Source organism: Asterias rubens, unplaced genomic scaffold (genome assembly GCF_902459465.1).
Source record: "Asterias rubens unplaced genomic scaffold, eAstRub1.3, whole genome shotgun sequence".
Classification (NCBI taxonomy): Eukaryota; Metazoa; Echinodermata; class Asteroidea; order Forcipulatida; family Asteriidae; genus Asterias; species Asterias rubens.
In genome coordinates, this window is record NW_022985700.1 from 267307 (window position 1) to 339395 (window position 72089).

Sequence of the window (72089 nt, forward strand, 5' to 3'; positions counted from 1 at the left end):
CCATAGTTTTCGAGAAAGAAGTAATTTTCCACGAATTTGATTTCGAGACCTCAGATTTAGAACTTGAGGTCTCAAAATCAACCATCTAAACGCACACAAGTTCGATGACCGATTGAGCTCAAGTTTTCACAGGTTTGTTATTTTATGCATATTATGTGGAGATACACCAACTGTGAAGGCTACCAATAGTGTCCACTGCCTTTAAATGTAAAAATCTTACCATCTTACAACTTAATGAATAGTATGTTTGTGGCTGAAATCAACGGTGTGCATTTCCTTTAATCGAAGGCTAGCCGACATACATCCCGGTCCATATTGTCGTGATTACGGTACCATTTGGGGCGCGTCTTCCCTTCCCCCGCCTATCCTCCCGGTCGGGGACTAACTCGACCTGACATAACGAGCCGCCAGTAGCAGCAATTTCACCGTGGGGCGCTAACCATCATAGGCCCCGCCGGTCCAGCGGGATAGGCGCGGTGCGGAGCACCAGTCCGAACCAATCAGTCCAAAGTCCCGTATTCATTTTCTTGCAAACTCCGTAATAGGCAAGTTATACCGTCTTTTGCTTGTAATGGGGCTTAATTTAACTGGCGACAACAGTGAGACCAAAATTTGTTTTGAGTGATAGTTGCCCCCTGTGCAACATGTTTTTGGTAATTTTGAGAAGTTTTTTTTGGTTTTGTAGTTCACGAAATTGGATCAGATTTTACTGTACAAATACTGTTATTTTGTAATTTTAAAGAAGGATTTAAAGAGCTGACAGTCATTTCTTCGTATCCGGTCCATAAATTACCTCACAAATCCAAACAGAGTTGGTTAACCACTTTGAGGAAAGGAAGTGTTTCTGCTATTTAGACCTTTATGTGGTTTGGGTAAAAAAAACAAATATCATAAAATTTTCAATTGCTTTTTCGCTGAAATGTTGTTGGTATTAGATATAAATTGGATATTAATAGTATGTTATGGATTTGATGTTTAGGGGCCTAGTATCTTAAAAGCTTTTTTATTAATTTTTTCAATTGCGTCTTTATTGGCAGCCGATTTCACGAAATTCTAGGATTAATCCTAACTCGAGTTAGGACGAGTAACCCGTCCTAACTTAGGATGGGTTCAATGCTTCTATACGTATTTGGATGCGGGACTCAACTCGTCCTAAGTCCTAAGATTAATCCTAAGTTAGGAAGAGTTTGGTGAAATCGACGGCTGGAGTAAAGGAAATGTTTATCTAATTCTTCCAAATTCCTTTGAACTTTTAGAAGTGATTACGTATGTCGTAGGTTCAAAATAGAAACATAGATTATTTATCTCATAATTTGTATGACTGCTTTGCACTAATCGAGGTGAAAAGAAAAAATGCAAAACTTATTTTATAACTTTGGGGAAATAAAGTTGCTAAGTAGACTTGCCTCAAACATTCAATTGTATTTTCAGTGAACAAACACAAGGAAAGTGAAGGTAGCCTCAAATTGCAGTGTCAATCGGTGGCGTAAAAATTAGCTTGCGCGACAGGGGGCTAGTCTACTAAACAAACAAGACGTCAGTACCACTTACCGGGGCCTCTCAAAATATTTACGCCGTGCCCTCGACGCTTTGAGCGGGTCAAAATCTACTCCACTGCGCGGTGCTTTTGTAGAAAGTGTAATCGCTCGAAGACATTCCTCCTGAGGACGTCTTGTGACAATACAAAGATAGCTGAGGGAATTGGGCTAAAATATGGGCTTTTCAGTGGCAGGATTAAGTGGTGGAAAAGGCTTTTGAACTTAATTGCTGATCGTTTTTGGAGTTTGTTTACGTGTATTGTTTTATAAAGAGGTGGGGTTTAGAGATAAAGGTCAAAATGTAACAGAAATGGAAAGTGGCGTTTTAAAAAGTTGTCTCGGTGGGAAATTGTGAACAAAGGTTTATTTTCAGTCTCGAACGATTCTTGAAATGAGTTTATAAGTACGGTATCCAAGAAAGGTCATTGGTTACACCGGCAAACATCTCATGTGTTTTACGTATTACTGATGGGGCAGTATGCAGGTTATTTTAATAGGTGTTTTTTCATGATTTTGCTATAGTTCATGTTTAGGGGAAGTTGTGTTACATAGGCAACTGAGAAAAACATTTGTTCCACGCAATGTAGGGACTTGAAACACTCGGTGGCTTTACACACGTCCACACAGTGTTTTTTTGTTAAAGACACTGGATGGACACTATTGGTAATTGTCAAAGACTAGTCTTCACAGTTGGTGTATCTCAACATATGCATAAAATAACAAACCTGTGAAAATTTGAGCTCAATCGCGTGTCGAATTTGCGAGAACCATGAAAGAAGAAAAAACCTTGTCACACGGGGTTGTGTGCTTTCTGATGCTTGGTTTCGATACCTCAAATTCTAAACTTGAGGTCTCGAAATCAAATTCGTGGAAAGTTACTTCTTTCTCGAAAACTACGTCACTTCAGAGGGAGCCGTTTCTCACAATGTTTTATACCATCCATCTCTCGTAATCAAGAAAGGTGTTATGATGATAAATATTGAGTAATTACCAATAGTGTTCACTGCCTTTAATGTACAGTGTTGAAGACTGTGTTTCGTAAGTGCCAGAACCTGAGAAGCTGAACACAAAAGTAGTCAATGTAATGTACACGTATTGTAACTTAAAGGAACACGTTGCCTTGGATCGGTCGAGTTGGTCTTTGAAAAGCATCCTGTAACCGTTTGTTATAAAATCGATATGGTTAGAAAGATGTTGTAAATGTAGAATACAATGACCTACACAAAATATGCCTCGAAATTGCGTGGTTTTCGGTCTACCTCGTCGACAAATACAGTCGGCCATTTATGGGAGTCAAAACTTTGACTCCCATAAATGGCCGACTGTGTTAGTTCGCGACGTAAAATGAAAACCGTGCAATTTTGAGAGATACTTGTGTGGATCATTATATTCTACTTTTAAAACATCTTTCTACCCATATGCATCTCATAAAAAACGGTTTCAAACGCTTTTCATAGACCTACTCGTCCGATCCAAGGCAACGTGTTCCTTTAAAACACTTTGTGGACCTTCACACGTCCACACATTCTTTTGGTGTTTTGGTTTTTTTTTTTTTTTTTTTAAGAGTTGAGAACATGATTTTGCTATGAAGTGCATAGAATATTGGGATATCCACAGAGTTTATGCCCACACTGTTTCTTGTTAAATATATATTTTTCCCCCTGAGGTAGGGTAGGGGTTGTGATTCTTTTCGATTCTAAGTAAAGGATATTCTTTACTGCCACAGACAGAAAAAAAATGAAATGTGAGCTCTCTCTTGTTTACATGAGTTCCACATTACCAAGTCGTCATCAAATCCAGCCGCCTAAGTCCATGGCATACATCAAATTATATTACGTGCCATAAACCACATGTGCATTGTATAAAGGAGAATAATGCAATTTGCATTACAAGTCAATATTAAATAGAATATCGGTTATAGTATTATTGAAACTCGCCGCCAAAAAATAAAAAAGCCAGGATAATTTTCTTCTCATTTAGACCGCTCGAAAGTCGGTGCCATTTCAAAAAGACTTGCGCGGTATGAGCTCACGTGTACCGCTGCGCTTTTAATTACGTCCTTTTTCGGTGTACCGGTTAGTGAAGACCGGCGCCCGTGTAATTCCGGTGGAAGGGACCGTCAAATGAGGCGACCGGTCGGTAGGGGGGTGAGTGCCTCAGTGGCATAACCGAGGTTAAAGGCTACCCCATAACCAGGATCACACGGCACCGGGCTGGCTTTAAAGGAAGCTGTATTTGGTTAAATTCACATTTTGGATTATCCCTTGGACTTAATGAAATACTTGGAAAGTTGCGGAATTTCAAAATTTGCTCTCTCCTGGAGCGGCGTGTTTGATGTTTCTTTTTTTTTAATGATATCTCTACGGCATTGACAAATTAGTGTGTTGGAATTGTTTAGCGTTTTTCCTTTTGAAGTCAATCCGTGGGAGCAAGTTGTTCACTGTACGTTAGTCTTAGTTTTGGTTACGTTAACTTGGAGAAAGGTTCCCAGTCAGCCATGCACGATGCACACTTTGAATTGGACATGAATTAGTTTTCAATACTGATTCTAAGAGATGTTAAATTTGCATCGGGGATTGATGCTGATTCAAAACAAAATCACATTATCAGTTTAAGTGAAATTGCCAATGAATGTTACTTATTGTTAAAAGACAGTGGACACTATTGGTAATTGTCAAAGACTAGTCTTCACAGTTGGTGTATCTCAACATATGCATTAAATAATAAACCTGTGAAAATTTGAGCTCAATCGGTCATCGAACTTGCGAGATAATAATGAAAGAAAAAAACACCCTTGTCAAACGAAATTGTGTGCGTTCAGATGGTTGATTTCGAGACCTCAAGTTCTAAACCTGAGGTCTCGAAATCAAATTCGTGGAAAATTACTTCTTTCTCGAAAACTATGGCACTTCAGAGGGTGCCGTTTCTCACAATGTTTTATACCATCAACCTCTCCCCATTACTCGTCACCAAGAAAGGTTTTATGCTAATAAATATTTTGAGTAATTACCAATAGTGTCCACTGCCTTTAAGTGTGGTAGAACAATTTCGCTTTACACAAAATGAGATTAAAGCATTGGACGTTGTTCTTGATTTGAAGTTACATTCTTCATCTTTGAACACATTGCAAAACATGTTTTGAGGGTTTGAAGTTTTAATATAATTTGTGGTTTAACCGATTCAAATTACATTATTGCACTGCAAAAACCATGTGTGTTGTCACATGATAGAACCCAAGAGACAATCAAAATTCACATCATTATGCTAATGTTATGGTGTTTGATATGGTGTTTAAAATGGTCTATGTACCTTTTTGGGGGGACAAAAAAACACTATGTCTACAGATTTACATTAAAGTTACACAGTTTGAAGATAATGATAGCAGAAAGCTTCCCTGAAAATATTACTTGCTGAGGTGCTGTAGTTTTTGAAAAATTAGTAAAACAATGTCATGGAAATAATTTTCGTCTCAGTGATCATGAGACGAAAATGATTTTAGCACTTAAACAATAATTTTCATGACATTGTTTTACTCATTTCTCAGAAACAACAGCACCTCAGCGTCTAATATTTTCAGGGTAGCTTTCTACTATCATTATCTTCAAACGGTGTAAGTTTAATGTAAGTTGTGGACATTGTGTTTTGTGCTATAAAAAGTACCCAAACCATTTAGAGCCATTATATATACACTTTCGGTACAGAAACAAAAAGTTCACAGATTTACAAATAATTTACAGGGTTTACAGAAGGTAATGGTGAAAGACTTCTCCTTACGTATTAGTCCATGAAATGCTTTACTTTTTGAGAAGACATTAAAACAATATCAATTCTCGATAGCGAGAATTGCGGATTTATTTTAAACACATGTCATGACACGGCGAAACGTGCGGAACCAAGAGTGGGTTTTCCCGTTATTTTCTCCCGACTCCGATGACCGATTGAGCCTAAATTTTCCCAGGTTTATTATTTGATATATAAGTTGTGATACACGAAGTGTGGGACTTGGACAATACTGTTTACCGAAAGTGTATACTGGCTTTAATGTAACTCGGTGTATGCCTATGAAACGTTCCAGCCAGCTGGCGTTGCACACATATTCGTTCCTGCTTTTATGGTCGTACATTATTGGTATTAAGAGCAAGGTTCTAGGGCAGCTGGGCACCTCTGCTTTTCGTCTAGTGCCCAATTTTCTACCCGTGTTCTTTGAAAGTTATCATAAAGAACATTGCCCATGTGTGAATAGGATCAAAGGGCCATATTTGAACATTCTAGAAATTTGAAGAAAAAAACTCCCCGGATTGAAACGCTATAAGCCATTCTGCCTTTGACACTGTACGACAGGTCAGATTGCTTGGTAACGGCATGCAGTTTTGCAACAGCTTTTGTTGATGAAACTGAGATCCCACTTTTAGCTATCACAGTAGGGAGAGATTGAAATGGCTTAGGCGAAAATGTTCCTTATTCTTGGGCTATCCTTCTTATTGACATTACTCCCTTTATTGAGACTTCACTTCATCATGAACATCTCACATGTTGCCGTACAGCCCGATATGTCGAGAGTTATGCCCTCCGTCTTCGGAGTTGACCATAAAGAAGAGCCGAGTAAATATAAGATGTCCAAATAGCACGTCTGGGACCTGCCGTAAAATGTGCCGCAAGGACCCATCAATCAAGCAGCTCGTTAGGCCTGTCACAACACCTCATACGCCCACCATACTGCCACGGGCCACAACCACATCAAACCGTACCTTTTATCCCAACCTTCAGACCGGAAACTTGCTACCCCAACGTGTACCAAAAACCTTCCCAACATTGTTTAAGAAAGTACTGTTCAGATTTCCAAGATCCCACCCTTTTCCTAAGCAAGACATTTTTAGTAGGCTATTCAAGTTGACCATCAGGGCCCAATTTCATGACTCTGCTTACCGTAAGCACAGAATCGGCGCTTACGGAAGCAGGGAATTCTGTGCTCAACGGCAAGCGACCAAACTCTTGCCACATTGACACTCCCGATTACCACAGACCAGACCACGAGGGCGATTTGCAACGAAACGTGGACCCCACCGTCGCCTGTGGGGTATAGAATAATGGTTAATTAATGGCCACATAAGTGTACCCCAGGGCCAGAGGAGTGCCTTTTCCAAATAGTTTTAAGATAATCGAAATGTATTAATTGATTCTTTTAACTTTCGCAATAATGTAGAGACCCATTTTTTCTCAGAATGATGTCATGTTTTGGATGTTGAACTTTTGTACTAATATGTCGAATAAAAATTAATGGCAATTTACACCATTTTTCACGTGAGGGTGGAGACTTGCAATTTTTCCCCATACTCAAATGATGACTCTTACTCTATTAGCAAATGAGTGCATCATGAAATTTAATTTAATTGGTAAATTCCCTCCCTCTTTAAAGACACTCAACACTATGGGTAATTGTCGCTTCTCACTTGGTGTATCTCAACATATGCTTAAAATAACAGACCTGTCAAAATTTGAGCTCAGTCGGTCGTCGAAGTTGCGAAATAATACTGAAAGAAGAAACACCCTTGTCACACGAATTTGTGTGCTTTCAGATGCTTGATTTAGAGACTTCGAATTCTAAATCTGAGGTCTCGAAATCAAATTCGGGGAAAATTACTTCTTTCTCGGTAACTACGTTACTTCAGAGGGAGCCGTTTCTCACAATAATTTATACCATCAACCTCTCCCCATTACTCGTCACCAAGAAAGGTTTTATGCTAATAATTATTTTGAGTAATTACCAATAGTGTCCACTGCCATGTCTTTGGACTCAGATATTTGTGTTGTTGTTTTTTTATTGGTGAGTTTTGTTCCTCTTTATACATTCTGTTTTCTTCACAAGAACTGAAGGACACAACACATTAACTAAAACCGCCAAAGCTCTGCTGTTTGAGTCTCTCAGTTTTATGTGATGTACCGCATGATTTATAGGAATTGGTCTTTACAGCCAACAACCAATCGTCGAATGGTCATTTTTATTGGCCATTTTATTGGGGTGTGGTAATTGCTTAACCAGCCGTAACGACCCGGGCCCTTAAACTCGTGTCAAATAATATCAGGTCTACGCTGGCCCTGCGAGTTGAATATAGCGCACTTGACTTTCGAAAAGAAGGGGAAACCCCTGAGGATTTGAATACTTGGGGTCGTGGGAAACACCGATTGGGAAACTATAGCAACGCCACGTGGTTTGTTTGAGATTTTCAAATGCACGCTCAACGACATTCTAACAAAGGAGTTTAATAAGTACGGTTTAAAAAACATCTTTATGAACGGCAACAGGCTTCTGATCGTCGACCTGTCGGACAAAGCCATTCTAATTAAACTTCCAATGCCTCCTCATCCCCCCCCCCGCTCTCCCTTTCTCTAATTCTAGCCATAACATTCTGGACCGTTTTGAGTACTATTTAACTGTCACAAGGAATACAGATGATGTCAACCTAATTGTAAAACTTCAAGAACTTCGGCGGCAAGTGGGGACAAAAATGTATACAGGCCTACGTGCAACTCTCCCATCTAAAAGGTAAACGGCGCTCTGGCGGCACTTTCGAGTTGGTTTTTGCTCTGTGATTTGTCGATGGTCTATTATTTTGTCATCACGATGTCTGAAAAAACACATCTCCGTGTTAACAAAATATGTAGTGTGAACGCAACTTGCGCCGCTCCATGTGTGGAACTGGATTCTATTATTCTCTGGGTTAGATATTGTAATTTAGTGTGAATTGAATCTCCGGGTCAGTTTTAATCCGTGTAGAAAACTTATACACGGGTCACAACTTTACACAGATCAAAGTTGAGTAGTGTGAAAATGGCTGTAGTGTGTTCTGGAGTGTTTTGATATATCTCCATTGTTTCGTTTGCTGCACTCACTTGATCCAGTGGCCTGTTCTAATGGGAGACTTTTGGGACGCTTGGTGGCAGCAGACTACCAGGTAAAATCCATTGTTCTCGGTAAAGTGCGCCTGCTCAGAACTACGTAAACAATGGAAATTTACCTGGTTAGTCTGCTCCCACCTAGCGTTCCAAAGTCTCCCATTCCAAAGGCTGCCATTGGACCTTTGACATGTGGCCTGCCCATTTCCGTTCGATTTCTTTTAGCCTTTTCAATGATGTCATGAACTTGAGTTTTCTCTCGTGACCCTAAAAGTTTTCGACTGCGCGGTACTAAACTTGTGTCATAGAAATATTGAATTCGTGTGGAACGGATCCTTAAATCCGGATGTTTTTTTACTAAGTATCAAAATTTCAAAATGCCACTACAGCAGATTCCACTTGAAGTCGGGATCCGGATTCATAACTAACTGAATGTTGTTTTACTTTTTTTCTTAAATTTTGTTCTACTATCAAGAATGTTCGAATGGATATCTAACATGAATGAAATCACGTTCACACACAAGTCTATAGTAAATCTTCAACAGTGCATTCGCTGCACGGCCCAGAACAAGTCATCAAGGTTTTGGGCCGCCGTCACCCACCACCGAGGTCGTTTAAGGTCCCCTTTTCCAAATAAACCACGGTGGCTTTTGAGAGTAGGAACTTGCCGCCACAAAGTTCCTCCCTGGAGTGTATAAACTTCACAGTCACCGTTTGCACCCTGTAGGCGTTTTTAAAATGACCCTTTTGTTCCTCTTCGCTTAAGGATCGGAAATATCGCCGGCGTAAATAAAGATACCGTAAATCAAGAATTTGTTTGAAAAGTTGGGTCATTTGCGATAGTCGGATTGCATGTTTTCACAACTTCACGTTTGAACACTATCAAAGCACTCCGGTTGCAACATGTGTTTATGACTGGTGCAAAGAAACGTCAAAGTTTGCTATAGCTGTTGACAAGACAGGTTTGGTATAGTCAACAAACAATGGCATTTTCACTTTCTTTACATGAAAATTGTTTCCCAGAAATGGTTTGAATAATTTCCAAATCGTTGATAAAAATAACAAAATATCGAGGTTTCTGTAATGTGTTTGTACATTTTCAACTGCTCAAATGCAACATCCATAGCTTGCTGACAAAAGTTAAGATCGAGTACTACACGGAAATTAACGGGGAAAATGTTCTCTTGGGAATTATATTTGTCTTGCTTTGTATTCAATTTTGATTCAGATCGAAACGATGTCCTTTTATTATTTCGCGCCATTGGCAGGCTCCCAAGCCCAAATGTGACCGACAATAATACCTCAGCCTTTTTTAAGCTTCCGACATCTGCTGGGAATAAAAGTTTGAACTTCGTGTTTTTATTTTGAGCCGCCGCTCTTTAACAATGTAAACCGACGCAGCGGAGCGCCAGGCTCGCGGTCCGCCGGGACCACGGGAGTTTTTACCCGTGCCGAAATCATCTGCGGTCTGGTGATCGGAGGGAGGTAGGTTTAAGTCCTGAGCGAGATGTCGAAATGTAACAGTATCGTCGGATAGTTGCACCGCTAGTCGCATTTGATTAAGGGTTTCTATGGAAGAGACGAAACAGGACAAGGGTTGATAGTGAAAGAGACCAATTCCCAGTCGAGACGTAACTTTGCTGGGAACGAAGCTGACGTTTTAATTTCTAAAATGGCCAAGTCGAAACTATTTTCTTTCTTTTGTCCAAACAGAAAACTACGGATCTCCATGGATGCCATCTAGTTTTTAAAGGTTTATATAACACGAGTTCGTTTGTTTGTTTGTTTGTTGAGATGATCTTCCTGTCAAGGGAACTCGGCAAACTTCCACAAGGGGGTGTATCTACAAGCTGACAACAGCCAATCTCTCTCATGCACACAAATTGGTATTTAATTTACCAAATTCAAATTCAAATTGTGATTCAGTAAATAGACGTCAATAGACCTACTTATTCTTTAGTTATTGTTATAACAGCGTTTAGCTTTGGTAATGTTCGAACTTACAGCCTTGTGACCATTGTGCAAGTCTTGTAGTAGTCTAACCACTAGATCACGGTGAAGTTGGATGGCACTCACGAAGCACCGTAGAAACTAGATGTCCTGAAGGATATCCGGTTCGTGCGTAGTTTCCGGATACTGGGGGCATCTTTCAGCACAAGCTACGCAATATCAGAAATGCTCCTCGTAAAATGGGAACTACAAGACTTTTAGGGCTTCAACGCATCGTCTAAAGGGGTACTTAACAAGCCTCTATTGGCGCAACTTCGGGCAGATGCCGCCTTTCGTTCACGCATCTCCTTTGTTGGTTGCAACAATTGACGATTGCTACTTGTTTTTATTCCCTTCTCAACCGAACATTGGCGTACCAGTGGTAATACCACTTTGTTAGAATTAACATCCGAAAATTGTTCACTCAAACGGGAACAGAGCAAACTTTTCATAATTATTATGGCTTCGGGAATGTTTCTTCCCCATCAAATGTTTCTTTATATACCAAAAGACAATAGTTTTTATAGTTTTGTTTTTGGCGGTCTTTTTGAGGTGCTGGTTATGTTCGTAAAAATGGAAGACAATAGGCAAATGGTTTCTGTCTGAGTGTTATAGACAGAAACTGTGTGCTTGATGTAGCGGCGCCGCAGGGCGGCACTGCACGGTCCTTCCTACAGCTTCCTTTCAAATGTGGACCGACCGTCTGCCTTGAAGCCTGGGACCTACTTTGGCTTCCCCCATGGGTGGCATAGAGGAACCAAGAACCCCCCTTAATTTTAGCCTTCAAGGAAGACTCTGCTTGGGTCGTGACGTCAGGCCATTTACTCGTTTTTGCATTTTATACTTTTGGTTGGTAAAGCAGTTTGCAACAGCAGTTCTATTTTCTAATTTTTAATTTAAAAAGTAATGTATTGGCTTTATACTTCAGGTTGACTCTCTCTATCGACATGTCCATAAACTGTGTCGACTTGTCCATAATTATATGTGTACATTGTAGAGTTTTACAGGGACCGACTGAGAACGTTCCGTATTCATTGATGCAGGTCGAATACTATTTCTTGAGGAGGGGTAGGGTGGGGATGTACTTCCTTAAAGGTATAACAGGTGGATGGCTGTTGCGAGTTTCGTATGCATTAATACAGCACTACGAAGTCATAACCACTAGACAGCAGAAGTTTAATATGCTATTTTAGTTCTGTCCATTTTGCTAGAGTAACTGCACTAATTCTGGAAATTCGATTTCCTTTTCCCCGTTGTCGTTTGCATTTCGATAAATGCCGCAACCGTATACGTTGCAAAAGGGGGAAATCTTTTGGTGGGACCAAAAGTATTAAATGTCCACCCATAAAATTGGACCACAAAGCACGTTGCTTCTATGGCCCCAGCAACATCCCAAGAGACCAATTCAGTCAAATTTGTTCCCCTGTTCAAAACACAATGAGTACGGCCGCCATTTCACTTTCAGACACGTTTTTCTGAAAAGACACTCTCCCACGCCGCAGCACCAAGAACCCCCCCGTGTGGCGACAAGCAATGCTGGCAGACACCTATCCCACCACGCCCGGACAATTAAGAACCGTTTAAGTTGTAACCGATGCTGTTGTGACTCCAGGCAAGATAAAGGCTTCGATTTAACCAACAAAACTTTTCCAAAGCCTTTTGCTGAGTTGCTTTGGAATTTATTACTAAAGCACTTTGAAGAGTGGTGTCTGAATAAGACTGAGTCTTTAAGTGGTTCTGGAAGCGGCATCCATAAAAAAGGCAATAGGCTGACAAAAAAAGTTCAGTGCCTACCAGCCAACCATTATACATTGTATGTCTTATACCACGATTGGGAGTTCCCCTATGTAGCGTTTACAGAAATCTCCTTCACTTCCCCTTTAAGGGGTATAAAAAACCTTCGTTATTTACTCTACAAAGAAATACAAACCATATTGTACTTACCTGGTACAGAGTACCGTAAAGCTGACGATATTATAAAACATTGTGAGAACGGCTTCCTCTGAAGTAGTTTTCGAAAAAAGGGAGTTATTTTTCAATCAAAAAATTTTAGTCTGAGAGTGAGAAAGACTTCGGGCAAGAAGCCTCTCTCATGCATATTGACAGCACAAACATCTATGCAACAGGGTGTGGGTTTTTTTTCTTGTTAGCTGTTCCGACCTACCGTCGGAACAGGTATTGTTTCTGTCGAGATTTTTATTTGTTTTCTTATTCTTTGTTTCCGCCTAAAACCCATAGCAATTGCACACGTTTTTTTCTTTAAACCTAATCTCCTAGACCATAATTTCAAAAGAGTGAAATCATATACCAAAATTAAGCTTAGAACATAAGCTTTACTCTAAATGTAAACAAAATTAAAAATCTTAATTAATTAGCCACGTAATCTTCATTTGAATATAACTGGATGCAGTCGCTTCCATGTTAATGTTAAATATTCTCTTTGGTAAATGCCATATAGTATGTACCTATCATGAGTTGTGACTTCTTGAGATGAGTCTACGCATTTGAATATAACTGGATGCAGTCGCTTCCATGTTATTGTTAAACATTCTCTATGGTAAATGCCATACAGTATGTAACTATCATGAGTTGTGCCCTCTTGAGAGGAAGTCTACTCATTCTGTTTTCCTACCATCGTTCAGGACCCATAACAATCTAACCGAGTTCCGGACACGCACGCGACAAAGTACGAAGGTTTAGGGATTTCGTTCAAACGAACGTGCGTAATTAAATAGGTTTTTTTGACGACGACGACACACCATCGTGTCCACAGATTTACACTAAACTTAAACAGTGTGAAGATAATGATAGTTGAAAGCTTCCCTTAAAATATTACTTGCTGTGGTGTTGTAGTTTTTGAGAAATTAGTGAAAAAATGTCAACGTATATATCCTCCTCTTACCAGTGCGGTATTATGCCCTTTCTTTGAATTGGGAAATAAATAATGACACCATAATATGGCATCATTATTTTATATCAACCGATGCCCTTATTATTTTCATTTGTTAATATGAAGTATTCAAACATGTATTAAAACTTGATGGACATTGAAATGTTCACACCACACACCGATCTTCGATGACTTCAACTGGCCCCATTTGTTTTGAGTTTTTCCTGTTTTCACGGCAAACGAGAAAGTATGGTGTCCCGGTGAAGCCATGGAAGAAACATCTGCAGTGACTACAAGTGTTCTTTGAGACTCTGTGTATGACTCTGTAGCCATCAGTTGTCTCCATGTAACCTAAGCTTAATTCCTAATGAAATTTTGTTTTTAAATTCTATATTCATTAACCACGTGACCCTCATTTGCATATTTAATTGGGAAATCTTTGAAACACCATATCTCAAGAAGTACAGGGCCAATTTTTAGCTTGTTTGTAGTTTAAGACTCCTTGGGGATAGGAAAAAAATTTGGAAAAACCGTGACCTCAATTTGACCTCTACTTCCGGGTGAACCGGAAGTGGGACCATATCTCCAGAACTACTCAACCGATTTTCACATTTTTTTCAGTTACAAACTCCTAAGACATTAATATTGACTGTGAAAACTCGTGACCCCATGTTGGCCTCTACTTCCGGGTGAACCGGAAGTGGGACCATATCTCCAGAACTACTCAACCGATTTTCTAATTGTTTTCAGTTACAAACTCCTAAGACATTAATATTGACTCTGAAAACTCGTGACCCCATGTTGGCCTCTACTTCCGGGTGAACCGGAAGTGGGACCATATCACCAGAACTACTCAACCGATTTTCTAATTGTTTTCAGTTACAAACTCCTAAGACATTAATATTGACTGAAAATTCGTGACCTCGTGTTGACCCCTACTTCCGGGTCAACCGGAAGTGGGACCATATCCCAAGAACTACTAAAAAAAATTCAAAACTTTTTTCAGAGTATAACTCCTTGGTCATTGAAGCACATAATCAACGCAAAACAACACGGAACAGCTTTGTGTTTGTTCACAAACACCTAATGGCTAGTTCTTTTTGTATTCTTTTCTTGCAACTTCGACTACCAATCGAGCCCAAATGTTCACATGTTTGTTTTTGTGCGTATGTTGCGATACACCAAGTGAGAACACTGGTTCTTAGACAATTACCAAAAGTACCCTCCTGTAACCAAACATGAATTGATTAGCTGTTTCACTTTCTGTCTGTTCTCTTTGATAAAATACTAAAGAGCGCCGAACCGATTTAATTAAAGGCAGGTTTCACAATGCTAAACCACGTGATCTCTCCCGGTTATTGGTAAAAATAATTCTCAGGACAGAAACCAAATTAAGCCTTCCATACTTCAAAGAAAGCGCTAATCGTGAATTTCACCGGCTTACCATGGACCTAAAGCTCTTGGGATTAGTCTGATCTTTTCTAGAATTGAAAAATATTTTAAAATAAATCTTTATCCGAGAGCTTCCGGCGGGGTATGATTTCAGAAACTCCTGTTTTCTTTCAGGATTTTGTTTTTGTTTAACAACCTCGCCATATGTTGAACACTTCATTTGTCAAAATGCTTTATCAACCGTTTCACCACAAAATGAATTCGCTGTATGTTTCAAAGACGGCAACATTTTGATTTGCCTTTTTGCAGTAATGCTCCTTTTCCCGTTTTGTTGATAACTAGTCATTTGAAACAACCATTTCCTGTGACATTGAACCTTTCTTTTAAGTTAATGTGAAAGTGTGGTTATTTGTTTTCATGCTTGGTATTTCTTATTAAAGGCAAGGTATACCCGACTCTAAAAATAATGACGATATATACTTTATTGGTTAGAGGGACGGCGGCTTTCGATAGTACACAGCAATTCAAAACACATTTTGAAGTTATGGTGTTAAAGCCATTGGACCCTTTCGGTACAGAAGAAGAAACAAAAAGTTCACAGATTTACAAATAATTTACAGGGTTTACCGAAGGTAATGGTGAAAGACTTCTCTTGAAATATTAGTCCATGAAATGCTTTACTTTTTGAGAAAACGGTAAAACAAAATAAATTCTCGTTAGCGAGAATTACAGATTTATTTTAAACACATGTCATGACACGGCGAAACGCGCGGAAACAAGAGTGGGTATTCCCGTTCATGTAAATCAAGATACGGAACAGATATTTGATTTTTGAATTTGACCCACAGTTCACCTTATTCTGGTTGTTAAACATCTTGCAACATAACCAAAAATATTCAGAACTTCAACCCAAGGTTAAACCTTCTTCCCTCTAATACGAAACAACTTCCGTTTTATAAAAAGTTCGTGTGGGGACTCGAGTCTTTACCAACCGCAACCATATTGACTTGACCAGTGTTGATTCCGAACCACAGAAATATTTGTTATATCAACAACTTATAATAGCATTAAAGCATTAGTTAAATATGTATCACAAATATAACTTATACTATACAAATAAAGCATGACAAAGGGGTATTCGAGGGGTATTTGAGTACTATTATAGGTCTATTGTCGGTCTCTTTAAGTCACACCTGAGAGGACACAGGTGCACGCGGCACTCGGCAGAACAGTTCTTGACGTTTACATTGTTTTCGTCTTTTGGGACACACTCGAATAATTCCATTGAAATTGTGCTTTGTTTAGGGAAAGCTTTGGAACATATAAAGAGCAATAACATGCTGATCTTTTTGTCACCAAAAAATCATAACAAATTGTATGGATAATATTGTGATTTTGTGTTGGACAAAGGATAGAATGGGTTGATGACGTTTATGAGTGATTGATGCTAAGCGCTTAAAAGTCGTCAAAGCTAAGCATGAATGCACCTGAACAGGTTGTGCCAATATTATAGGCATGTTGTAGACATTAAGGGCATTGTCACATTGTCATAACTGTATTGCGTGCACACGGTACCACATGAGTAATTTTTCAAGCAATGTCTTAAGATTACTAAGAAAATTATGAGAACGTTCAAATGTGAATGGATCCTTTTCTTTGAGATTGCCTGTACTGTAACTGGTAGTCTTTTATTGCCTCGTGTATCGCTTACACTCAAAACTAACGGGTCAGAATTGACCTTGATTCGGGTCAAACGAGCCTGACACATTTGGGGTCAGTATGACCCAGAATCTATGTCAATGTGACCAGGAAATGGGTCAAGGTGACGTAGAATCGGAGCTAAATATCACAAGTTACTTCTTTCTTTCTCTCTTTAGGGGGGGGGGGGGGGGCGTCTCCATTTTGTTTAACTTTCATCATGTTTATGTCACTCCATAGTATAAATTAATTAATTAGCCAAATGATTTGCTTTGAATTACTGGTTTATTGTAGATTTTAGGTATAATTCTTGTTAAGCGATTTGATATTCAAGGGAAAAAATATAGGTCTATGATGAAAATGGGTCAGAACTGGGTCAAAACTGGGTCAGGTGCCCTCCGAGTCAGAATCCCGCTGAATACTGACCCGTGAAGAATGTCGCATGTCATAAGTTTTGTTTATCTTTGCCGGTTGTTGTTTTTAATTTTGTCAAAATGCGATTACAAATGACTAGGTATATCCAACAGTTGCGAACGAACGGCTTAACATTAACAATGAGATGTGCAGTAAGCTAATTTTTCTGTTTAAAAATAATTGATTCGACTTTGGAAGTTACAAGAGGGAAGATAGAGGTACCAAATAAATTGTCCCTTGTTTTCCCCATGCATTCGAATTATGTTGAAAAACACCATCAATTCTGATTTATTATAGGCCTAACATTGAGGTTACCGGGCTATAAATGTGATCGTGTTTACCTAAATCCTGCTTCACCTGAACATACCAACAATCTTTATCTTGGGATAGTGTTGGATTTCCTCCAAGTTGTCCCTCCACGATAGCATTCCATTTGATTCCTTGCACCCACGCTTTCGCATGAAGATGTTTGAGGAAATTCCTATCTATGGATTAAGCTTGAAAATATAAACTGACATGAGTAGTGTAAACCGAATTCGGGATCCTCAGTCAGGGGGGAAAAATTAAGAGGACGAGAGGCCAATCCACTCTATCAAGTGCATTGAAACTGAATAAATAGAGGCGCATGCCTGTCGTCAGGCCGTTCATACGACGTTTTGATTGGTCACCGTCCTGACAGTGATTTCATAGACGTTTGTTGATTGGCTAAGACGCCAGGGCCATTATTGCCTCATTGCGCATGAGCCTGAGAAAACCCCGGATTGTCGGTGTTTCCTTTGAACACGAACCGAACGGCGAGTTTCAAATGGGCGATTGCTTTGTTTGTTTTCCCGGACTTTGGGCAATCCCTTTGATGAGCCGCCGGTCTTTGGTCCTTTTGTCCAACCCACCGATTGCTGAACTCATTAATTTTGTCATTTATTATTTTACCTTGCCGTGCCGTGCTTGCTAATACTAACTCAGCGCCCGATGTTTTAAACATGTACTACTACCTATTGCTCCATGCTAGAAGGCAGAGTGAGTTTTGACAGTAGTGTTGAAGTTACCATCTGAGCAGGAAGTTCGTTTACGTCAATCCTCTAGGATATTATAAACTTACTGTCTTTTCCAAAAGAAAACAAAACTGAAGTTACAGCTTGAATATTCAGTTCAACCTCTGCCGTTTGTGTTTGGATAGTGGAACACACAAGGATATTTGTTACTCAAAACAAAAATTTGTGCATAGGACACATTTTGTAGGTCAACTGTAAAGTTGGTACATTATGAAGGAAGCAGTGATGGAGTGCTTACGATGTATCCTGGCGTTGGTCTGTGTTGGATTCGGACTTGTGAAGCATAGCCAAGCATTGATTGATAACTCATTCCGGTCCTCATCTTTGGAATCCTCATCCTCCTCAACGACAATACGGATGACAACATCATTATCCTCCACCCCACTGGTGCTCCCAGACCCCCGGTTGTCCCACTGGGCCCGGGCTGCAAGCGACTACCTCCGTAGTCTGGACTGCACCACGGTGACTTTCACCTCGCAGAGCGAGTGTCAACGACTCCAATCTCTCGACACCAGGCAGATGAACGTGTACCTAGCAGGACCTCGGAGCAGGGATACCCTGGTAGCGGTGCTACCGGACGGCGGACTGAGTAGGGGCAAGAGTCACGATGCTGTTCTGGTGATTGACCCGTATCCAACGGCCGCTTTTGGACATCTCGTCATCGTTTTCTCATTGGACTTGGATACAGACTGGGAAGAATGCCGCAATCGTCTGGGATGGTATATTGGTAAGTATTTGTGCTTTCCAAAGTTAAGGAGTCTGAAATTAATATTAGAATACAGGCCTGGAATTATGGAACAGAACATGTTCTCCGATGCCCTGGTCACATAAACGCATTGGTGTCGCTTCAGTAGATACCCCATAACCTTTTAGGGTTGTCAAATGGAATCGCTTTTTGCAGAAAACAATTAGCGTTGCTCTCTCCCCGATATGAAATTCTGTTGAAAGGCTTGTTCCAACGATTTTCCTAACACCCACACACCATACTGCAACCTTTATATCAAAAATTGAAATGCCAGTTGAACTTTTAACATTGTAATAAATCTGACCATAGAGCTATAAATTGTACCCCAGCATCACTCATGCATAACATAGTGAAAGGTTAAAGCATTAAGAGTGAGACAAGTAACAGTTTCTGTCACAAGTTCACAGTTATTTCACTCTATCCTTTTCATTCAAAACAAACAGCCTCATAAAACACATACACACTATTAATATCCTTCATTATAAACCGTGTATTTTTCCCCCACGACAAGGTCTTATGTGGGCTTTAGCGTGTCACTGTACGTTGACATTGGCATACCGTCCATATGGGGGAAAAGGCATGTGGTCTAAATTTAGCATTCCTCAGTTCGTGATGGAATGGCAGTGTGTTTTACCTAGGGGTTATTTACACGATTATTTCTAAGTCTGCATTTGGATTTGCGTTGGCACGCAATGCTAGATAGTGTTTTTTTTTTATTCACGTATTTGGGTTTCTTGCGGGTGTCCTTACAGCTTAAGTTTGCACAAAACAAGGAAGAAGTTTTATTGTGTTTCCCACGTGGCAAGCTCTTCCAGGTTGTTGTTTTATAGTAGTTTGGGGTTGTTTGGTAAAATGACAACAAATTAGGTAGAGTTGACTGCCAAAGGCGCTGGACACTTTTAATAAATACTCGTCTCAAAATAATTGTTGGCATAAAACATTAAACCTTATGGTAACGAGCAAAGGAGAGCTGTTGATAGTATAACACATTGTGAGAAAAGGCTCCCTGTTTGAAGTAACGTAGTTTTTGAGAAAGAGGTATCAAAATGTGGTATTTCTTCAGGGCTGAACTGAAGCCATTTTAAGGCAACTGAGTTCACATAATTCGTGCAACAATGGTGGTTTTGATTTCTTTTTGTATTAATCCCTTGCAGCTTCGAGGTCAAATTGAGTATTTTTTTTTTAACAGATTTTCTTAATTTATGCATATTATGTTGGGATACACTAGGTGGGAATATTGCTGGGGTGGATTTCACAAAGGTAGTCCTAACTTAGGACTAGTCCTAGGCAATGCTAAGAGATAGGACCAGTCCTAAGTTAGGATGAGTTACTGGTCCTAATTTAGGACCAGTCCTATCTCTTAGCATTGCCTAGGACTAGTCCTAAGTTAGGACTACCTTTGTGAAATCCACCCCGGGTCTTTGACACTTTAAACCAATGGTGTCCAGTACCTTTTAAGATGACGTTATAGAGCGACACCCAAGCACAGCTGGAGGTCAATTTCATGAAAGACCTCGACGAGAAATTAAGGGCCAGCCAAGACAAAATCCCTGCCGTGCCCTGTGGTTAGTTTCATAACATTTGACTCAAATTCGATAAGACTACTAAATGATCTTTTTAACTTTTGGCCTTGGAATTGGTCTTACGGCATAAATCTTCAACTCATTCGTAAGTTTTTTTTAATGAATTGAACGGAATGGACCTCGCCTAAACGAGGATCATTTTTTTAACAAAACCTCCAAAAGAAAATAAGAGATAGCAAGTGGGCTTCTCTTAGACACTAGCCACCTTTGGTTATTGCACAAAACCTGAATTCTCACTTGGTGTATCCAAACATAATGCATAAATTAACACATCTCTGAAAATTTGGAGGTGACTGAAGTTGGCCTGAGTGAGAAATAACTTCTTTCTCAAAAACTGCGTAACGTCAGAGGGAGTCGTTTCTCCACGTTTGTTTTTATATTATCAACAGCTCTCTCCATTGATCGTTGCCACGCAAGTCATTTTTGTTGTAGTATTTACCAATAGTGTCGAGTGCCTTTAAACATCGAGCAAAAACACGTAAAAAGACGAAATAAGCCACTGTGACCTCATGTTCTTGGCCTCGATTCGAGTTTAGACCACACTATTACGTAATCCTCAGAAAACCTTGTGAGAGATTTTGATGTATAATAAACATTGACCTCGAAAAAAATCACTATCCTTGAAATGTTTTCTCGGTAACCTAGATCTTCTCTAATCTTCTTCAAAGATAAACCCCTAGATGCAAATCTTCAACAAACCTTGGGCTTAAAATCAACATAGGATAATATATTCTGTTGTAGTTGATAATCTTGTAATGCTAATCCGCAAACATAGTCTTTGTTTCTGATGTAGCGCAAGACGCCATGTTGTTGACTAAAATAGTCGGAGTTGTGTGGCGTGGATAAGCACGTGCCACGTTGTAGCGTTTGAAATTGTGTAAAACAAAAGACGCGGTTAGAAGTTATGCTGGTGTAGTTTGGTGAACATAACAACGTCTGCATAGTGTTATCTTTACTTGGCTGTTAAAGGAACACGTTGCCTTGGATCGGTCGAGTTGGTCTTTGAAAAGCGTTCTGTAACCTTTTGTTATGAAATCGGTATGGTTAGAAAGATGTTGTAAATGTAGAATACAATGATCTACACATATGCCTCTAAATTGCGTGGTTTTTGTTTTACCTCGTCGACAAACACGGTCGGCCAATTTTTTTTTATGGGAGTCAAAAATTTGACTCCCATAAACGGCCGACCGTGTTAGTTCGCGACGTAAAATTAAAACCGTTTGCAATTTTGAGTGATACTTGTGTGGATCATTATATTCTACTTTTAAAACATCTTTCTAACCATATGCATTTCATAACAAACGGTTTCAAACGCTTTTCATAGACCAACTCGTCCTATCCAAGGCAATGTGTTCCTTTAATGAATTTCATCTTTTAAGATGAAATCCAGACAATTTAAAATTGTCTGGCAATCGTTCTCTTACTTTTGCTGGTAAAGTCATCCGGTGTATTTTTTTTTTTACTGGCCTTGTTACAATTTCAGTCTGTGAATTGTTACTTGTGCAAAGTATTGGATTTACTCTACTGTAAATGTCGGCTCTTTTGAAGTCATTCTTCTTATCGTTAAATGTTGCGTATTGACGGCATTCATATCGGCATGTTTTACCCCATTGATAGAAACTCCACTGATTTCCGCGTTATTGGGCATTTCGACAAAAGTGAAGATTGTTCGAGCCCATGAGACTGTGATTGCTGGCGGTGTTGTTGCCTTTGATCTAGCGGGCTGCCAACCACTCAAGTCTGCCGTGACAATTCTCTGAATGACGGCATGCTACCCGCTTGAGTAAGTCTTCCGCCGTCAACCGAAGATCCCACCAGCGAGTCTGTTCAATAGAATGGGAAGGGTTAACCACAATACATTAGGTCTGTGCCGTTCCAAATTATTGTGCAAAAGCAAGTTTCCAGTGAACAGGCTAACTAAAACTGATGTATCTTAAAGGAACATTACAGAATTGCGTTTTGCTAACAAGACAGATGCTGGCAATGCAAGCACTTTATGTAAATCTACCATGTACATAAAGTGAACAAACCTGTAGAAGTTTGGGATCGATCGGCCATTTTATGGGTCACGAGAAAATAGTGAAAAACTGATAACAAACTTTGCACCATATCGATTTAAATCAATATATGAATAAAACGCTCACTGAGCGATAAACTCCAAACGGGAAATAAGTTTTCTTTATTTCTCATCAAATATTATATTTCACTCAGAAATATTTCAATGATTTTTTCTCTACTAAATCATCATCATTAGACCGTGTAAGTCTTATGTAAATATGTGATCTTTGCGATTTCTGTTCTTACCATTATTCTGTACGGTTCCTATAACTTGGGCATTTGCTTCATAATTCAAAGCAGCGATTTGGTTCAAGAAATGTAGCACGATTGTTGTGGTCACAAATGTTCGGTTCCCAAGAATTCTCTACGGATTACATAACAATGACTCCAGTCATGTCTGAAATCTGATGACTTTTCAAATCGTCCGTGAACTCGAAAATAATAATCAACGCTCATCAACATTGTGATGTATCGGTATGGAACGATCCCCCTTCAGAGCAAATAGCTACACAAAATGCATCAGTTGCTACTCAGAAAGAAGCAACTATTATCATTTAAAGAACTTTGACAAATTGTCAAAATATGAGAACACATCGGTTCAATAAGAGTGCAAAGGAAGGGTTACATACCACTAAGTACACTAACCCAAACAACGTACATTAAAGCGGTTTTCCCCAAAGGAAAGACAAACAAACACTAGCCCTTTGGTGACGTTGAATTTCTGTCATCACCGGGCGACAGCCAGCCGGAGCGGCCCGACCTGACCCCGCGATGGGGGTTCACGGAGCGGAAGCCCGGGGTCGAGGGCCGTGAGTGGTTGCGACGTGACGTTCCTCCTTTCTCCTCCGCAAAATGAGCCACATTGGAGTTACGTATAGCAATTTTAAAGGTCATTTGGGGACACTTAGCGTCTCTCAACACGAAGAGACGATTACAAAATGCCAACATTTTATGCTGAATAGTGGAACGTGTGAAAACGTGTATAATGAGCTTGAGGTACTGAAGTACGGAAGCTTTAAAGGCATGGTATACTCTTGAAGTTTTGACGTGAACTGTACGTGGCAAATAGTGATACTGAACCATCTAACCAAAATAGCCAAAAGTGATTTTTGATGTGATGGGCCCACCGTCAATGTAGGTAATTTAATTGGAAATGTTTCACTCGTAATTAATGTAGCAGGCGTTTCTGAGCGAGTGTTTTAAAATGGCTTCCCCTTACCCCCACCATAGAGTAAGTATGCCCCCACACATCCCTCAATGTATAAATCCACCCCTAAAACTCGTCCAAGGTCCCTCAATAACACATTCACATGGAAGATAGCTTTCAAAACAAACTATACACACATTCCATACCATGATTCCACGTGATAAGACGAGTGTAAACAAACATACAGCAGTCATATAAATAGACGATAGGGGGGACTGGGGCCAGATACGCTCTGGTGGCTAGACGATCCACAACAACAAACAAACAACCCCCTTCAAACTTTGATGGAAGACCGATACAAAAACCCCACCAGGCTCCTGCTAGTTTTACCATACCGCTCTATGGTTCTGCGGTGGTGAGCAATTTCACAGAATCGCTCATATCACACCTTCTTTTCAAAACATACATGTTATTACACCATCACTTGATAGCCCCCCTATTACACCATTGGCTCCCGTACAAAAGATCAAAGGGCCAAAGCCGACACTGTTATGGTATCATAACAAAAGTAGGGGCGCTGTTGTTTGTCAACAAACTACCCACTCCGTCAGGGGTTGGTCTACCTCCATCGTTATACATTATCTGAATGGCATTCCAGTGTACCTATACCCCTATTGTTTTACAGTCACGGGCAGGTGTCAATGTCAGCCCCAAGTGGTTGGGGTAACTGATAGCCCGACAGGGGTGGTGCGGTCTTTTTATGTAGAAAGTGAAGTCGTAAACAATTTTAATTCTTCTGAGATCAAAAGGTTGTGGGGGGGGGGGGGGGGGCTGGGTGCAAGGGGGTTGAGACTGAGATAAGTACGGGGTAACGTGCTACTCAAACGGCGGAATTTATCTGGGGTCCCTTGATTAATAATAGCATGGTTATTGTCCTTTCACACAAATTACGTTTTGTAATAATGTACAAGTTGTACAATATTACAAAATGTACTTCGTGTGAATGCTACAATATTTAGCAAGGAATCCTTGCTAAATAATGCTCTTGTATGAAAGGGACTTAGGATGATTTTTGAGAACTCTTTTCTTCGCGGGGTTGAAGTTAATTTTGAGGAGTGGAGTCCCCTTGATCGACCAGCAAACATAGTAGGCTGAAGCTAGTCTCGGCTGATTTTCTACATTCCACCCGGGTAGTATTTAAACAAAAAAACAGGACAGTTCTTTTTAACACTGAAAAGTCTTCCATATTCCGAAAAATATACTCTCCGCGGCAGCAGAGTATAGGGCATGAAACGTCGATCGCCGCCATGCCCCTGGGGATTGCCTTCGCCTTCGCCCTTGAAATCTCCAGTATAAATTTACAATTTCCTCATAGCTTGCCTTTTACCTTTTTAGTGAAAAGTGCCTTGGTGTCTTTGCCCTTTCAAAAAAAAAGCACACGGGCCTGGAATATTTAAGAAAGAAAGGTTCTCTAAAGAACAATATATATCCAGCATCATGTACCGCAAACCTATACAATTATTTTTAGGCGATAGATTCTTTTGGCTGAAAGTTATTGTTTTTTTCGATTTACAACTGTTTGTTTCATTTGTGTCTTTCTTCAGGTGATGGAGAGTGTATTCAGATTATTGAGAAGCGAAGATGTCGCAACAAACTCCACCGTAAGACGGGTCGTAGACGCTGTGAGATTAACTTTCTTCCACTCGTCCATCTGGAAGGAGATGACGTAAGTTTCATAAATCTGCTTATTATGAAATAATTGCTTAGTTGGAATTGGCAGGGGGCCGCCACAAGCCATGCACATTGCACTGATCTGTGAACATACACGTCTTCATTATAAGCACTAAAATCAGTTGATGAAATTGGGCATAGTTCGTGAACTGATTTAAAATTCGAGTCCGTTGAAGGGTCAGGTTGACCCACTTTTGGATCAATTCGAAGTTAATTTACTTGAGAATACAGAATTATAGCTGACATAAGCTACTGCTTATAAACCAATCCAAAAGACCTACGTTAGCAATGCTAAATTAATGGCAAGTGTCCTGACGTTTCGATCTTGTCAGAATCTTTCTTGAAATGCCTTCAAGAAGACTCTTCTAGGGTTGAAACGTCAGGCCACTAAAATCGTCCTCCCGGGGGGGGGGGGGGGGGGGGGGGAGACATACATGTACATGTTTATTTGGCCTCAAATTGAACCATTGTTTGTAGTTTTATCAGCAAGAACAGACAATTATTGCGTTTTTCAAATCGGAGAATCCAGGTGCGCTTTTGAGGTTTTTTTTTCTGGGAATAAAACCCCAACAAACAAAGTTAGAAGTGAGTTTCATAAACAAAACCAGATAAAATGAAGACATTAAACAAAGCAGTTGGAAACATACCCCCTTCAAAGCCCACCTCCACACTGCGGGCAGAGATTTCCCCGAATAAATACACCTTAAATCTTGTCGCAAACAGAGAAAATAAATTTGCTAGCGACTACAAACAGACATATAAAAACCCTGAGTAATTCTCAGAGATTCCTTACCAAATCCTTACAGCCCTAAAGCAAAAGGGTTCGTCACAAAAACAAGACGCAGTGATTTGTATATATAAGCCATCAACCGCCTTAGATTTTTTACCGCCAGTGCAATTTTACGATGACTTCAAAGGAGCCGGTTGCATTTATTATTAGCGCGCTGAGGTTCACCAACCGACCGTGCATATCTCACCACATGGGCAGGCCATATCAAATGGTAATTTACCCTCCACGGACGGCCATATGATTGTGGTAGCTTGGACCGTTTTTATTTGAATGAGATTTGTGCCTGGTAAAGTTTCAGGATCATCATTTTTTGTTTTAAACCCCTAGGGTATTTTTGCGCATTATTAACTTAAGATATTAATGAAATGATACTGCTGATGTTTCGTGATTATTTTTTAGAGATGGAATTTATACGACTGCGCATCCGACTAGAAGCGCAGTATTTGAAGACACTGGGCACTTCTGGTAAAATGTCAAAGACCAGTCTTTTCACTTGGTGTATCTCAACATATGCATAAAATAACGAAAATTTGAGCTCAATCGGTCGTCGAAGTTGCGAGATAATAATGAAAGAAAAACACCCTCGTCCCACGAAGTTGTGTGCTTTCAGATGCTTGATTTCGAGACCTAAAAAAAAAAGAATATCAAATTCTGAGGTCTCGAAATCAAATTCGTGGAAAATTACTTCTTTCTCGAAAACTACTTCACTTCAGAGGGAGCCGGTTCTTACAATGTTTTATACTATCAACCTCTCCCCATTACTCGTCACCAAGTGAGGTTTTTTTCTAATAAATATTTAGAGTAAATACTAATAGTGTCCACTACCTTGAAATTGTAATGTCAAAGACGCAAAGATTATTAATTTATGATTTTAACTTCTTTTTGTTTTTGCAGGACACTGAGCAGCAATTACGTTGTTTCTCCAATGTTGGATCTTTCGGAGCTTGCCCACAGTACCGGTCGGACACTGGGAACTATACCAACCGATGTGAGCTGTCTCATAACACTTACAGATGTGAACTACCAGTGCAACATGTAAGAGACATTTATTAAGGAACCAGACTAAATTCTTTTCCGAGCGAAATGGAATCCTTAAAAACTTCGCATTAAAAAAAAATGCACTCCATGGTAAAAATTGACGCGGATCCAAGGACCCTGCCCTTATCTTGTGGTCAGCATTTTTGGTCAGAATTACTTTCAAAATTGGTCAAACTGACGAAGTAAATCTTATTTGTTAAGTTTCTAGTCCAGTCTGGCCCGGAAATGTCTTCCGACCCTTTTGAGAAAGGGTTAGACGTTTGTTCATGTCAATTTAAACAATATGTACTAACATGGATTTATGCCTAGTCATAATTTTGTTTTTACCATTGGGCGTTTGTGGCACTTAATTAAAAAAAAACAGTGAAGATGTTCGTCAGCAATTTCGTAGCCTCTAATCAAGTTCATCCTTTTCCAGGTCATCGCAAGGTGTAAGATCTACGAGATATGCGATCAGGCTGTGTTGATATCCGGCGGCTGGAACAGGCAGACTAGTCAACAACATAACGTGCAGAACATCCGTGGGGTTTATTCCATGTTGAGAGAACATGGGTTCAAAAGGCCAAACATCAAGACATTCTTTGCAGATAGTGGCGATATCTTACGTGAGTATTTTTCTAGGGGTGAGATTGTTATCAATAGAGGGCGATTTTGCTTTGAATTTTTAAGGGTCAAAAGGTTAGATTTGTAGTTGTTAGACGTCTGAAAACATAAGTTCAAGGGGCCAAGTTTAATATCAAGACATTCTTTATTTATAGTTGTTATACTTGAGTAATTCTTATAGGGGTGACATTGTATCAATAGAGGGCGGTTTTGCTTTCGATAAGGGTCAAAAGGTTAGATTTGTAGTTGTTTGACCTCTGAAAGCACCTGTTGGAAAAAGTAGATATGTTTCGTCCCCATTAATTGATAACCAATGGTTCTGTATACATGAATATTTGTTGAAAATTACAGAAATAGGTTCAGAACACCTTTAAATTCTGCTTCAAAATGTTTTCTTTATTTTAGAAGATTCCCCAGTTGATTTTATAATTGTGTGTATCTTTTTTTTTTTACAGTGGAAGAAGACGAACTTAGCAACCGGAACTCCTACCCAGCAACCCAGAAAGACGCCATCAGGAACCACATCAGCACTTTGTGTAGAGTCACTAATTGTGTGGAAACTTTGGTCATCTACCTAAATAGCCCAGTAATGAATGATGGAACCAGTCTACTGTGGGATACGGACAGTGATGGAGTGGTAAGATAATCCAAATTTCGACCAGGCTTACTTTTGATCCCCGCGAAATCGAAAGTGTCACATTCGGTAAAGAAAACGTCAACCATACCAGTAAATAATAGTTTGTCTTATTCAATGTTGAGACCACACCCGAGCTTTAGAGTCGTGAAATAGAGGGACCGGTTTTCGTTCGACACACGGTTTCTGGATGCCTCTTGTGGAAGACAATGTCTTCCAATCACAAGAAGTTGTTGCAACTCTTTCGACCACATGACTGCAACACCGCCACTCAAAGTATTTCAAAACTTTACCATTGAAATAATAAATTTCTGAAGCTTTGTGTTATAGACCTATTGCATTGAAGTCACAGCTGCCATGTTAGTTGAAAAACTACAAAAATCAAAAGCAAAGATCTGTACACATCTAATGTATTTATTTTTCTATCAGGCCTCAGAAACCGAAACCTACACAGCATCCGAATTCCTCGGAGACATCGAAGATTGCCGAGCAAAACGGATATACGTCATCGCTGACCAGAGCTTCTCTGGTTTATTGGCCGAGACTATCATTACGTCAGAGAAGCATAATAATGTTGTTGTGTTCGCCAGTGGTGGCGCTACAGAGTATTCTTGGAACGATGAGCTCACGTGGCAGTGGGTAGAAGCTAACCATACAACGCAATGTGTGGATGGAATATTTGAGGTCAGTACCAAAAATCATTTGCAGAACCAATCTTTTTAAAAGAATATTCACGCTTGAATAATATCACATAGGGGTTGCAGAAAAAGTATTATTTCATTTACGAAAAGAAAGCTTGTGTTTAGCATTTTGCTAATGCAGTGGAAATGTGGTAAACATTCAAATAACCTTTTTTCTGTGAGGTGGATTTTCAGGCATGCAACCTTTTCCTTTTTCGACTGATTTAACCTGATCAGACGTTTTCAAACAATGTCCATGATGAAACTTCCAAGAAAACTTTACAAGACGTTTTGTGCAAAACTAACAGTGCTTTGTCATCTTCTCTCGGATTCCGTGTAGTATAAACAATTTTAGCAATTGTTTCAGATCCAAATATTTAGGTTTTATAGTAAGATATCGGCTGTATGCCACAAATTTGAATTTGTTGCATATTTTCGACTGATATCTCAAAAACTTGACAACCTTTTGAAATGAATGTTCATGTCACTTTCATTGTATTCAGCTTTTCATATGATCAACATCATTTGATTAAAGCCATTATACACTTTCGGTACAGAAAAGAAAGAAAAAAAAGTTCACAGATTTACAAATAACTTACAGGGTTTACAGAAGGTAATGGTGAAAGACTTCTCTTGAAATATTATTCCATGAAATACTTTACTTTTTAATAAAACGTTAAAACAATATCAATTCTCGATTATGACATGACACGGCGAAACGTGCGGAAACAAGGGTGATATTTTCTCCCGACTCCGATAACCGATTGAGCCTAAATTTTCACAGGTTTGTTATTTTGTATACAAGTTGTGATACACGAAGTGTGGGACTTGGGACAATACTGTTTACCGAAAGTGCATACTGGCTTTAATCACACGGAATTATAATAATCGAATGCTTCCAATTGAACAATAATTGATGTACTTTATATTACTTAAATCCACAGTTATAATTAAGCAACTTGTCTTTCTCTCATTACCTCACTCCAGGACTACGTTGACACGATGACGTCACTACCCATCATGGCGGAGGGCGGTTTCAATGCAGCTAACAGCACAATCTTCGGTGCGCCGTGCAACACGTTACCGTTCTTCACTCAACACGAGATTAAACTAAACTTCATGGGCTGTCAGAACCTTCCAATGAAATGGTGGCTGGTCAAGTTTAAGGAGTCCAGGAACTCAAGGTCGTAAAACGGCCGTGAATTCAGCTTTTTGTATTATTTGAAAATACTCTTTTTATCTGTGTGAGAAATATCTCAGTTTCTGTTGTAACTTGGTTGAGAATTTCTTTTCTCATAAAAGACTTCACTATGTAAAAGAAACGTGCATTCTTCAAAAATGAAAATTTTTGGTGTAAGGGGCGTTCTTGATCCCACTTTTTGTGAAGTATGAAATTGAACAATGACGTCATAGTGGATTGCGTCCCCAGTTGCGTCTTCAATGGGCTGCAAAAGGTTGTATTCAACAGAGGGCGCTCTCAGACGAACTACCTACGCCACTTGCCGTGTAGGAACAGAATATCCTGTAATACTTAAGCTGGAGATTCTGTCCCCGCATGGGAAATTAATGTGGGATGATTCAAAAGAGGGCGCTATCACAAGAAATGTGTACACAGTTTGCCATATTTTTTATGGTGGACCGAATCTCCAAGGTGACGGAACCTCCTGCCACGACGGCACTAAAGTTGTTTCAATGAATGAAGTTTGAAGAAATGGAAATTCAGATTGATTGACATATTTTTCACGCAGAAATGGTTTAGTTGTAAAAATGTAAATACAGAAAATTAATTGGTATATATCAGTGTATAGTTACCCAACGACGATGCTTACTTTGCTAATGCTGCCCCCACCTTTAAATAAATAATGACTAAATTATTGTCAAAATCATGTAACTTTTTGACCAAAACACTTATTAGCCATTCGCTCGGCCCAACGGCTTAATCGAAGCAACTGGGATGGACCAAATAGACTCGGCCCCTGTCTTTAAAGCCTGAAGCCTTTTGGGCCACATCTGAATAAATTTGTGCAAAAATTGTGATTTCTCTTTCATTATCCTCTTGCAACTTCGAGAACCAATTGAGTCACATTTTTTCCTCACATATTTGTTATGTCATGCATGTTGAGATACAGCAAGTGAGAACACTGGTCTTTGGTAATTACCAATAGTGTCCAGTGCCTTTAACGGGAACAGGTGACCGAGCATAAATTGGCCATGGAGAATGTTCCAATGCGCATGTGTAAACGTAGTTCCCACTTGCATGAACGTTGATGACGTCATAAACACATAAGCACAAAACATCCGCCGTTGTTCGTTTGTTTTAAAGCATTTGACTTGTAAGTGGCCGTTTCGATAAACAGGTTTGAAGTAAACTTCTTCATCATTTTCAAAAGGCGTCATGAACAGTTTGTACCAAAAAAACTAAGTCCAGTCGGAAAGCTACTCAAAAGTTGTATAAATATTCTTCTGACGACTGACTGACATTTATTATCATGAAGCTTGGAAGCAAGATAAACCTTAGCCTATTTGCTGAGCAAACAGACCTGGAAACCAGCTGAAATAATGTAACCTATACCTGAGCTGGTATCCTGTTTCCTGCTAAGCAATATCTGTCATGTGCTTAGCAAGTGCGAGTGCTTCCGAGCTTTTGTTCCCATTTTTGACCGACTTGTATTCATAAGCTAATCTTACAAAAACTTGAGATTTTATCTGTGCTGTAAATATTACAGTTTCCTCGTAAAAGTATGTAAATCATATTGTATTATATTAAGGTGTTATTAAAAACAAAAAATAAGTATTATAAAAAATGATTTTATGATGCATTCTTTCTTTATTCCCTGGCACGTGTTTGTTTAAAGGCAGTGGACACTATTGGTAATTATTCAAAAATAATTGTTATTATAAAACCTTACTTGATTACGAGTAATGGGGAGAGGTTGATGGTATAAAAAATTGTGAGAAACGGCTCACTCTGAAAAGCCATAGTTTTCGAGAAAGAAGTAATTTTCCACGAATTTGATTTCGAGACCTCAAGTTTAGAACTTGAGGTCTCGAAATCAACCATCTAAACGCACACAATTTCGTGTGACAAGGGTGTTTATTTCTTTCATTATTATCTCGCAAGTTCGATGACCGATTGCGCTCAAATTTTCACAGGTTAGTTATTTTATGCATATGTTGAGATACACCAACTGTGAAGGCTAGTCTTTGACAATTACCAAAAGTGTCCACTGTCTGTAAGCACTACCTTTAAAGTCTAATAAGAGGGCAGCAAGGGGGGGAAAAAACATCAACCGTCGGAAACGAAACCAAAATCTAACAGACAACATTCGTTTGATGAATCGGGCGGACAATGCAATCTTTTACAGGGAGAACCAAGCAAAATGTAATATTTGTTTTTTTTACACCCGACTTTTACTCCCGAATTCATCACTGTTTTAATATTTTCTCAAAAAGTAAAGCATATACATGTAGTGGAATAATAATACTTCAAGAGAAGTCTTTCACCATTACCTTCTGTAAACCCTGCAAATTATATGTAAATCTGTGAACGTTTTGTTTCTGTTCCGAAAGTGTATAATGGCTTTAACCCAAATAATAATATTCTTCAAATTAAAATTAAAAGGGATATTTATGTACAATCAATAGTTAATTTTGATATTGCACATGCACCCTTTAAGTTTAACAGATGTTTGACTTTCCATGATCCCATTGTGGTCATGTATGTGGTAAATAACTGTTTCGGGATAATTGCGATTAAAGGCAGTGGACACTATTGGTAATTTTCAAAGACTAGCCTTCACAGTTGGTGTATCTCAACATATGCCTAAAATAACAAACCTGTGTAAATTTGAGCTCAATCGGTCACCGAAGTTGCGAGATAATGATGAAAGAAAAATAACCCTTTTCACCCGAAGTTGTGTGCGTTTCGATGGTTGATTTCGAGACCTCAAGTTCTAAATCTGAGGTCTCGAAATCAAATTCGTGAAAAATTACTTCTTTCTCTAAAACTATATGGCACTTCAGAGGGAGCCGTTTCTCACAATGTTTTATGCCATCAATCTCTCCCCATTACTCGTCACCAAGAAAGGTTTTATGCTAAAAAATTATTTTGAGTAATTACCAATAGTGTCCACTGCCTTTAAATGAGTCATCTAAATACAACTTTAATACAGTGGGTGCGTTCGTTTAGCTTCCCTCGGTCGACCCCGACGTGTGGCATTTTTTTTATCCAGGACGTACGTGTGCAGATAATTACCCACGTTCGTCCTGGAAAAACAAAACGCCACGCACCAGGGTAGACCCAGGGGAGCTAAACGAACGCACCCTATAGTATTGCAAAACTATACAGAGCATGGCGTGTCATGGCCGAGCGGTTAAGAGCTCCGTACTCACCCTCTGGTATTTCTTGTTCAAGTCCCTGTCGTGAGCCATAAGCAAATTTTAGCAAAACACTTATATAAACCAACTTTGTCCTTTTTATGTGATGTCAAGCCGTTGGTTCTGTGTGTTATGTAAACACACGTTTAACAACCCAGTGCACTTCATCGAATGAACGAAAAGAGAAAGGGTTCGTCCCGGTGTTCGCCCCGGTGTTCGCCCCGGTGTTCGCCCCGGTGTTCGCCCCGGGGTTCGCCCCGGTGTTCCTGGTTTGATTGGCTGCATATTGCGCCATAGCACCTTGTAAACCATTACACGGTGCTGTAGGTCTTATAAAATATACTTTGAATCATAGATCCACATACATTGCAGGAAAAATACCTTGCGTTTTTATTCTAAGTAGGGGATAAAAATTGTTTATTTTTTCATAACCGAAGTACTTCGAAAGGAAATGTTTCTCAAAACACATTGAGTGGTTCCAAAAACCAAAGGTATACTTCACCTTTTTTAGAACAAAATTGGCAAAACCAAATAATTATTATTTTATGCTTACAGAAATAAAATAACTTGCTGAATTAACTTTTTTTATTTTTATTTATAGCTTTTTAATGAATTTATTTTTGCTGTTGGTGCTTATTAAAACAAATTTTTAATTGTTTTTTTTTTAATAAGCGCCTGCGTACAATGGAATGGGCGCGAAATAAATCAATAAGGTATTATTACTATTTATACCGAGTCACGTGTACCATCTTCAACAGGTGTACAAGTCATTGTTGAGTAGGATTTGAAACTGGCTTGGTGGAAATACGATGAAGTATCCTAGTGATATACTCTAAATGAGTTGAGGTAGTTCTGAAAAGAGCCGTTGGTTTCAACACTCTGCTATATGCTTATTATATTATGCTTTCTCCAGAGGTCGATCAGGGCCAAATTTCATGGAACTGCTTAGCACGAAAATTTGCTTAGCATGAAATTTCTTCCTTGTTAAAAACATGGTTACCAACCAAATTTCCATTTGTTGTAAATTGCTTGTTATTGATGTTCAGCTGTTGATTGCTTACCCTGAAAATCATGTGGAAATTTGGTCGGTAATCCCGCTGTTTTTATATAGATAGAAACTCCATGCTAAGCAAATTTGTGTGCTTGGCATCTCTATGAAATTTGGCCCAGGGGCAACAGAGGCCATTACCTTCGCGGCACTCATAAATTCGAGGCCCTTCCCTTGCAGTGATTAGAAAAATGCATCATTTGTGTTTATTATGCGGAAACCACAGCAATTACTGTCCCTTCCAGTCCACATGGTGGTATTTTCGTTAAAATAACTGTTATTTTTAGATGGTTGCCACATGGTCCACTCTTTCTTGGAAATGGAAATTTGTATTATTTTTGTGTGTGGTTATATTTACTTACCACTTTTGAATCTCTTAGAGGTTCTGTTAATACACAAGAGTTAACGTTTCTGTTACATCACTCTATTGGCTAAAGTGTAGATTTTGTTTACGAGTCACACGGATCTCCACTCGACTATAGATTCGCCACAGTGTACAAACTATAATGCAACTTGACAAATTTAGCCCAAAATTTTCACAGATTCTTTATTTAATGCATGTATAGGAATACACCAAGTGGGAATACTGCATAGTCTTTGTTTTCTTCTTCCGTTTACACAGACTCAATTACATGATCAAAAGCGTATACTGCTGTCGCTTCGTTGGCTCGCAAATGACGAGACATGAAGGGAAATGTATTAAAACATGGAGGCACCCAGGTAGGAAGGCATATAGTCAGGTGCTGATTCTTGCATGAAGCAAAGCATCTGTTATTGGACACAGCAACAGGGGATGTGACCAGTCGAATGTTGTGAAACTCAACTGTTGATTAAACACTGACATATGGCATGCTGTATTGACTATATGCGCAATGCCATCCAACAAGTCCTGATTTGTTCCGGAAATTGTTGACACAACATTTTCAGCGGCGAGATTAAAAATTGATTTTTGATTTTTAAGTGTGGTTGTAAACAACATCTGTTTTTTTTAACAGCTGGATAACGAAGTCAGAAAAAAGAAAGTCAAAGCCAACATTAAATGCAGTGGACACCATTGGTAATTATTCAAAATAATTGTTGCATAAAAACTTACTTGGTTACGAGCAAGTGAGAGCTGTTTGTGGTCTAAACAAGGTGTAAAACGGCTCCCTCTGAAGTAACGCAATAGTTTTTGAGTTGGGGTAATTTCTCACTTCAGCCGAAGCCTTTTATTATGCATCTGAAATCACACAAACTAATGCAGCAAGTGTGTTTTTTTTTTCGTTCATTATTCTCTTGCAAATTCTTTGACCAAACGAGCTCAAATTTAAAGGTTTGTTATTTTGTTTCTTTAACGTGACCCTCTTGTGGAGATTCGCATTTAAATCCGACGTGGGTCTATGTGTAATTTATACACGAAAACCTCTCCTTTGGACCTGGTGGTATGCACAAGGAGATAAGAATACAGCTGCTTATGCACACAGACTATGCTAAGCACAAACAACTTTTGCTTACCAGGATAAGGTTACCAGCCAAACTACCGGTCACATGTACCATTTTTGATTTGTATAGGCCTATCCTGCTAATAGCAGAGAGATGTTAAGCAACATTTTCTTTAAGCAGCTCTATGAAATGGGGCCCTGTAGTTGGGATAGGCCCCTACCTAAATAGCCATTTAGGACGTCAGGTTGTGAAATCGACCCAGTCTATTTTATAGTTGTTGGTTCGTATTTACAGCACGCCACAGCGCAGTCAGCTGTTGATAAAGTTGTCACAGACGCAGGAACTGCTATAGGCACAACACGCTTGCCTACCCGATGTCAACGAATTTAACGATTTTGTTGATTTTCAATCGTACACTTGACGTAGCAAACACTTTTCTTTGGTTTTACCTAGTTATAAAAATCAATACTGTTTAACAAAACCACGCTATTTCGACTGCAAGCTCAGCACTTCTCTCCATCCAATCAAATCCAGTCAAAAAATCACGTGTTGTGTGTTAACCAATTGTAACGCTTCAAGAAAGTTCGCTCTGACCAATGAGAAGCAAGTACCCAAACCAGTGGGCGGCAGCTGCACGGTATATAAACCCACATCTTACGATCTTATCTTTAACGTTGTGAACGTACTGAAGTTGGTGTTCATTTTTAACCACTGGCTGCCTGAACAGAAAGAACACCTTCAAAAATAACACCCAAAACCAGAAACTGTGCAAGTGTCGTCATGGCACGCAACAGTTTACTGTGGCTTGCTTTGGCCCTACTCGTCGCATGGACAAACAGGTAAAACCATTTCCAGTGTTTTTCGTTATTTTTTCACAGATTACTTCTCCCGCAGTATTTTTTAGAATTGACATTTTTCAATTTTGTAAGTGCTTCCTAAGGGCTCATATTTATAGGCTAATATTAATTAATATACCCTATCGGAAGCCCTGTGCCAAAAATGGCGCCTTTGTCCGCCGAGTAACGGTATTCCACCAAGCCACCTGAATAATATTAGGGATAGGGCATAGCTATTGTAACACTATAAGTGATCGGCCTAGGTCTATGTAATTAAATAAATAACACATAAGTTGGTAAAGATCAATAAAAATGTAAAAAATTAATAAAAATGTTTTAGTTTAAATATTAAGAATAAACCCCGAGGGAACTTACTGGGTACAGTTTTCAAAAGAGATTTGAATTTTTTTTTTCCCAATAAAATGTTGTCCTCTAAAATGAGTAGGCCTACACTTGATTATTTTACGTACCTTACACAACACGGTACCAGCGGCTTTACGTCCAATCCGAAGGACGAAGCATCATGGTTGCTTAAAGTAATTGGACACTTTCGTTAAACAGTACTGTCCAAGGCACACACTCTGTGTATCACAACTTATATGTAAAATAAGAAACCTGTGAAAATTTAGGCTCATTCGGTCATCGGAGTCGGGAGAAAATAACGGGAAAACACACCCTTATTTCCGCAAGTATATCCGTGTCATGACTTGTGTTAAATAAATCCGTAATTCTCGATAACGAGAATTGATTATTGTTGTAACGTTTTCTCAAAAAGTAAAGCATTTCATGGATTTATATTTGAAGAGAAGTCTTTCACCATTACCTTCTTATTTGTAAATCTGTGAATTTTTTTGTTTTTGTTTTCTGTTCCGAAAGTGTGTAATGGCTTTTAGCACAAAAAAATGTCATGTGTCAATATTGGGATTCGGACCCACTCTCTGCTGATCAGAATTTAAAGGCAGTGGACACTATTAGTAATTACTTAATAGTTATTTGCATAAAACCTTACTTGGTAACGAATGAATGTGGAGAGATTGATAGTATAATATTGTGAGGAACGGCTCACAAGTGACGTAGTTTTTGAGACAGACGTAATTTACCACGAATGGAAGTTTGATTTCGACACCATGTTGAGGTCTCGAAATCAAGCATCTGAAAGCACACAACTTCGTGTGACAAGTGTGTTTTTTCTTTCATAAGTATCTCGCAACTTCGACGACCAATTGAGCCCAATTTTCACAGGTTTGTTATTTTATGCAAGCTATGTTTAGATACACCAAAGTAAGATTTGAAAGTTTGCATGGTGGAAATACGATATGGAAATGTTTGCGGTAACACCATGTAATGACATCTCTAATGAGTTGGGGTGGTTCTGAAAAGAACCGTTGGTTTCAAGATACACCAAGTGAAAAGACTGGTCTTTGACAATTACCAAAGGTGTTCAATGTCTTTAATCGTAATATTATGTTTTTTTCTTGTCAAGATGCAGTGCCGATGTCGTCGATGAAGAATCGTCTGGTGGCCTTTGTAGGTACAGGGAGAAAATTAACTACGCAGCCAAAGATGCTAAAGTAATCGCCACTATCTTCAATGAAGAAGCAAAACCGGAAGGGTACTTTCTGCGGTAAGACATTTCTATTACGTAAAACTTAGACTTGACTCAAGTCCCAATCCAGTGCCATCGCCAAAAAAAGATTGTTTTGTGATACTCTGCATTCCCCAACCTGCGGGACCACTACATTTTGACGGCGGGTATGCTTAGGGACCTCTCACACGAGAGAACGGGACTTGAATCAAGTCTACGCAAACCATTCCTACGCAGCTCTGAAAGTGCCATTCAATTTGTTAAGGCCTAGTCCCCCTGAGATAAATCATGGACCGGAGGATGATGATGTTATCACCAACGTCGTAAGATGACATCATCCTGAGTTGATTTATCTCGGGAGGACGACACAAAACAAAACTAAATTAAACCAATGTTTAGCGTCGCCGCCCACTTCGTTTTCAGAGACTGTGCCTCTTTTTTCTTTCCTTTTTAATGAAAAAAAAAACACACATACACACACAAAAAACACCTAATTAATTAATTAATTAATGAAAAAGACACATTTTGGGCGATCTCATACGTAAAACATTGAAGTGAAAAAACACCCAAAACAAGCCGGTTGTCTTTAAAAACATGTCAGCTGCGGCGATGAAAAAAAAAACATAGTTGTTTCGATTTTTTTTTTCGATTCCCCCCCCGAAGTTTTGTTGACCCAACCATCCCCCCCAAATTTGTATTTTAAAATAATTATTAAATTGGCTTCATAAATTGAAGACCGAAGACTTTGTTTAGATCAAAGTATAATGGCTTTTCCTGGCTTTCATAGCAAGCTTAAGCTGGTCGATCGTCGACGTCACAGTGTACCTAACTAAAATGTGGATTTAGAAAGTCTAAGTGACAACAATGTTTGGTTGTTTCGCAGTAACAAACCAACATGTCATACTTCGAGTCACAACTGAATTTCCTTATGTTTTTGTACAAGAGTTAACGTGTCCGTGCTCTAGGCCTAAGCTGGCAGTTTCCCTATTTTGTCCATATCTTTGTTGGGGGGGGGGGGGGGGGGGGGGTACAACCGTTTACTGCAGTGCACCCAGGGATCACACCCACGTTAAGACACCGTACAACCTGGGAAGCGGCAGCCAGGGGATCACCTTTGAAGGAGACTCAACTTTTTTTTATTTCAGATGTTTATATTATACACCACAAAGGAAACTGACTGGGTAAATTTTGTTAATGATTTGGGGTGAACAAATAAAATTTTACTAGAGTGGGACTCGAACCAACGACCTCCGGGTTAACATGCCGGCGCTCTACCAACTGAGCTATCTAGCCCTATGTTGACGATCCCCTAGCTGCCCCTTCCCAGGTATCGTAACTTCGTGTGATCCCTGGCTACACGACGGTAGTTAATGGTTGCATGGCTTCTGACCAGCAACCCCCGAACACAGATATTGACAACAGAGAGAAACAGCCAAAATAGGGTTAGATAGCTCGGTTGGTTGAGCGCCGGCGCGTTAATGCGGAAGTCATTGGTTTGAGTCCCATCCTATCCCAGTAAATATTTCTTTGTTTGAACCCCAAATCATTTAAACAGTTTACCCAGTCAGTTGCGCTTGTGGAGTATAGGGTAAAACTCACAAAGAGTCACTCTTTATAGCATTCATTAGGCCCAAATGTTTAAGTTTAGCCAAGGCCACCAGCCTTCTATCTTGCCATTGTCGTCTCTCCTGTAGTTGATCAAAGTGAAATCTTGCAGCACTTTCTGCAAAACTTGCATCACTTTTTTCTACCTTGAAGGTTGGAGATGGTCCAAATGATGAAGTGACTCTGTTGATAGTGGCACCGTGACGTTCTATGTAGTTGGCTGTACCTGAATGACTTAAACATTAATTTATCAGTGTCAGATTGTTAACCAGAAAGCCTTGATTTTTTTAAAGACTTTTGCATATCTTGTTCACGAGGAGGGCCAAAAAGTATGCATTGTGTTTTTGTTGTTGATAGTTCTTACCCTCGGCGTTGAGATGAATTACTTTAAAGGAACACGTTGCCTTGGATCGGTCGAGTTGGTATTTGAAAAGCATTTTTAACCGTTTGTTATAAAATGCATATAAATTAGAAAGATATTTTAAAGGTAGATTATAATGATCCACACAAGTATCACTCGAAATTGCGTGGTTTTCCTTTTTCCTCGTCGACCAACACGGTCGGCCATTTATGGGAGTCAAATTTTTGCCTCCCATAAAATGGCCGACCGTGTTAGTAAACAGAAAACCATGCAAATTCGAGGCAAATTTGTGTGGATCATTGTATTATACTTTTAAATCATCTTTCTAACCATAATGCATTTTATAACAAACGGTTACAAACGCTTTTCGAAGACCAACTCGACTCGATCCAAGGCAACGAGCTCCTTTAAGATGGTCCAAAAACACATACACTGTACCCCACATATTATGAGGAAACACGCTAAATTAAATATCAATAACTGATGCTATTCAAAATTTCGAAAAAAGGAATCTAGCCCCCCAGTTACGTGGTCTAATTAAGACCCATAGTTTATAAGATTAAGAACTAGAGGGCGCACTGGTGATGCTGCTTGCACATACAAATGCGACGGGACCACACAATGTCACAAGGAGACATGCGCACCATTTTATATGAGCGTTTGAATATTATTAAGTACACTTGGGAGAGTGTGTGTTGATAACGCTACGCGATGCTGTTTTTGTCAACTTGCAAAAATGGCCACACACCGGCCATGTGAACACAAGCTATGCGATGCTGTTTTGTCAATTTAAAAATTTGGTCGAATGAGCGCATGCATAACTCTATGTTTTGACCCCTCTGCCTACCCACAATGCATTGCGGTTCTGAATCGCGATAAAAGATAAACCTTCGAACTTCAAGCAAGGTATTATAGTGCATATAATTTGGATATCTGCCTGCTGCCGAGTGAGCGCAGCGCAGTGACAGTGTTTGCTTACCTTCCTTGCGATCAATTTTAGAGATGGTAGTTTGTACCCACAGAAATGGCGAAAGTTCTGCCAAAAAAGTGAAGAAATTATGAACAAATTCAAAGTTCCAAAACTGAAGTTGAGCTGAGCTGTAGCTTAGTGGTCTTCGTGTTGACATGCATGACATGTTTTTTGTGGACTTTGTTTTTAATTATTGCACCAACACAAAAAAATGAGGGCGCAATGCTGGTTTAACGGTGGTATTTTGTTTGCAGGTGAAAAGCTAACGGTTGTGTTAAATACCGCCCTCTTACGTGTGGACAACTGCTGCTTTATGATTGGTCTGTTACGCGTAAGTTAATAACCAAGCTTTATGATTGGTCTGTTGCGCGTAAGTTAATAACCAACTGGTCTAATTTGGTTATTAACTTACGCCCAACAGACCAATCATAAAGCTTGGTTATTAACTTACGCGTATCAGACCAATCATAAAGCAGCAGTTGTCCACACGTAAGAGGGCGGTATTTAACACACCCGTTAATTTTTCACCTGCAAACAAAATACCACCGTTAAACCAGCATTGCGCCCTCATTTTTTGTGTGTTGGTGCAATAATTAAAAACACAGTCCACATGTTATGCACGTCAACACGAAGACCACTATTTATTAACTAAGCTAGCACGCTCAGCTCAACTTCAGTTTTGAAACTTTGAATTTGTTCATTATTTCTTCACTTTTTTGGCAGAACTTTTGCCATTTCTGTTGGTACAAACTACCATCTCTTCACGAGGGAATCCCAAACTAGAATTGATCACAAGGAGGGTAAGCAAACACTGTCACTGCGCTGCGCTCACTCGGCAGGCAGAGTAGTTGCGATAACGTAACCCTCCTCCCGACGGCCGCCCCACGCAGGTTTGACATTTGAACCTGTGAATTTCGCTCCGGTTCTGGTAAGCTTTTGTCCATTTTTCTTCGAAATATTTCCTCAATGGTGTTTTGAGTATTATGGCAGGCTGCATTAGACATTGCGGATTAAAGTTCGTACCCTCAGAATTTGTGTCATGATTTTTGAAAGTGGTAAAAATGGGGCAAATCTGGTGACTAGCTGTCAAAATTGTACGTGTTGGACCAGATCAACCGTTTCCGGCCGTCGGGAGGAGGGTTACGTTATCGCAACTACAGGCAGAGATCCATAGAAAAGATTCCTTTTTCAAAATTTTGAATAGCATCAGTTATTGATATTAATTTAGCATGTTTCCTCATAATATGTGGGGTACAGGACTACAGTGTACAATGTATGTGTTTTTGGACCATCTTAAAGTAATTCATCTCAACGCCGAGGGTAAGAACTATCAACAACAAAAACACAAGACATCTTTTTTGGCCCTCCTCGTGAACAAGATATGCAAAAGTCTTTAAAAAAATCAAGGCTTTCTGTTTAACAATCTGACACTGATAAATGTTTAACTCGTACAGGTGCAGATAATTACCCAAGTTAGTCCTGGAAAAAAAAACGCCACACACCGGGGTCGACCCAGGGAAGCTAAACGAACGCACCCAATGTACGTTGTACGGTACGAGTTGTCTTGGGTACGAGTTGAACTGGGTACGAGTTGACTTAGGTACGAGTTGACTTGGGTACAATATTTTGGGTACGAGTTGACATGGGTAGGAGTTGACTTGGGTACGAGTTGACCCGTTTCGGTCTAGACAGAGCCCGCGCCAACGAACCACGTTTCAAAACGGCCAGAGTTGCATAACCGCTCGACATTCGCTGTGCATGCATTGTGCATACGTAACTGCTGTCATTTTCCATGACTAAAGTCACCATCTTGTGGCACCATACACGAAGAGAAGACGGCACTGTATTTCTACCTCCATGGCTGTACTGACACAATGACAGGGATAGTGACAGTGACAAGAATGTTCTCCCACTTTCAGCTCAGGGAATGGTTGGCTGCATGCTACCGTGGTTCGTTCGTGGACGACAGCTGAAATGAAGTTCCCGGTGACTGAATGATGACGAACCGGACGCGTAGGTGCAGTGCAGTGGCCAGACTGCAGCAGTAGTACTATATTGCATGACTTCCATTTTGTTGGTTCGAACCATGGCCATAGTTCGAATAAATCCGAACCACTGATATAAAACAATGGTTAGAAATATAATCTGTTGTCAGTTGTTAGGGCCTATCATCAATTAATGTTTAGTAGATTTAAAATTTCTGGTAAAATGATGTTTCACTTTCATTTTCAATGTTTTTCATTTCAAATTCAATCATTAATATTCAACTAAAAAATAAAAAGGTAAACATGTGTTATTTTTTGTCCTTCAGATGGGCATGCTGTCCCTCCAGTGACGAAAGAATGCTAAAGGCTGAAATCGATCTCCCTAAATACTGCGAAAAACGTAAGTTGTTATTTTTTCTTGGATGACATTACACTTTTTACAGAAAAAAAAAACAACTATTTAGTATTTAATAAGTAAAGTACATTGTTGTTTGTTGTATTTAATTAAAAACAAGTGGGCCCTCTATAAATTAAGCTGTGTCTGAAAAATTTAAATCAACATAGCTAGTCAACCTAGTCCATCGGTGTTGAAAAACGAAACCGCAACAGGCTTTGGAAAAATTTCGCCACCAACTTCCAGCCGTTTTTTTAATTTTATTTTTTAAATTTTTTGCACCCGATGATGTTTTCAATTGATTGGGCTAGGATGAATGTTTTTGAAAAAGTGTTTTTTATAGGGGACCGGTTTAACGTGCATTGACCCCAAAAGTCAAATCTGAATCAAATACCCAGTTTGTGCCAATACATGTCCAACGCTACCTGATGAATTTAGAACGGGCCGATGCTTGCGTAAAGTGCCTTGGACAAGGCTAACGGGTCATGTTAATAGGAAATATGGTGGTAACTGGATGTAAACAAGGTTGAACTGTATTTTGTAAAACATGGTGGCTTGGTTTAGTAGACAGTTAAACCAACGCTAGAAGTGCGTGTTGGTAGACAGATACAATGTAATTTTATGCATTTTTTTATCATTTGTAGCTTTCTGCAGTGCAGGGTGTAAATTTTCACAAGGCAAGGAATGTCACTTAGAGGACAATGCCTGTGTGATGATTGCCGAACAGTCCAAATGTAAGTTACTTAATTCCTTTTACCCAACAGGTTAAAGCTACATGATATTCCGTGTGCCCAATTCCACAGAGCTGCATTGAGAAAAACTTTACTACGGTAGAGACCTCAGACCACTTGCCTTAAAAGGACACAGTGCCATAAATCGATTGTAAATGCATATGGTTGGATAGATGTTTTAAAAGTAGAATATCAACACAAATATGCCTCGAAATTGCGTGGTTTCCTTTTTTTTTTTTTTTGCGAATGAACACGGTCAGCTGTAGTCAAAAATGACGTATAAGAAAAACTGTGCAATTTGGAGGCATTTTCGTGTGGATCATTATACTCTACTTTAAAAATCTTTCCAACCGTATGCATTTCATAACAAACGATTTCAAAGGCATAGACCAACTTGCTCGATCCAAGGCAACGTGTCCCTTTTAATAACTGCCGTGCTAGGGTCGTAACATCAGACCGTCTAGCCCCTGAGAAAGACTATACAAGGTTTGACACATTAGGCCGCTAGCATTGCTTTACTAACAAACAGTTAGAAATATTTACGAAGAAATTGTGCATTGCGGATACAATACCTTACCCTCAAAGAGGAAAAGAAGACAGAACAGTGAGTCAATGTTGTAATAATGTTTGTGTTTGATTCTAATCATTATAGTCGAGGTTGAGAAAAGAGACCAATCGCAAGATGTCTTCGCTCCTTCCTTGCAACCATTTGAGGACAAGCTGAAGTATGGTAAGTGATGTCTTACTATAACAGCTTGATATTGTTAAAGACCTGCTTGAACGAAAATGTCAAGTTGTGAACTTTGCTGAATTCCACTTAAAATGTTTTCGATGAATGAGGAAATCGAGTCATATGATTATAAATAGGTTTCAATTGTGTAAAAAAAAACAATCATTTTGTATGCCCTTGTCCAGAGCTTTTCTGCGAGATTTGTGAAAAGCCCTGTTACGTAATCACTCTCAAAACGTCATTAGTAGATAAAGCCGCTTTGTTGCAGCGTGGATGTGACGCCCGCTCTCAACGGCAGAATTGTTTTTAGTTTTTCAAAAAACCTTTAGGTAGGTGCCTGATTTTTTAATCGATAAATACAAAAAGTTCAGAAGTGTACACATATCAAAATTACATTAAAAGGGTGAACAAGTGCATTATAAACAAGTAAGAATACCATTTCTGTTGAAAACGTTCCGCTCAGGTAGCTGTTTAAAGACCAGTCTTTTCACTTGGTGTATCTCAACATATAAAGCATAAAATAGGCTAACAAACCTGTTTCAGTAAAATTGTTAAAGACCAGTCTTCTCACTAGGTGTATCTCAACATATATGCATAAAATAACAAGCCTGTGAAATGTTGAACCCAATTGAATGCGAAGTTGTGAGATAATAATGGAAGAAAAAACACCCTTGTCACACAATGTTGTCACACAATTTAATTGCATAAACAGGTTTTAAGTTTCCAGGTAAGGCTGACTAAATTCTAATTTGGATTGGAAGAAAAAACACCCTTGTCACACAATCCAAATTCTAACTCGGATTGGAAGAAAAAACACCCTTGTCACACAATGTTGTGTGCTTTCATGTCTGATTTTGAGACCTCACGCAAGAGTTCTCGAAATCAATCGAAATATTTTATTGAGAAATTACTTCTTTCTCAAAAACTATGCTACTTCAGAGGGATCCGTTTCTCACAATGGTCTATACTATCAAAAGCTCTCCAATGCTCGCTACAAGGAAAGTTTTTATGCTAAAAATTATTTTGAGTAATTACCAAAAGTGTCCATGCCTTTAACCACATTACCTTAAAATGAAATAACTATCATAATGCTTCATACTATTTAAAGGGAAGGTACTCGTTTGGTAATTGTCAAAGACCAGTCTTCTCACTTGGTGTATCCCATTATAACCATAAAATAACAAACCTGTGAAAATTTGGGCTCAATTGGTCATCGAAATTGCGAGAAAAAGATGAAAGAAAAAAAACCTTGTGGGACAAATTTGTTTGCTTTCAGATAGGAATGAAAGACTTCTAGCTAGAAGTCTTTTATTATTTTAGTGAGAACTTACCTCTTTCTCAAAAACTACGTTACTTCAGAGGGAGTTGTTTCCCACAACGTTTTATACTATCAACAGCTCTCCAATGCTTGTTACCAAGTCAGTTTTTAAGTTAAAATTTGTTTTGAGTAAATACCAAACGTGTACCTTCCCTTTAAAGGCAGTGAGCACTATTGGTAACTAGCCTTCACAGTTGGTGTATCTCAACATATGCATAAAATAACAAACCTGTGAAAATTTGAGCTCAATCGGTCATAGAACTTGCGAGATAATAAAGAAAGAAAAAACACCCTTGTCACTCGAAGTTGTGTGCGTTTAGATGGTTGATTTCGAGACCTCAAGTTCTTAATCTGAGGTCTCTAAATCAAATTCCTGGGAAATTACTTCTTTCTCAAAAACTACGTTACTTCAGAGGGAGCTGTTTCTCACAATGTTTTATACCATTAACCTCTCCCCATTACTCGTTGCCAATAATTATTGAGTAATTACCAATATTGTCCACTGCCTTTAAAGCTACTGTAGGCTTCTTACCAAGTGTTTTATTGCCATTAATTTTATGATAGATCAACCAACCTGTACATTTTGCTGTGGCGGTTCGATCAGAACTTTTGACGGCTTGAATTACAACCACCCACTCCAGTGTCGACACATGCTGATTGGGGACATCGACGAGGAAGTCAAACTTACTGTCGACGTTATCCCAAGATACGAATGTCATGGTGGTGTCTGCAGGAGTGCGGTTAATATTTCGTAAGTACAGCAGATCGCGCGTTTTTCTTTTTGAACTTTTCTTTACGTTAGCACCACTGCCGTCGATTTCACAAAACTCTTCCTAACTTAAGATTAATCTTAGGACTTAGGACGACACTGCACTGTAGCATGCAGACCTGAAGATTTATCCTAAGTAAGTCGTAACTCGAGATAAGACGAGTCCTAACTCTTTGTGAAATCGACAGCTGGTTTTTAGAGCACTTGATGAGTGCTTAATTGCGTTTCCGGGGTTGCATATTTTGCGTGATATGCTTGTTGTTGGGGTTCTCATTTCGTGTGGTACAGGATTCCATCATCAAATTTCCAAAAAATTAATTGCATAAACAGGTTTTAGGTTTCCAGGTAAGGCTGAGTGAATTCTAACTCGAATTCTGCAACCAATTCTGCGTCATTTTGACATACATACCGGGTCATACACTCGGAATTTATGTAACAATTTATTTTGAGGGTGTCCTCTTTTCGATCGAGCTTCTTCAGTCTATAGGCCTTTTCACACTACAAAGAAATCTCTGTGTTGGACACGGGTACGATCCGAATAATGTGCACTGACCTTTTCACACTACAACTTTTCAACACGGTGTCGATCCGGATATGGCGCTTTATCCGTGTCGAAACCAACCCTGCCCAGGAGGTGGGTTGATGAATCTCTAATCGTGTTGAAGATTCCAACACGGATCGAAAGCCGTAGTGTGAACACCTCCTGGTTAAATTTTGATCCGTGTTGAGTGTGCGTTCTCACTTTGTGTATTTCAACATATGCACAAAATAACAAACCTGTGAAATTTTGAACTCAATTGGTCGCCGAAGTTGCTAGAGAATTACTTCTTTCTCGAAAACTACGTCACTTCAGAGGGAGCCGTTTCTCACAATGTTTAATACTATCAACAGCTCTCCATTGCCTGTTACCAATTAAGTTTTTATGCTAAACAGTTATTTTGAGAAATTTCCAAAAGTAGTGCCTTTAATTTAGTATTAAATGTAAACATTTTTGTTTATTGTAAATGAAAGAACGATCTATGCTATATCGATTTTAATCTTTGCCTTTCTCTTTTGTCCATGCCTTACTCGGACTCTTAGAACGTCATTAAACATGGTTGAACTTCTACCGGGTGGTGTCGTGCGCTACAATCAGAGAGTAGTAAACTCGCCTTATGACAACTATCTCGGTGTCAAGATATTCAACCGTGGTATAGACACAGTCTTCCAAGCAAAGGACGGTAAGAGTAGGAGACAACTACGGAAAATTGTTGTTGTTTTGGTTTTTTAAGAAGATAATACCAAAGGGTGAAACAATTGTCAATAGGAATGCAGCCATCGATTTCACAAAACTCTTCCTAACTTAAGACTAATCTTAGGACTTAGGACGAGTCCCAACCCTGCACTGTAGCATGCAGACCTTAAGATTAGTCCTAAGTTAGGACGAGTTACTCATTCTAACTTGAGATAAGACGAGTCCTAACTCTTTGTGAAATCGTTGGCTGTCTCTTGACGATGACTAGAGCAAGCTACAATCCCGTCCAAAATGCTTGGGCCACCCATTAGCAACTTTCCAATAAACATTCCCTGTCCACTTCCCCGGAACATTAACGTTCTCTGCCCCGTGACAATAAACATTCTTTCCCCCGCCCCACCGCTACCACGCTCAATGTTGATGGGAGCGCCGAAGACCGCGCAAGGAGAGCCAACATTGATGGGGGCATTGGGGCTGTGGTTCGGGGGCCCATGGAGATATGCCTGAGATTGTAGTCAAAACATTGACACCATTTACCAGTAGTAATGAGAAGTCTCGATCAACTAAGCAAAACCTGTAGTCCCGGCTAATTTCTGCTTTGCAAAGGTAAAAGTTATTGAGCAGGACAGTTTTTTTTCAGAACTGAGAAGTCTCTCAAAGTCTGAAAATCTTCTCAATGGTAGTAGAAAAAACTCCTGCGTCCCGAAAATCTACTCCGCGGTAGTTAAATATGAAGCAAGTCAAGTTTTAAAGAACACTATCTGCTTAGCAAGTAGATACGCTATGATGATACCACAAACCAAATACACATTGATGAACCTGCCGTGCAAAGCCTCAAATCATATATTAAAATTGTTGTTAAATTTTGTTTTTTAAATGCCACAGAGCGAAACTTGTTGTTAACATTTTCTACAATAAATTTCTTTGGTAACTTTTTATGACAAACGTAGAAAAGAGTCGTGAACAACATTTTTCATAATTTATCATCATTCAATTGTTTAATTCTTCAGATACACGAGTCTTCTTTGACGGTGACAACAGCGTAACGGTAACCTTAGGCAAGATCTTTGCATCTACCAAGGGGTCGTATAACTTTGAAGTGCACGGACTTTGCGGTAACAACGATCTCAATGCCACCAACGACCTGGCCGATAAGCCAGTTGCAGAATTCGTCGAGGATAACGAATTCCTCGGATTCAACTGCTCTGCCCCGAGCAAAGACTCTCACAACCCATACGATGAACTTGACGTACTCCAACAACAAAAAGTCCGGGATGCCTGTGGAAGATTTGCAACGGAGAGCTTTTTCCGCGGCTGTCGATCAGAGGTCGAAGTTGAACCGTTCATCAGCTCCTGCCGGTTTTCCATGTCATTGCAAGGGTTGAACTTTGACATATGTACGATATATGCTGAATACTCCAAAGCCTGCATTCGCAAAAACCCAGACCTATTTGTAGAATGGAGATCAAGCAGTTTCTGCCGTAAGTTTACACCACTTCGTGCGGTGTTTTACTCCTTAAAGGCACTCATATGTTTGTTAGTGTTCTCACTTGGTGTATCTCAACATATGCATAAAATAACAAACTTGTGAAAACTTGGGCTCAACCGGTTATCGAATATGCAAGATAATGATGAAAGAAAAAACACCCTTGTTGGACGAATTTGTGTGCTTTCAGATAGGAATAAAAGACTTCTAGCTAGAAGTCTTTTATTATTTTAGTGAGAAGTTGCCTCTTTCTCAAAAACTACATTACTTCAGAGGGAGTCGTTTCCCACAATGTTTTATACTACCAACAGCTCCCCAATGCTTGTTGCTAAGTCAGTTTTTAAGTTAATATTTGTTTTGAGTAATTACCTTCCCTTTAAAAATAGTTTATATTTTCAAAAAATTGTTTATTAAAGTTGGCTTGGGACACCTGAGAGGCGGTCGTGGCCGTCACAAAACTAACTTACTCGACATTCTACATTAAGATTTAAAAGATCATCAGTTGTGTGCTCGTCTGAATGCTACACCTTTGTGACGTAGCCAGTTATCATTTGTCCTGGAGAACTCTGTGTATTAGAGACTGTGAGTTAGCACTGTATACTCAGTACTGGGTCTCAGAATTCATCACTGCAATAACCCATCTTTCTGAAAGTTTGTATATACTCAGCGCCTTGAGTACCTTGTTTGGTAGATACGTGCGCTATATAAGACTTCGATATTATTATTATTATTATTACTGTCCCAAGCCCTGTGAAAAAAAAAAAACCCGGCATATTACACGGGTGGGATTCGAACCCGTGACCTTTGCATTTCTAGAGCAGTATCTTACATACTAGACTACTGAGATTGCCCGGTAGCTAGAGGCTATAGTTTATTTTATATTTTCTTTTTGATTCCGCAGCTGGTACCTGTGATACTGGTAAGGTATACTCAGAGTGTGCACCGGCCTGCCCAACGACCTGTGAAAATCACTTCTACGGTTCAGAATGCAGAGAGCCATGCGTCCGTGGTTGCCAATGCGGACCAGGTATGTAGATTCACACCATTTTTAGTTCATACTTGTTTAGATAACAGTGAATGGCAAAGTATACCTTTTTGTTTTTGGAACTGTTCAATAAGCTTGGGCGATATAGATTTGTTTTATTCACGATATATCGTGTACAATATATCGCGATATTCGGTATAATCGTGATTAATTAAATTTGACATCATCAGGCTTCAAACTCCCAGTGAAAGCTGTAGAAGAGACAGTTATTGCATAAGAGAGGTGTTCTAATGACCTATTCTGCTGGTTTTACTCCAAAGCTATGGGGTGCAAGATGTCTCAGCTGAGAAATACATCGCGATATTGCGATACTTAATCGATATCGCGATATATCGCGATATATCGATATTTCGATTAAAACCAAATCAATCCGATATCGCCCAAGCTGATTTCATCGGATACTTTATTGAATAAATGTGCAGTGACGTTGCGTGTAGCTCTGATTGGTCCGAGGTGATGATATTTGTCAGCCTCCACTTTCGATCTATTAAATTTGTTGTACATCATATTGTCGTTTTATTCACATTGCAATAATGTGTACGTGTATGTGTTCATTGACTGCGAATCTCCATGTGAAATGGATATGAGGTCAAAGGTTCATCTGGCAAGATCCTGCCAGGTGCTCTAGACTGGTATCTGGCATTATTCACAAGACTCAAATTAGGATGTCAGATGTTCAGGCTAGGCCTGTAATATACAAACCCACCTTTGTAAAACCGCTTTTTAGTGTGTATTCTTCTATGGTCACCTTGCCAGTTAGTTTAGAATTTTAGCATAGATAAGGTTAGAGGCGTCTGTCTCCTGAAAAGGTAAAAACATTACCGATGCCAGCAAGGATAGGGCTATGTAAATGTAATAGGTAACTGTTAGTTCTCTGTTGGCGTGACAGACGTATCCCCATACTTCTGTTTTGGGCACTGGCCTAGTGACCAGTCTTTTTTCTTTGTCCTTTTCTTCCACTCTGTACTTTTTAATATGTGTTCTGCGCCTTCGATAATTTTGTATGTAAGGGGCGCAATATAAATTTTAAATATTATTATTATTAATTCTGACCACACCTCAAGAAACGGGCGACTGAGGGCATGCGAACCTCATAATAGACCTTATGCAAAACACACAGTGCACATACCTGTATGTCTCCTGTACGCCATTTCGGGTGTTAAAAACGTGCACAAAAGGATGGTACACAAGTGTTTTACGCACCTCTGAACAATGCGCATCTACCATTTCTACCTTTTTGGGGTAGTCATTCCTTTTGTTTGTTCACATTTTGACAAAATGGCGGACGGGAGTAGTCATGTATGTGCGTTGGGTGTATGTGCGTTGGGTGTGTATGTTTTGCCTAGGGTCTATTGTCATAATTGTTCATGAAAATAATAATAATAATATTTGAGTTTATATAGCGCTTTTTTACTCCCGAACGGGTGTCTCAAAGCGCTTCAAATTATTACCCCTGGTCACTGGGCCTTAATTCACTCCTTAAACCATCTCAGCTCCCTGGGGAGTATACAGCCTCGTGCAACAAATGCGCTACTCGGCTAAATTAATCACAAGAACCATCTCTGCCCTCACATGTCCTCATTTACCCCTGGGTGGAGAGAAGCAATAATAGTTCAGTGTCTTTTACAGGGATAAGTCTCACGGCCAGGATTCGAACCCCCACTCAGCCGAACAGAATCAGCAGAGCTTGAATTCGTTGCTCTTAACTGCTCGGCCACGACACCCCTCGGCCACGACACCCCAAATAGCTACAGATCGGTCAAAGGTTACAGTTCACAGTTTAATAAAACAAGAAGGTTATGTAATAATAATTTACAATTTATTTAACTTCAGGCACCTTTCTGAACGGAGATGTGTGCGTTGCTAAGGAGAGCTGCCCGTGTCTTCAAGCTGGCGAATACTCCCCGTCTGGTGCTTTGATGACGGATAACTGCTTTGACTGGTGGGTTGGAAACTATAGGAAGATTTCTGAGAAGTCTGGGAACAATACTTGGATGAAATTTAAACTTTTTGATCAGCCAAGCTATGCTGAGCAAAGAGTAAAGACGAGTCTTATCTTGAGTTAGGACGAGTAACTTCGCCTAACTTGGGACTAGCCTTAAGTTTTTAATAACTCCAAAAGAGTCTGGGGACCAGTCTTACTCTTAAAAGAGAGAAAAAAAAATTGCTAAACTGAGGTTACTGTTTTGAATTTCAGCGTCTGCATAGAGGGCAAGCTTCAACAGTGTACGCGTCACTCCTGCCCACCGACCTGCACTATCCTAGGAGGGCGCTATTTCAGCACCTTCGATGGTGCTAGCTACTCCTCCGACGCTCGTTGCGAGTACGTGTTGTCGCAGAACCTGCCAAATAAAGACATCCCTGAATTTAGCATCTTCATGGTGTCTGAATGCCTCTCCGAACCACACAAGACATGTCAGTATGTGAGCGTCAAAACACCTGATGGGACTTTTTACGAGTAAGTTTGTTTTGAGTTAATCTTTGTAATTGTGTTTAATTTATGATTAAAGGCAATGGACACTATTGGTAATTACTCAAAATAATTATTACTGATTAATTAAAAATCTTACTGAGGACGAGTAATGGGGGAGAGGTTGATAGTAAAAAACATTGTGAGAAACGACTCCCTCTGAAGTAACGTAGTTTTTGAGAAAGTATGAATTTTCCACGGATTTGATTTCGAGACCTCAGATTTAGAATTTGAGGTCTCAAAATCAACAATCTTAACGCACACAACTTCGTGTGACAAGAGTGTTTTTTCTTTCATTATTATCTCGCAACTTCGACGCCCAATTGAGCTCAAATTTTCACAGGTTTGTTACTTTATGCATATGTTGAGATGCACCAAGTGAGAAGACTGGTCTTTGACAATTACCAATAGTGTCCACTGTCTTTAGTCCTACATGTATCTCAAGTTAGGATGAGTAACCCGTCCTAATTTAGGATGGGTTCAATGCGTCCTAACGTCTACGGAAACGGAACTGAACTTGTCCTAAGTCCTAAGATTAATCCTAAGTCGGGAAGAGATTGGTAAAATCGACAGCGGTGCCTACATCATGCAATTTTTAGAGCTGTTATACTCTTTGCATACAAAAAAAAATTTTTGATTTGTTTTCATCAAGGCTCAAGTTTTCCGGTACAGTCACTGTGTCCAGCAATGGAAACCAACCGGCTCAAGAGCTGAAACTCCCGTACGCCAATTTCAACGGCAACAACACAGTTACTGTCGAGAAGATATCGTCGATCTTCACTAGGTTCCAGGCGCCAATTCTTGGTATCGACATTCTGTGGGGAACCGACAATCGCATCTATGTCACTGTGCAGGAGAAGCTTGTTGGGAAGGTTGGTTTTGGTTTATTGTGTTGGAGTTTCACCAGTGTTTTGGAATTGTATGGTATCATTAGAACATCTACATGTAGAGCAGCAGGGCCCAATTTCATAGAGCTGCTAAGCACACAAATTTGCTGAGCATGAAATTTTTGCCTCGATAATAACCGAATTACCAACCAAATTTCCACGTGATTTTCAGGATAAGCAAACAACAGCTAATTACCAGTAACGAGCAGTTTTCAACAAATGGAAATTTTTGTTAATTTGTACTATTTATAAACATAATCTACTCAGCAAGTAGATACACACATGGTGTTACCGCAAACAAATGTATAGTGAGACCTCACCATGCAATGCATCAAATCCCATAGAGTGTTTACATGTACAATGTATGTAGCTCTGAGCATGCGCACATTAACGAGAGATTTACCTGGTTATCTGCTGCCACCAATAGTCTCAAAACTCCCGCATTGATGGATGCATAATGGATGCACAAGTCTGAGAGAAGCTGTGTTGTTGGCTGTGTTTAAACAACTCCTTAAAACACCTTCGAACCATCCTAATTTGCTCCTCTTTTTTGTTTATCTTTTGGTTTGTCGTTGGTCCTGTTTTCCCGTGTTGCCCTCCCTTTTTTAAGCCCGGTTCATAATTCCTGCGAATGCGAATGCGAATGCGAAGCGAATTTGATGTGAATTTGACGTCACACCCTCCTTTCGCAGCGATATTTGCAAGGGAGTAGAGCAGAGTTCAACTGCTGCGAATTGTTCGTTGCGAATTTGTGACGTCAACATTCGCTTCGCATTCGCAGGAAGTATGAACCGGGCTTTAGGTGCTCTGTTCTTTGTATACATGTAACGCCTTATAAATGCTGAAATGTATTATTATTATTATGGTTAAATTAAAGACACATTTTTAGCAGTTTTTGTTTTGTATTCCTTGTTACTTTGTCTAGATCTACGGTCTGTGCGGGTTCTACGACAGTAAATCCATCAACGATTTCCTGCTGCCGTCCCTAGGCTCAACTGCCGTAATTCATGACTTTGTTAAAGCCTGGAAATCCAACAACAAATGCACCGACAAGAAACCCGAGTTCACTTCCAGCTTCTTGGAGAACGAGGCCATTGCTTTCTGCTCCAAGATAAAAGCAGCTCCTTTCGATGCCTGTAAACGGAAAGTGGATGTCGACAAGTACCACAAGCTGTGTTTAGCGGACTACGCCAGATCGAGTAGTGGAGGAGCTGAGTGTCTGTCGTTAGCAGCATACGCGCTGGAGTGCGCTAATGCCGGTGTGCCGATAGTCTGGAGGTCAGATGAAATGTGCCGTAAGTTTCACAACTTCATTTCATTTTATTGTCGTCGAACTTCTTGGCCCAAAGGCGAAAGTTGCATTACATTGTTTACAGCATATAAACAGTAGGCTTCGAACATTTCTCTTCAAGGGAAGGTACATGTTTGTTAATTACTCAAAGCTAATACTAACTTAATAACTGACGTGGTAATGAGCATTGGAGAGCTGTTGATAGTATAAAATATTGTGGGAAACGACTCGCTCTGAAGTATTGTAGTTTTTGAGAAAGAGGTAATTTCTCACTAAAATAATAAAAGACTTGTAGCTGGAAGTCTTTTATTCCTATCTGAAAGCACACAGATCCGTCCAACAGGGGTATTTTTTCTCTCACAATTTTCTCGCAACTTCGATGACCAATTTAGGTTAAACTTTCACAGGCTTGTTATTTTAGGATACACCAAGCGAAAAGACTTGTCTTTGACATTTACCAAACGTGTACCTTCCCTTTAAGGAGCACAGCAATTTCCTTCTGGTAAGGGGCAGTTCTAGGTGGAAAATGCAAATTTGTATTTGCGCCTTGCAGAGGGCATCGCAGCAAAAACACGGGGCACCATGGCAATAGACCGATTATCACACTGCAGCCATCTTGAATTCTCCCATTGATATTAATGTTACTAAACCGAGGCTGGAAGAACAAAATAGTCTGGTTCCTAATTGCAAAATGATTATTAGCATTCACTATCATTATTCGATACAAGGAACATGACCAAGGAGGCAGTATGTTGCTGTGGGCGCCATTGGGTATTTGGAGGCCCTTACTCATTTCAAACATAAGAAGAAAATTTTTCCAATTTTGTTGATTTTGTTTTCCCGCCTTTTTTTCCAGCCATTTCTTGTCCGGAGGGAAAAGTATATCAGGAGTGTGGTTCTTTATGTAACGTTTCCTGCAGTGATTTAGGGAAGACCACTGACTGTCGTGAGCAATGTGTTCAAGGATGCCAGTGCCCCCAGGGAGAGGTCAGTATTATAGACACAAGTTAGAGGTTAAAGGTCATGACCCCTGAGTTTGTATTTGTATCCGAAAGCCTAAAGGTTTTATTGGTAGTAAGCAATTATTTTGTCTGAATGTTCCCTCTGCTACCGGCACCTCCCTCGTCGCAGTGTCGGAGCAGCCTTTTGAAATTTGGCTCTGGACGCCCAAACAGGAACAATTTGTAAACAGCAACATACTAATAATAATAGTGGCTTTTATAACACCCCTTACCAATATTCTGCCTTTTCATTGGTTTAGAGCGCGTCACATAATATGTCTTAGTTTTACTAGACGACGGCCGTGTGATAGTACATCGATTTGCCGTGTGCTAGTCTAAAGACTATCACACGGCGTGCAGTACCCAGACGTCCGTTGCGTGTACGAGGATGATAAATTAATAGTCTGTAACCATTTTGGATTACATGACGCACTACATGCAGCACAGTAAAAGTTTTCACAATCTGTATTCGCGTCGTCCGTGGATTGTAGCAATCAGGTCTGTAACTTAATAGTACAGTATTTAGAATGTTCTCGGAAAAATGAACGCTCCGGGGATCACCTCGGGAGTCATATTTTTAACCATAGCACTCGAAGCAGTCAATATTTGTATACTAGTTAGTGTGCGTTCAATTAGCTTCCCTGGGTCAACCCCTTTGTGCCCCGGTGCGTTCGAATAGCTTTGCCGTCATTCCAGGGGTTCACCAAGGTCAGCCCTATCAAGTGTCCTGCCTGTGGAACGGGTCACCTGGGGTTGGCCCCAGGTGTGTGATGTCACAACAAGAGGGTGAGTGATCAGTGGCAACCTCGTTCCCAGGGGTGATCGATCTCACCGTGCCATTTTTTCCCAGCATGCCTTGCTCGATCATAACCCCTGGAATTGGCCAATTTAAATGTGCTACATGTATATGCTAGCACATTTAAATGAATCTCAAATGAGCGTACGTATTAATTATTCAATCTTTTGTACGCGTGCACGCATTTCTTTCGTCATAAAGAATGTTTTTTTTTAAATGTGTTTGTGTCATAAAAATGCGGGGATTGATCAACATAAAAAAACCTTAAAACTACGCGCGCACGCACTTGACATCGAATGCATAACCAGTTTCCTGAGCCAATCAGCGTTGTTTCCCAGTACATGCCACCCAGGGGCTAGTGACGAAAGGTATCGATACGGCGCGCTGCCCATGGTAGCGAGGCTGGATCAGTGGCTTAGCTCTTGTCAGAGGCTCAACCGAATGAGCACCGCGGGGTCGACACAGGGAAGCTAATCAATAGCACCAATAGCACTTAGTTATGGTGACACTAAAGGCGCTTTAACATTCAGTATTTTCCTGCAAGGTATGTTTGGGGCTACGTTTGTATTATCAGATAATTTCTTTAACATAGCACCGATTGATGGTTTACAAGTTGCTTTGGCTAAATATGCAGTCAATTCAACCAGGAACACTGAGCGAACCCCTTCTCTTTTTGATAAGTGCACTGGGTTCGTTTACCTGAGTTAGACATCAAACGGGACCAATAGCTTCCTGTCCCATCCAAAGAACAAAGCATTATAGTTAAAGACAGTGGACACTATTGGTAATTGTCAAAGACCAGTCTTAATGCGAGATAATAATGCGAGATAATAATGAAAGAAAAAACACCCTTGCCACACGAAGTTGTGTGCGTTTAGATGGTTGATTTCGAGACCTAACTTGAGGGTCTCGAAAACTACATCACTTCAGAGGGAGCCGTTTCTTACAATGTTTTATACTATCAACCTCTCCCCACTACTCGTTACCAAGTGAGGTTTTATGCTGATATTTATTTTGAGTAATTACCAATAGTGTCCACTGCCTTTAAGTGTCTTGCTCAAAAAAGAGAATTACATGGAGAAAACAGATACTAGTTGCCTCTTAATTCCTGTAATGAAACTAACTTGTGCACTTACAAATACTTTACTAAACTATTTGTGCTTTTTGTAGGAGTTTGACGATCAAGCCGGTCGGTGTGTAGCTACAGCAGAATGTCCATGTGAGGCCAATGGAAAGGCATATCAATCTAATGCAAGTTGGAAGAGCAAATGTAACACATGGTAAGAAAATCCAACTCAAGTATTGGAAATTTAAAAAGACAGGTACAAAAGTAGGGTCAAGGATGTTTCGGACAAAGCGCTAGAAATAAACCAACGGTTAACAAGACTCATGTTACCCTCTGTGCTGTGCAGCCATTTAACATGCGTCTTTGTTATACCTTGGTAACAAATTGTGAAGTTTGATTGGTCGAGAACCAATCACGTGCCGTGCAGCAAATACGCAGGTACCATGGCTGCACAGCGCGGTGGGTGATGTTAACCGGTGTACATCAACTTGATCATTCCCATCGTTGGTTGATTTCCAGCGCTTAGTACGACACGGCCGCGGGTACGAGGGAACAGTGAAGAATGGTTTCTTATTTAAACAACTGTTTGTCTGTGGTTATAATGTTTGAAGATTACAACATAACTTTTAGAAGAGGAATAATCATGTTGCCAAGGTATAACAAAACAGTTGTTGCACGCTGTGATTTGGGGTTCGTGGGTTTTGTACACCCTTGTGTGAAAATGGCACCCTCGGCTTTGCCACGGATTCCATTTTCCCCCTCGGGTGTACAAATGCCATGAACCCCGTCACAGCGTGCAACAATTGTATATTGTATCACCTAACGTTATTGGTTTTTGACCACTAAAACTTTACAATTTGTTACCAAGGTATAACACGAAACATTGACTAGTGGTTGACAAATGGTCACTGCTCAAACTTGGCCCTAGCTTTCCAGTTTTTAGGTTTATTGGGTCTTTAATAAATTTTCAACGTTTTTTATGACACGGCTACATGAAGATTAACTTGTTTTGTTTAATTTATTCAATTTTATTTCAGCACGTGTACGAACGGCGTGGTGAAATGTTCCGATACAATATGTACAGGTACAAATCATTTATATTTCTAATAGGAGACTTTTCAACACTAGGTGGCAGCAGACATACCGGGTAAATTTCCATTGTTTACGTAGTTCTGAACATGCGCATAATTCTGAGAACAATGGATTTACCCGGTAAGTCTGCTGCCCTCTATCGTCCCAGAAAGTCTCCCATTGGAGACTTGTCGCTTGACACAGAAAACCTAAACCTGATTAAAAATAACAGTATCTCTTACCAAAACAATGGGGCCCACCGCATTTTAACCCTTTTTAGATTCAAATTTTGGAGTATAAAAATTTGTTTACCACAAACACATTATATTAGGAATTGTTTCTTTAATACTTTAAACTGTCAACAGCTGCTGTAGGAATCCAACCGAAAGTTGTTATTGTCATTTATTTGAATAGGAATTACCAAACATATACCTTCCCTTTAAAGAGTTTGGTTACTTTTTGTACGATACGTCCACAGATTTACATCAAACGCATAGAGTTGAACTATAATGATGGTAAAATGCTTCCCTTAAAATATTACTTGCTGAGGTGCTGTAGTTTTTGAGAAGTTTTGAAAATAATTGTTGTCTAGATTTTTGTCCATAGCAACAAGGAGTGTGATATAAACTTATATCACAAAGCGTACAAAGCATTTGCGTCAAATGCTGATCGCCCCATGCAATGCTTGAAGTTTGCTTGAAGATAAACTCCTTATCACACTCTGCTCATGCAATACAACAAATATAGCGCTTCTGCGTCTCAAATCCTTCGGCTGCGTGGGATATGGGACGCCGAACCGCTATATTTTTCTGTATTCTCGCGTTTGTGTGATAGCTTATAGACGATGTGGCCTGTGACGTCACATGTTTACAAAATAGCCACCAAGGCTGGACTTCCTGCAGGCACGATTTGTACACAGCCTAATGGAAGAAAACATAAAATCTTATATTTTATGGAGATTGCACTGTCCATTTATTTAACAACTTTTGATATGATGAAAGGGGGCACGTCTCAAAACTTGTCCAGCTTTTACTTTCATGGATTTATGTGGAAATTATGAGACAAAATGTAAACTTTCCCATAGGACCAGTGCAGTACATGTATCTTGCCTGCCAGACTAGCCAAAGAATGTACAAGGTCACACTTTTTGTAAACGAGATTGTTGATTATCATTTCTTCTTTTTATTTGATTGTCTAGCCTCGGGTGAGGAGTGTCCGAGCGGGCAGGAATATATCGATTGCGTTGAGTGTGAGCGGGAGTGCAGTAATCTTCACTTGTCATGCCGTCAGGGAGAGTGTTCGCCCGGCTGTGGATGCCCAGAAGGCACGGTCAGACAGGAGGGAATCTGCATACCCCAAGAACAATGCCCATGTTACTATAACGGAAAAAGTTACAACACATACGAGTCGCTCAAGAAAGACTGCAACCAGTGGTAAAATTAATATTTGTAGTCTTCCTCTTCTTAAACGGCTACATGAGCGGAATGTTTTCAACGCAAGTGGTATTTTAGCTTGTTTATAATGCACTTGTTCACCAATTTAATGTAATTTTGATATGTGTACACTTCTGAATTTTTTCGTAATTGTCAATTAAAAAATCCGGCCCAAACCTAAAGGTTTTGAAAAACTAAAAACACTTCTCCTGTTGGCGGCGCTCGTCTAAGGACAATGCCGCTGACGTCATCTCTGGGACTTTGCTTTGTTATTCCTCCACACTGCAACAAAGCGGCTTTACAAATTGGAGCTCCCAACTATGACATTTTGAGAGTGATTACGTAACAGGGCTTTTCGGAAATCTCTCAGAAAAGCCCTGGATAAAGGCATTCAAAACTTTTTTTTTTTTTCACAATTAAAATCTGTTTATAATCATACATGTATGACTAGATTTTCTTATGCATTGAAAACATTGTAAGTGAAATTCAGCAAGTTAGCAACTTGACATTTTGTTTGAAACGGTTTGTAAACAAATTGTTGTAAGTAATTAACGGTACGGTCACAAATCACGAATGTTCCCTAAAGGAGCATAGCCGGAGAACACTCTTACCTGCAGAATAAGCTTAGGGTGAGTCATCGACGTACAGTCAACTTCAATTTGGAAGCCCCATTGAAAACACACACTGACACTTGACACACCCCAGGGCATTTGGTACATACACTCCCATCTTAGATGTTAGCCATTGATTATTACTAGGCATTCAATCTTCAAGTCAATGGCTTTGTCGATTGATACCATGTCAGAAGAACTTGTGAGCAGCCAGTTTTGCGCGAAATTTTTCGCAATTTGTCACTGGACGGTCGAGGACTGAAAAACCATGTGTTGCCACATGGAATCTGGCATACTGCTGCACAGGGTTAAGATCTACGCCTAATGTTTTTGCTTTGTTGTGTTTTTTTTTTTTCTTTCAGTATTTGTCTTCCAGGTGGAACCTTCTATTGCGAAGACAAAATTTGTCCAGGTGAAGATTTGCTTTTTTGTAGTTTCTTTTTATTACCCTACACCGTGTAAAGCTTGAAACAATACTTGCTTTTTATTGGTGAACATTGAACAAGCCATTTGTTGGCGATGTCACACTGCCAGAGTTTGCACAAACAAAAATAATTTGTTTTAAAGACAGTGGACACTATTGGTAATTGTCAAAGACTAGTCTTCTCACTTGGTGTATCTCAACATATACATAAAATAACAAACCTGTGAAAATTTGAGCTCAATCGGTCGTCGAAGTTGCGAGATAATAATGAAAGAAAAAACACCCTTGTCACACAAAGTTGTGTGCTTTAAGATGGTTGATTTCGAGACCTCCAGTTCTAAACTTGAGGTTTCGAAATCAAATTCGTGGAAAAATACTTCTTTCTCGAAAACTATGGCACTTTAGAGGGAGCCGTTTCTCACAATGTTTTATACATGTACCATCAACCTCTCCCATTACTCGTTACAAAGTAAGGTTTTATGCTAATTATTATTTTTAGTAATTACCAATAGTGTCCACTGCCTTTAATAATTAAAGACACCTTTGGTTATTGTCAAGAGTCCAGTACTCTCACTTGGTGTATCCCAACATATGCAAACAACAACAAATCTGTAAAAATTTGGACTCGAAAGGTCATCGAAGTTGCAAGAGAATAATGAAAGAAAAAAAACGCCTTTGTTGCATAAATTTGTGTGCTTTCAGATGCCTAATAAATGGCTTCAGGTCGGAAGTCTTATTTAGTCATTAAGTTTAATGACCCTAGTAATTAAATGTTAACACACCAACTTGTGAAAAAGATGTGTAGTTCCCGTTTTACTGTGGTGAAAAGCAGACATTTTTAAATTGAACTTTTATGTAATAACCATTTTGGGGGTCAAACTCACTTGTTAAAGTCTATATAATTTTGTTTGGTTTTCTTTATCTTTTTTGACTTTGTACAGCGCATTGGGACTCAGTGTGTATTGCGCTTTATAAGAACGATTTATTATTATCATTATTGTCAATAGATGGGTTGCAGTACGCGTCATGGCCCGCCATCTTTGATGTATTACCAATGGAAAAGTAGTAGCTATTCATGCCTTCACAATTCATCAAATATGGCGGCCGATGACGCCTATCACAATCCATCTATTCCTTTGTGTAGATTTCAAAAACTTGGTCTCCAGAAAACGAATGGAGATCAATAATATTTGACTCTAGATAACGGACAAAAAGAAAGTCCGTATTGGAGGACATTAGTCACTACCAATCCATAAGATTATGGAATAAGGATTTCAGATTATCATAAGTGTTTACGAAAGAAAACTCAAGAACAATTTTGTCTATTTTATTTTGACTGTGGAATGTTCTGCTAATTTTTCAGCAACCTGTCGAGGATATGGTGATCCGCATTATCTTACCTACGATGGACGCAAATATGAGTTCCAGGGTAATGTACACATGTAGCATACTTCTTCTATAAAACCCCTAAACCCAAGTTCTGTTAAGGAAAATGGACAAGAAAGTTCAGATTTGGGATAGAATGTACGAGCCTTATTTCTACGAATCTACATGAATCTGTTCTCTGACTTAAAGTCACCTGGAAGTGGTATTTTTTCAAAATTAAGCTTTTGTCACTCATATATGTGTTTTGATGAGTGGAATGTGAATAAACAGTTAGCTAAGGTTTTAAAAAATCAGTTCTTATGTTATTTACAAGTTTAAGAGTAGACCCGACCCGCGAGGGCGCTGTTCGTGACGTCAATCGAGGCAGACTTTGCCTGTAATGCGTAGAGTAAACACAATTGCAAAGTACATGTACGGACCAAATCGTGAGTTTGTACGTTTAACAAAAAAATGTTTTTGTTTTTTTCTGGCAATGCCGACCGGGTGTATTGCTGCTGAACGCAGAAAAACACTTTTTGAAATGTACCAACTCACGACTTGGACGTACATGTACTTTGCACGTGTGTTTACTATACGCATCGAGGCAAAGTCTGCCTCGATTGACGTCACAAAAGGGGTAGGCGGAGTCAGCCCCCAAACAACTTTATATATTTTTTAAACATGACAAACAATTACTAAAAAGATTGTTTTATTGTTCGTAAGCATATACTCTTATGTTTGAAAGAAAAAAAATCTATTTCCAGGTGACTTTAAACTATTTCCCGTATTGATAATGTAACAGTATCAAGGAATTGGATTTCTTAAAAATAACACTTCTTAGTCTATCCCATTTCGTGTACTTTGTCAAATGACGGAATTTGTCACATGATATAAATATTTTGCAAAATAGGCATTAAGATAGGCATACTTTATTGAGTACAATGTCAGTTTGCTCAGTTATCTTTCATATTTTGCATAAACAAATAATAGTAGTTATTATATGAATGCACTTTATTATTATTATTACTATTGTTATTACAGGAGACTGTAAGTACGTGTTAACGTCGGACGATTGCGGGGAGCCAGGCTACACGAGCGTCTTCAGTGTATACGTAGAAAACGTCCCCTGTGGAACGGGTCAAGTGACTTGCACCAAGGCAGTTTCCATCCAGATTCTTGACGTGAACATTTATCTCGTACGTGGAGCGGATCCAGCTATTACCCCACGTCCTCCAAAACAGACTAAAGCAGCCTATCGCATCATCAAGTCTGGAATTTTCCTCGTCATCAACACCAGACATGGTAAAGTATTTTCTTGTCAATTCATTAGTAATTTAAATCAGCGCAAATCAGAACTTTCATCATGTGAATCATAAGCTGTGATTTATCCCCCAGTGGCAATGATACTTTAATAATAATAATAATAATAATATGAACACTTATAGTGCGCCGGTATCCACCACAAGTGATGCTCATGGCGCAAGGAAGAAACACAAAATTAATAAAAAGGCAGCTGTGAAAAAGTGGGTTTTGAGGGCCTCTTTGAACTTATGAACAGAGGACATGTTAGGGATATTAAGAGGCAGATTATTCCAAAGTAAAGGACCAGCCTGTGGATGATCTAAGACATCTGGAAGGATTGTAACGGGTAATTAATTGACAATTATACTGAGGAGCAGAACCATGTAAAGAATGAAAAACAAGCAGAAGTAATTTGTATTGAATGCGATATTGAACAGGGAGCCAGTGAAGAGCATTCAAAACCGGAGTGATATGGGTTAGGCCTGGGTGAATTATTTGAATATCCGGTTAATGGCGAATAGGTTTTCCTATCCGTAACCGCGAATCTTTTTTCTAACCGGATATCCGCATAGGGCGCGAATACCTATTTAAACCGGATATTCTTTAATATCCGAATATCCGCGGACATCGGGCGACAACTCATAGGAATGTTTTGTCTGAATCCTTATGAAACTTCTAATAAGACAGCATAAAACAGCATAAACTAAGTATTTAACTATGCTCACCTCTGTGAAGAGTTAAAACAATGACACTTCTGACGTAATTTGTTAAAAGATTACGAAAGTTTTCCTTCACGTAGAGTCAATCAAGATCAAAAGAAAAAGCAAATCGCCATCTTTAAGTTAGATATGGTTATTTTTATGAATGAACCAAGTGACACTGTCTAAAACTAATATAAATCCGCCATAAGATCTCATTCACAAATGAACAGCGCCCTCTAGCGGCAAAAAATATTTTAATTTTTTTAAATATTTTTAATAGTGCCTCTAAAAAAACTTTTCAAACATCCGGTTAATTTCGGATAGTTGGGCAGCGGTATCCGAATATCAAAATGTCACTATTCGCCCAGCACTAATATGGGTTCTCCTGGAGGACAAAGTGACCAGCCGAGCTGCAGTGTTTTGCAGTCGTTGCAAATGAGAGATTTGATTCTGTTGTAAAAGACAGAAGAGAGAATTACAATAATCAAACCGGGAAGAAATCAGAGCATGAACAATCTTTAACAACCGCCCATTATACTCCCCTGGAAGTATTGTCAGGGAGATGGCTCAGTGAGCTATTAATCCTAACCACTTCAATAACTCTCCAGACCAGGCAGAGTGTAAGGAGCGAAATAGCTTAGAGATATATTATATTGACAAGAGCGCGAACACCCCGTTACACACGCACTAAGGTTTTGAAGCCCTGTGGGCGCATCCATGATGTTTATGTACAAACCAATACAAAAGTTTGAAATTTTGTACGGCAAGTGAATGGCTATTTGCAAGATAGTGTGTTTGTTCTTTTCTGTGTGTCATTGAACCAAAGAATGCAGCAAATGTGAACGCACAATCTGCTGATGAGCATGCAAACTGCGAGCGTTATCTGCGTCAAGTTTTTTTAGTACATCAATCAAGTCGAGCTTGCGGTTTTCGTAGTGCGGATGTATGCAAATGGGCAGTCGTAGACGAAAGCGAACACGCCAAATGTAACCAAATCGCGGCAGTTTGTGTTCTTTAAAATTTAAATCGTTCCGTAGTCACGCAACACATCAAACATGTCTGCGCCCAGGGTGGCTTCAAAACGCAGAGCAAGTTAGCGCTCTAGTCAATAAAATATAGCTCTATGTGAAATAGATACAAAAGTGGGCAGTGAATACTAGGTGGGCAGACTTGAAACCAGATGGCCTGGGGCCAATTTCATAGAGCTGCTAAGCACAAAAATTTGCTCAGCATGACATTTTTTGCCTTGATAAAAACAGGATTACCAACCAAATTTCCACGTGATTTTCAGGATAAGCAAACAACAGCTGAATACATGTAACAAGCAATATGCAACAAATGGAAATTTGGTTTGTAATCCTGCTTTTACCACTGGAAGAAATTTCATGCTAAGCAAATTTTTGTGCTAAGCAGCTCTATGAAATTGGGCCCTGTATGGAGCTTTGTTCCAGGGTGAATGTTTTTGTCAAAATTACTTTACCGACAAAAATGAAAACGTTGCAAATCAGAACTCATCGCTCGGCGCACCTGACAATTCTTTCATCAAAGAATGAGATTTTAACATAGTTTTCTTATTGCACCCAGGCGTAACTGCGTTGTGGGATCACGGCACATCCATCTACATAACCTTAGACGGGAGATTCGCAGGGAAAGTTTGCGGCCTGTGCGGTGACTTTGATGGTAACGCCGATGATGATTTCAGAACCAGATCAGGAGAGGTAGAAGCAACCGCTATTCTGTTCGGTCACAGCTGGAGAGTGGACGGTAGCTGTGAGATGCCACCTGATCCAGTCCATCCGTGCGATGTGGCTCCTGATCGACGTGATTGGGCCCAGTTTGCTTGTGGAATCATCAAGAAAGCTATCTTCGAACCCTGTCACCATGTGGTAGGTGTATGTCCTCAGAGTCAAGGATTACAGAAAATGGAGTGACCCCAGTTTTTTCACAAAGAGTTAGTTTTATCTCAAGTTAGGACAACATACTCGTCCTAATTTAGAACGATCCTTAAGTTTTTATTATCTCCTAACTCTTTCTGAAATTGGCCTATTTTTAAATATTTTAAAGTTATATCAACACTCTTCTTTGTTGTTACCGTAAGCGCGAGTGGAATCAGACGCGCTATATTTTTCTGTACTCCATGAGCGCGATTGTGATCTTCAATTTATCTTCCAGCTTCATTAAGTCAATGAGGTTAGGTTAGGTTTTTTTTGTTTTTGTTTTTTTTTTTTTTTGGGGGGGGGGAGGGTTTGCACGCACAGATTAGAACGTAACTTTTGCACTGACCATATGCGGAGCGTGACGCATCGACACACACAGAACGCAGAGTGCAATATAGAAACTGAGAGTAGGTTATCGTCTGATAATCACACTCTGGTTCGAGCATCTGATTCGAGGATGAGCGCATGCTGAAGGTAAACAGCTAAAATGTTGACTAATTTTTCTGTCAATTTAGGTGGATCCTCAAGATTACTACGATAACTGTGTCTTCGATACTTGTGGATGTGATCGAGGCGGTGATTGTGAGTGTCTGTGTACGGCAATCAGTAACTACGCTGCACTCTGTAACAGCATGAATGTGCCAATACCGTGGAGATTCGATGGAAACTGCGGTAAGTTTAACAGTGATAGAAATTTAAAGGCAGTGGACACTATTGGTAATTACTCAAAATAATTATTAGCATAAAACCTTCATTGGTAACGAGTAATGGGGCGAGGTTGAGAGTATAAAACATTGTTCGAAACGACTCCCTGCCAAGTGACAATGTGATTTTCCACGAATTTGATTTCAAGAACTCGCAGATTTAGATTTTGAGGTCTCGAAATCAAGCATCTGAAAGCACACAACTTCATCTGACAAGTTTTTTTTTCCTTGATTGTATCTCGCATGTAAAGTTCTTTTCACAGTGATACAATTTGATACAATACAGAACCATTATTAAAATTATTATTATTATTATCATGCAACACCATTATTATTATTATTATTATTATTATTATTAATATATTTCTAAAGGTCTGCAGTGTGAGAAGGGTATGGAGTACCAAGCCTGCGGGGAAGTTTGTCACGGAGAGTGTTACGATTCTCCAGAAGTTGCCGCTGTTGGTTGTGAAGTGACTTGTGTGGAGGGTTGCCACTGCCCGCCAGGTTTCAAGCTTTATCATGGAGAATGCGTGGATATGGTCGAATGCGTGTGTTTGTATAACGATGAAGAAGTACAGGCTGGGTTTATCGTCATTGAGAACTGTCAAACTTGGTGAGTAGAAAAAAACAACTTAGGAATATCGCTGGCTCAGTGCTATATGTGACCGGCTCTGCAAAAATGGTTATTAAGGGACAAAATAAGTAAATTGAGTTACATACACAGCTAAATTGGTGTTATTATAAGCTTTATTTTGGTGAAGGTTTGAACCCTTTGGCATTTTGCGTTCTGGAAATATACTGATATTTGCGTATTCATATTTTACAATTTAATGAAAGTGCCTTCAGAGAAACAGCTCCTTAAACCTAGCAAAATTTAAGGGAAGTTGCCTAAAATTTATACAAAAACCTTTGTTTTTTTCAACTAAGAAAAATGTTATTTCTGTGAATAAAATATGGAAGTATTAATGCAATAGAAGCCAATAAATCAAGAAAGACAAAATCATGTTGTGAAAATATTTTCAGTATCTCAACATTGAACGCCTCTTTAAATGTAATTAGCATATCGTCCCTTAATACCCTTGTTTTGCAGAGCGGGTCACATATGGTTGTTAATGTTTGGTAATTACTCAAAACAAATATTAACTTAAAAACTGACTTGCTAACGAGCATCGGAGAGCTGTTGATAGTATAAGACATCGTGGGAAACGACTCCCTCTGAAGTAACGTAGTTTTTGAGAAAGAGGTAATTTTCCACTAAAATAATGAAAGACTTCTATCTGAAAGTACACAAGTCCGTCCAACAAGGGTGGTTTTTCTTTCATCATTTTCTCGCAATTTCGATGACCAATTGAGCCCAAATTTTCACAGGCTTGTTATTTTATGCTTACGATGGGATATACCATGTGGGTACACTGGTCCTTTACAATTACCAAATTGGTACAGTGCCTTTAAAGGCAGTGGACACTATTGGTAACTACTCAATTTAATTGTTAGCATACAAACTTACTTGGTAACAAGCAATTATGGAGAGCTGTTGATAGTATGAAACATTGTGAGAAACTGCCCCGTCTAAAGCAATGTAGTTTTTGAGAAAGCAGTAATTTCTCACTCAAATGTTAAAAGGCTTCAGGCCTGAAGTCTTTAATTAGGCATTTGAAAGCACACACATTTGTGTAACAAGGGTGTTTTTCTTTCATTATTCTCTTGCAATTGTTAATGACCGATTGAGCCCTAACTTACACAGGTTTGAAATGGATACACCAGTGAGAAGACTGGTCTTTGACAGTTACCAACTATTTCTTGACCTTTAACTGAAAATTTTTTCTAATTTTGAGAAGAAAAAAATCCATGTTGAATGTTTTTCTTAGAAAATGAATGTTACTTTTTACCAAATAGTTCTTTGAAAACCACTCCTTAAAGAAGGCTTTAATTTTGTTGTGCTTATAGCTACTGTTAAGTGCTTAAGCAGCTCTATGAAATTGGTCCCAGGGGCACATGTACGTTTCCCTCCATCCTACAATCTAGACTGTTTTTAAAGGCAGTGGACACTATTGGTAATTACTACAAACAATTATCATCCTAAAACCTTTCTTGATTACTAGTAATGGAGAGAGGTTGATAGTATAAAACATTGTGAGAAACAGTTCTCTCTGAAGTGACTACTTTTCGAGAAAGAAGTAATTTTTCCACGAATTTGATTTGGAAACCTCAAGTTTAAAATTTGAGGCCTTGAAATCAAGCATCAGAAAGCACACAACTTCGTGTGACAAGGGTGTTTTTTCTTTCATTATTGACCGATTGAGCTCAAATGTTCACAGGTTTGTTGTTCTATGCATACATATGTTGAGATACACCAACTGTGAAGACTAGTCTTTGACAAAAACTAGTAGTGTCCACTGTCATTAAGAGGATTATCAATTCCTACCTTCAGCTCCCATGAGTTATTTTCATCCTAAACATTTTTCTCTTGTAGACCCTTACCAAGAGTGGATTTTAGGGTTTTTTCGGAGCAAACTTGAAGAAAGATTATTTAAAAAAAAAAAAAATCAAGTACATAGTTTAACACTGCATTCAGTTACACAATGACATAAATATGGTAAAGTAGCCTAACCCCAAACAAAGACAAATAAATTGATAAATAAAATAAAACTTCTGCGAATAATGACACAAGATCTAACACTTCTGCTTTTGTTCTTTTGTTTAAAGTACATGTGTGAATGGCTCAATGATCTGCCAGGGACCCACTTGTACAACACGTAAGTACACTAAGCCATATTTGGCTGCGTGTTAGATTTTAATATTGTCTAGCACATTGACGTGCTTGATCAGAAGTTACCAGTTCAATTTGAATTCCTCCGACAGTTGGTATGTCACATGATTAGGGGCAAGCTTTTGCTTAGTTATTATAGACGGTGAACCCCCCCTCCCCCCCCCAAATCTGAATGGATGTGTATGGCACAATGGCACCAGGATTTGCTCATCCTGGAGGTTGCTATACAAAAGCTTGCCCTGCACCATTTGACATAGCAACTGTCTCGTCTCTATAGTCTGAAGAATTCATATGTAAGGGGTACATTGTGACTAAGCCCTGGCCCTGACTTCTTGGCCCTGGTTTGAATCCTGCCGGGAGCACTATGTGGATATGTTTTTTAAAGGGCATAAGCCTGTTTGAGGTACATGTATGGTGGGCGTGATAGGAGTGCACTGTTTGGTTTGGTTGTATTCAGACAAATTTACCCTAACCTTGTAGCGTTGTAGTAATGTGTCCGCCATCTCAAATTGTAAAGTTTTACTGGAGCATTTCAATGGCACCAAGGCAACGACCAGGGCCCAATTTCTTAGAGCTGCTAAGCACAAAAATTTGCTGAGCATGAAATTTCTTCCTTGATAACGACAGGATTACCCCAAAAAAAATTTTTTTGTTGCATATTGCTTGTTACTGGTATTCAGCTGATGAATTGGTAATCCTGTTTTTATCGAGGCAGAAATTTCACGCTAAGCATATTTTGGTGCTTAGCAGCTCTATGAAATTGGGCCCAGGGGGCATCGAGGCAATCGCCTATGTCGCCTATTAGGCCTGGTGTTTTCAGTCTCTACCTGGCCCTGTGTATGGCTCTGCTTACAATCGGCAAAGAGATGGCGCTTACAGAAGCAAGGAATTCAGTGCTAATGTCAAGCATATTGTACAGGCTAGCAGGGAATTTTTGCTTGTGGGTGTGTGTGAAATCCACATGATTATGCATTCTTTACTTACACAGCTAGCGCAAAAATTCAGCGCTTGCCCATTAAAGGCAGTGGACACTATTGGTAATTACTCCAAATAATTTTTAACAAAAAACCTTTCTTGGTGACGAGTAATGGGGAGAGGTTGATGGTACATGTATAAAACATGAGAAACGGCTCCCTCTGGAGGGCCACAGTTTTCGAGAAAGAAGTAATTTCCCATGAATTTGATTTTGAGACCTCAGTTTTAGAACTTGAGGTCTCAAAATCAACCATCTTACATGTACATTGTAAATGCACACAACTTCGTGTGACATGGGTGTTTTTTTCTTTCATTATTATCTCGCAAGTTCAAAGATCAATTGAGCTCAAATTTTCACAGGTTTGTTATTTTATGCATATGTTGAGATACACCAACTGTGAAGGCTAGTCTTTGACAATTACCAATAGTGTCCACTGCCTTTAAAAGGAGTAGGAATGGCGTGCTTGTCTCCTTGCGGTTCCGTCGCGTTTGTGCAAGCAGCATCACCAGTGC

The 72089-nt window shown here is 39.5% G+C and overlaps 2 protein-coding genes across 2 annotated transcripts in view; both read left to right on the forward strand.

Annotated features, from left to right (window-relative positions):
* The first annotated feature begins 17621 nt into the window (after positions 1 to 17621).
* Positions 17622 to 31703, forward strand: LOC117305792. Its single transcript, XM_033790669.1, has 7 exons — positions 17622 to 18594; positions 25005 to 25126; positions 26816 to 26956; positions 27378 to 27564; positions 28018 to 28199; positions 28626 to 28880; positions 29864 to 31703. The coding sequence occupies exons 1-7, from the start codon at positions 18078 to 18080 to the stop codon at positions 30065 to 30067; spliced, it is 1608 nt and encodes a 535-aa protein (XP_033646560.1). The 5' UTR covers positions 17622 to 18077; the 3' UTR covers positions 30068 to 31703.
* A 4656-nt stretch (positions 31704 to 36359) lies between these two features.
* LOC117305789 (SCO-spondin-like) overlaps positions 36360 to 72089 on the forward strand; it is a gene marked incomplete at its 3' end in the record, with an annotated part of 73017 nt that continues 37287 nt past the window's right edge. Inside the window, 24 exon segments of the mRNA XM_033790664.1 lie at positions 36360 to 36562; positions 38043 to 38183; positions 43392 to 43465; positions 44104 to 44193; positions 44843 to 44920; positions 46803 to 46989; positions 48088 to 48227; positions 49252 to 49722; positions 50629 to 50754; positions 52606 to 52714; positions 52970 to 53230; positions 53895 to 54114; positions 55055 to 55424; positions 56277 to 56407; positions 58388 to 58497; positions 59321 to 59367; positions 60553 to 60787; positions 61761 to 61810; positions 63186 to 63251; positions 64229 to 64489; positions 66775 to 67076; positions 67643 to 67799; positions 68204 to 68444; positions 70538 to 70587. Coding sequence (XP_033646555.1) covers positions 36504 to 36562; positions 38043 to 38183; positions 43392 to 43465; positions 44104 to 44193; positions 44843 to 44920; positions 46803 to 46989; positions 48088 to 48227; positions 49252 to 49722; positions 50629 to 50754; positions 52606 to 52714; positions 52970 to 53230; positions 53895 to 54114; positions 55055 to 55424; positions 56277 to 56407; positions 58388 to 58497; positions 59321 to 59367; positions 60553 to 60787; positions 61761 to 61810; positions 63186 to 63251; positions 64229 to 64489; positions 66775 to 67076; positions 67643 to 67799; positions 68204 to 68444; positions 70538 to 70587 — 3976 coding nt within the window.

What these genes read in the sequence shown, in the direction of transcription:
- LOC117305792 (XM_033790669.1), top strand. Translation starts at nt 18,078, where the DNA reads ATGAAGGAAGCAGTGATGGAGTGCTTACGATGTATCCTGGCGTTGGTC. An exon ending in TCGTCTGGGATGGTATATTG is followed by an intron (nt 18,595 to 25,004) that starts GTAAGTATTTGT and finishes GTCTTTCTTCAG; the next exon opens with GTGATGGAGAGTGTATTCAG. An exon ending in TCCATCTGGAAGGAGATGAC is followed by an intron (nt 25,127 to 26,815) that starts GTAAGTTTCATA and finishes TTGTTTTTGCAG; the next exon opens with GACACTGAGCAGCAATTACG.